Source organism: Ambystoma mexicanum, chromosome 3q (genome assembly GCF_040938575.1).
Source record: "Ambystoma mexicanum isolate Mex_15411 chromosome 3q, UKY_AmexF1_1, whole genome shotgun sequence".
Classification (NCBI taxonomy): domain Eukaryota; kingdom Metazoa; phylum Chordata; class Amphibia; order Caudata; family Ambystomatidae; genus Ambystoma; species Ambystoma mexicanum.
The window spans coordinates 748,269,306-748,341,394 of record NC_090926.1 but is presented as its reverse complement, the minus strand read 5'-3'; positions in this window follow the sequence as shown (position 1 = coordinate 748,341,394).

Here is a 72,089-nt window from a genome sequence, read left to right as displayed (position 1 = left end):
TGTAATTTATGGTTGCTAAAATAATACACCAAGTCTCTCAGAAAAGTTTGTATGACACACATTGCACCCTCTTCCATAAGAACATAGATAAATGTATATAAGCTTCTATTGCTGTCCTGGCATTTATCACAATCTTGTCTGATTTCTTTGCCAATTTCCATTTTTAACCTAACAAACCTAATTATCTCACTGTGAGATGCTACCAAAGACTGTCTCCAAATGCATCAGCCTCTGTTGCAATTATATAAATACTCTTGGCATGGTTCATAGTCAGTGATGAAGGGTTGGAGCTTTTGGGAACTGTGGATCTCTGCGCTATTGTTTATTGCTCTGGTGCTTGTATGAACCTCCTCTGTTGTTAGTCTGCCGCCTGTACGGGGATCTCAGAAGGACACAGCTCCTGCTGTCCCAGTGTTTGTGGATAATTGTTTTGGTAACTCAGATCCAATAGTCATACTCAAGCGCTGATCAAGTGGTACTTCATATTAATAAGTTTCAATTTGCAGTCTTGGTAAGTGTTGGCAATAGATATTGCTTTATTGTTAGTCATGTGCTTCATACCTGATTGTTATTCTTGTGACATACATTCTGGTTAGTTCAGACTTCCATAGTATACCAAAACAGCAATTGCCTGGGTTTTATTGGTGCCGACATGTGTTTCAACCTTAAGGTTTTTCTCAAGGCTGCATAATGGTGATATAAGTGACAAGGTGCCAGGTGGGTGGTGATAGTGAAACATGAAGTGACATTGTGTAAATACATATTTATGTTGATGTAAGGAGCGAGACCAATGTACACATATTTAATGCATCATTACATAGTAGGTCCATAGCATGCGCCCGGTATGTGAAGTTTTCACATGGTTTGGAAGCATTTTAAGGGCGTTGGTTAGTGCCATAAATCCACATTGTCATGAGTAGTGGATTGGCTAAAGTAGTGCATTACATTTCAGTTGCGTGGCCCCAACGGCAATCAGGCAAGAAGTCAAGTATATGATGTACCATTTAACATGAAGTCAAAACACAACCATGTAAAGAGCATAGCGCCAAGGTGAAAATGTTGTGGAGAAAAGGAGAGGGAAGAGATGAAAAATGTATGTTAGCATATGGTTAAAGTGGTGTTGTTTTAGTTAAACCATAGAAAAAGCTGGTGTCACGCTTAATAAAGTAAGTTGGATGCGTGGTCCCGGATGGGTGAATGTAATTTATCAATATAAGAAAGTGTACTGGATAGTACCTGCGGGAGTAAGTAAAAGTTTAGGAGTAGAATGTGAAAATATATCCAATGGTCCTTCCACTGGAACCTCCACTGGTAGGTCGGTGGTGGATGAAGGCTGGCAAGTCCATGAGGTGTGTTCAAGTGATTGAAGTGAAGGGACTATGGCTGGTGATGCAGCTAAATCCTGGGATGGGCCCATTACCTACTGTGTTGACCACCTTGTGCCTGTGAGTGTGTGCTTGACCGCGCTTTTGTGGCTCTCATAGATAAACGGCCTAATGGTTGGAATGGCCAAGGTGGCTTAACATGTACAAGGTCCAAGGCGGTGCGGAGTAGCCGTGGTAGTAGTAAAAGTCATGAAAAATGTCACACGGCTGCTGGAAACAGCTAATACCAGAACGTAGTGGAGCCCTCTTAATGGTGGTGCCTTTGCAGAGAAGATTTATACTACCATTTTAGTTGGGTCCTTGTGCCGTGGTTTGGCAGCAGAGTGAATAGTGATTAATGAAGTAAATAGCGCAATGATAAGCGTGCGTCCAAAGTAAAATCGTAAATGCACAGAAGAGTGCTTATTGTTATTGCCAGTTCCCCAGAGGGAGAACATGACGGTCAGAATCCTAGTAAGGCCAATATTCGGCGAAATACTAACGGTGGAACCCCAGACACTTACCTCTTCCCGGATGTGTGTGTGTGATCTCTGGTCTCGCGGTAATCTGCTGTGAGTAAGTGATACCGCGAGACTTACATGTCGCCACTATAAAGTGTCACATGTCCTCTGATTGGTCCCAGTATACGAGCATTCTTATTGGTTTCCCACTAATACGTCCACCCGCAATTGCGTCTAGTTGGAAGTGTAGGATTACTCTGTGTGAATAAGTAAGTATGTCCGCCCTACCGCTGAAAAATATCAGTTTGAGGTTGGACTCATCAGCCCGTAGATTTGTCCTGTGTAATATCTGCAAGTGCCTGTCAAAAAATATGTCCATGAGACAATGTGCTGCAATGTAACATGAGTCTGTACATAACTATTAGAAACCGGCAGAAAGCCAAAGTGTTGTCCGATGTCGGTCATGTGACCCAGAGCTTAAGGTTCTCAAACATAAAGAAAATTAATGATTGATAGTGCATCAAGCCTAAATAGGGGGTGAGGCGAGTATTTTCTGAATTGGTCAGTGGCTGGTCCAATGGGAGGTGTCCAGACATCAATATAAGCGGAAGCTACTCATGGCAATGTGTTGGTGAAGAGTTGATGGTTGGATGAACATTTTGAGCTAGCAAATAATCCATGGCTATTTAGAGGGAAAAGAGGAAAGTGCAGCTTGCATTACGCAGATAACATGAGGGTTAGTGCAGAGAAGGGACCCTACTGTTGGTCGGATTAACAATCTGTGACGTCTGGTAGAGTGTGGTGGTGGTGGCAAGATCATAATTCTGACAAGTAAATGCGAGAAGATACGTAAATTATTGAAATACATTCAACTGATGTTCCGTGTTGAGGCCCAGCAGAACATTTCTGTATTTGCAGATCAGCCTGGCTTCCCTTTGGCGTAGTCTTAGTTCTCGATCTCTGCCTCTTGGTTCTGTTCTGACAGTTTCCAGACCGATGAATCTGATGTCCTCCTTTTGTTCCAATTGGTGCTTCTCTTGCCAATGCTGTGCCAAGGGGAATTTGGTCTCCTGGGCTTTGAGTGACCCAAGGTGCTCTTGTGTCCTGATTCGTAACTCCTGATGGTGTTGCCTATGTACATTAGTTTACAAGTGCATACAATCACATAAATTATATACTTCGATTTACAGTTTAAAAAACCAGTGATATTGTGGTTTATGGTGTCCCATCGAGCATGTGCCACATCTGAAGAAACCTTTGGGTTTGGCTGCTGTTAACCAATTGTCTCTTTTAGGATCCTCTGTTCTCATATATGATGGACTGAGTATAGTTCTCAATGTCGGGGCTTTACTGTAAGCCATGAGTGGTCTTTCCGCTATCCATGTTTGAATATCATCATCAATCTGGAGTAATGGCGAGTGTTTTGCAAGTATTTTTCGTATCCTGTGACTGTCTTGTTGGTATTGTGTGACATATCTTAGTTTACTGTCTATGCTGTCCATCCTCTCTTTAGGCTTGAGTAGGGTTTTTCTTGAGGTATGTCTGGCTTTATTGATCGCGGTTGTTAGTGCCTCTTGTCTGTATCCTCTTTGGGTGAAGTGGTCCTTGAGCAATTCGCACTCAGCTGAGAATGCTGCCTCATTGTTGCAGTTTCTCCTTGCTCTAATATATTCCCCCTTAGGAATATTGATCATTGTTGTCTTCCGATGGCAGCTAGAAGCATGTAGTACAGAGTTGACTTCTGTTGGTTTTCTGTATGTGCTGGTTAGGATTTCCCCTTTGTCGACTGTGATGTTGAGATCCAGGAATTCAATTTGGTGCACACTGTGTGTTCCTGTGAACTCAATTCCAAACTGGTTCTTATTGAGATACTCCTTGAAATCCGTTAGTTGCTGTTATGACCAGACCAGTTCATTACAACATTGTCTATGAATCTGTGCCATTGTGTATGTATGCTCTGAAATCCTGGTTGGAGAATACATGTACTTGTTAAGTGGTTCATGTACAGGTTTGCCAGGAAGGGTGCATACATGGCCCCCATGGCTATACTCTTGCTTTGCCGATTGAACATGTCATCAAATATAAAGATGGTGTTATTCAGGGTGAATTCCAGAAACTCCTTAATCATTTCAATGTGCGAGTAATGGGATACCGATGTTTTGCGAAATGTGTAGTCCACAGCCTTAAGTGCTAGAGTATGTTCAATTGACGTATACAGGGCTTTGACGTCCAGTGTTACGAGTATATATTCCTGTTTCAATTTTGTTTCTTCCAAAATCTGTAGAGTGTGCATACAGGTAGGTATCTTGATTACCTCTGGACCCAACACATTATTAATGTATTTGGCAAATGGCTCCGTAATCCAGCCTATTGCGCTTAGTATCGGTCTGCCCTCAGGGATCATGTCAAATGTCTTGTGTACTTTGGGTATGAAGTATATTGTTGGTATACACAGGTGTTTGGGTTTTTAGTACTCCCGTTCATCATCCGTTATTAGGCCTCTTGTGCGCCATTTGGTGATTAGTTCCATTGCTTGTTGCTTTATTAACTGTGTTGGGTTACTGGGTATTTTGTTATAACATCCTGGCGTTAGCAAATGTTGATCTGCCATTTTGATGTAGTCTCCTCTATCCAAAATCACGATATTTCCACCCTTGTCGGCTTCTTTAATAATGATGGTCTTATTTTCTTTCAGAGATTTCAGTACCTTCATTTCTTCTGGTTTCAGGTTTCCTGTGGTATATTGTTTGTTGGGTTTTGGTTTGTCCTCTAGCAAGTGCAAGTCTTTAGTTACTGCCATTTGGAAGATGTCAGTAGCATTGTCTCCATATAGCATCGGGGTGAATTTAGATTTCTTCCTTAATTCAGGCATGTCCAAGTTCAATTCCTGTATATTGAGCTGTTTCATCACAGCTGTCTTTGCAATGGTGTTATCTGTTGTTAATGTATCCAGATTTACCAGTAGGTATGTATGGTCCAAGTTTATGGTCCAAATTCTAGTTTTCTTGTGAATTTGAATAACTCAATGTCGGATTCCACATGGTCTATGTTTGCTGTCAGGGCAAAGGATAGCCCTTTGTTCAGGATGTCGATTTCCAAAGTGTTTGGGGTGTAGCTTGAAAGATTCAGTACCAGGTTTACCTCCTTGGGTTCCGTTGTTGCAATTGTGTCTGCGATCTGGTAAGCATGACAGCATTTTCTTGCTCTTTGCTTAGGTTTCTTGATCCCACCTCCGGGGCCTCTCAATCTCCAACCAATGGTTCTTGGAATCTCACTTTCTTGGTGTTTTGAGGAGTTTTGGTCCCTTTTCTGTATCTTTTGATCTCGTCTAAAAAACAGTACCCTTTTTCATAACTTGGCCCAGCTCCCGTTGTCGCTTCCTCTATCAATTCTGTGGTTGTTGGTGTTTCAGTAGGTTCCAATTCATTATTGATAGCTTCATTCCTGCTGTCAACTTCAGAGGTCACCGGAGAACTGTTAGGGGTGCTTTCCCTGGAGGTGTTGCAGTAGATGTCATCATATTTAGGCTGAAATGTGTATTTTCTGTTGTCTTCATAATCTCTTTCATCACAGGCAAATTTGCGGCATTTCCTGAGTTTTACTTCGTTCTGATAATTTTTGAGAATTTCATACATCATCTTGAAATTGCGTTCTTTGGAGCTGTCCTGCGCGTTGCTGCTGTCAATTTCTTCTTTAAGGCGGTCTATTTCCTTGGTCAGTCTATGGTGTTCTCTCTCAGTGTGTTCAATGAGTAGTTTTAGCATATTTCTTGAGCCTTCCGTTAGGTTTTGCACCCATTGTGTTGCAAGGTCGACGTCATCAGGGTTACTGAAGTCCGGGAAGATGATAATGCGTAGTCCTGTAGGGTAAATATTTCCCAGAATTTGTTTATCTTTTTGGTGCAACATCTTTCTAGTTTGATGAATAATTGTCTTAGGTTTCCCGGTGCTGCTTTTTCTTGAGGAAATGTGTGTTCCATTGATCCCTTGGGTGTGAATAGTTTCTTCACATCATCCTTTCTGCACAAAAGATAGTCCGCCATTTAATTATTTCTTTGTATTTTTTCTATTTCTTTTTCCCCAATTCAGGTAAGCAGCAGTGACCCTGTTCCTGTATAAATAGTGATGAAGGGTTGGAGCTTTTGGGATCTGTGGATCTCCGCACTATTGTTTATTGTTCTGGTGCTTGTATGAACTTCCTCTGTTGTTAGTCTGTTCATAGTCATCTACAACTGGCTTAGGAATGGAAATCATTTTGCACTTTAGCATCCATTTTGAAATATATTTTTGTCTAACATTGTGCCTTTCTTCAGGGAGCTATATTCTTTATTTAATTAAGCATCTTTCACTTACTATCCTTGTGGATATATGGTATGTGTGTGATATTTTAAACACCCATTATTTCCTGGGCCATCCTGACCGAAATATGCCCAGTGCCATGTGCACTTTTTACTTTTAATAAAGGCACTCTAATCCTGATTTCTTCAATGATGGAACTATTTGATCTGCCTATCATGTTATCTATATTCAGTTGAGGGGTAGGGGTTGGTACACCCTATACATTTTCTCCCTCTCGTCGATATTCACCCAGTATTCAGTATTTGACCACTGCACCCAGTGTCCACCCTCCCCCATATGCAATGTACCTATGCATCCATATCTCAGTCACCCCCTCAATACAATGCTCTATCTCAACATGAGATGTATAATAAAAGACACTTCTAAAAAATCATGGCATATGTTTGCCCTCTTTTAATCCTTGTATTTAAGTATCCCCAAAAAGTAACTTTGTTTGCTCCCATCTGGTTCCCACCCCTACTACCCAATTAAATATTAAAATAACATGCACAACAGGCAATTCCGGCCACCACGAGAATCGGGAGAGATCATTAGAACATTTGCTCATTCCTTGAGGGAACCCCCAGCCCATTTTTTACTGTTCCTTCCACTTGCAACACTTTTATTCATATATATATATATATATATTTCCAAAAGAAAGGAGGAAAAATGGGAACCGCACTCCCGCGGGCGAAATGTGAACTCCAAAATGCAGACAAAAGCAAAAAACACACCGTGTAATGAATACGGATGTTTTTAATAATAAAAAATGCTAAAATATAATTAACAACGAGCAGCAACACATAGACAGAGGCAGGACGCCGTGGTGCACGTCCAGCAAAACAATGCGTTACGCGCTACACTGAGCGCTTGATCACGTGGGGGTAAATGGGTTGTCTGCCATAAATATGAACAAAGACAAAACAGTCCTACAACTCTGTCAGTCATTCTCTATATATATATGAAGAGCAAAGGAAGACTGTGTAACAGTCAAAAACGTAGCAGCACTCCGGCACTTCTGATTCGAAAAAAATAGTTGTGGGGCAATGGATTGTTTCAGGGGAACACAAAAATGGGGGAGTTTCATAAAGAGAGTCTTCAGTTTTAATCTCAATTGGGCATCTTGCTGGATCCCCTAAAAACTCTTTTCATGACAATGAAGGCTTTTCTCCCTGCTCGCAGGATCAGTTGCCTTCAATCACCTGGGATGCAGGTACTGCCCATCCATCAGTAATCTAAAAACTGGGTGAGTCTCTTGAAAAATAAGTACAAAAATAAGTACATTGTTATCATCAGTACCTCCTCCTAAAACCTAAACCTTATGGGAACCATATCCCTTTCTTCAAAGCACTTCCTACCTCCTAAAAACAATTGCTACTGAATTTCCTCTTATTCTAATATTATAGAATGGCTGCTTCTTTCTCCCTTTCATGCATATCTTAGTGTCACCTGTGCTTATTTATATACTGCTACCTGGGTGTGTCGATGACATGAGACCATAAAGCACATACATAATAACTTTTCTTTCACTTGCCCCATCTTTTCATGGGCTCACACTCATTTTTTTTGTTTTGTTTATTTCTAAGTAACAAAGGAAACAATTTCTCTGTGGGTGTGTCATTCTTCACACCACTGGAGTTAGGTTGTCCATTTCTTTATGATAAAAATAATAAAAGACAAAACAGACAACATAACAAATTCAAAAAAGTGTTTCAACAAAAAAGGATGCCGCCTTCTTCAGTCGCTCCCATTCTTTCTTCTTGGCACATCCATAACTAATATTGTTTGTTGTTCCCTGCAGAAACCGAAATAGAGCTGATAAGCTAGCAAGGGGACCAGTTATTTCCCTAAAATAGGCCTTTGTTTTTCCTTTAACAGGATGTTGCTGGGGGCATCTCTTTGAATCCTCAGCCAAATAAAATACAAGGTTGCTTTCCTGGAAAATAGAAACGATGTTGCACTGTAGTCTCTTCTTTTGAATTATCATAAGTGTAGTGACAGGCCTTTGTTGGATCTTTTCTGCTATGCTAAACATTTTCTCTGTACTTTTGTAGTCCTCCTCCTGATGGCATGGGAGCGCAGTCTCTTCTTTCTTTGCTGTATTTATTCTGTTAAGACATAACTAACACCTTTTGCCACCCTTCCTATACTAATCTTACCTACCCATGGTATTGGAAATAAGCACTGATTCTATTAAGTGCATGCAAATGTGACATATAGGCATATCATGTTTTGCCTATCTCTAAAGTTTCATGCATTTGCCAAGTATACATATTTCACATTCTTTATCGTCAGGATTACAAAAAGGTTACTCCACCTTTCATCCAAAAGTCTTCTTCATTCTCTTCATTAGATATGGCCATACTCACATATATGTAATATTCTGTGTTCACACCTGTTTACACCTTTCTTGGGAAAAATGCTGTCTATTTTAAAAAGACTGTATCCCCTACTACCCTTTTCTGTACTCACCTAGGTCCTCTCTTTCCTGATAATGATTATTGAGGTTATTCACACACTTGTTGTGTCCACGGTTACTTACCTTTTCTTTCTCTACTTGTCCACTAGTACTTAGCTTTTTCATACTGTTTCTTCCCATTATATCACTATACTCCGCTAAGACATTCCTTCCATGCTCCAAAAATGACAGTTTTTCATCTGAATACATAAATCAACATGTTTACATAAACAACGTTCTTGTTAATTACTCTCATATGTTATTTTGTGCAATTCTGCTAGAGGTTCTCTCATACAGTTTGATCAATCTTGACCATCCATACCTTCTTGGCCTTTCATTAATTGTATTTATTTTATCAAATATACTACACTGTTCAATTTAAACAGGCACCATTCGTTGCAGCTCATTGTTTGAAAATCAAAATAGTGTATCCACACCTTCCTCCATCAACCTTATGTCCCAATATTATTTTTGACCCTTTATTTTTGTGTTCTATCAACTTGCATTATATTGTTGCTTTAATATTCATTCTATAATTTTAAAGTTCAATGTATTTATTTATTTCCACCCCCTGGATTGATGCCAATCTTTTGGTTAGGAACTTCTTACTTAAGCACTTTAGTTTTAACTGTTTATTATTATCTTATATTCATTAGTCTAAAAACAACATAAACTTGTATACCTGTCATATTATAATCCCTTACATAGGTTTTATTTTGTCCACCTATGTACATTTTTCCTCCACTTCCTTAGTAGATGTATTCTCTTCTCTTTTTATTACACATTCTGTGAGTTTGATGCACACTGTTCTACCTGGCCCTGCCAGTAGGAATCCTTACAACTCTTATATGAAGTTTCATAGTGTGCACCCTTCTTGAGCCTGTGAATTCAACGTATCCCTATCTCTCTTTCATTTATAGTCCCCAAAAATACAGCTAGCTTATATTGTGTTTCAGCAGGACATAATGTTTCTAACTGGTGTTCCTAATGTAAAGCGAAAGCAGTGTGTGTGTGTGTGTGTGTGTGTGTGTGTGTGTGTGTGTGTGTGTGTGTGTGTGTGTGTGCATGTCTGGATGTGTGTATATGGTGTATATGTGTGGGTGTGACTCCCCTCCTTATAAGTATATCATAACAGGGACGCTAACCTAATTATCTATATTTTCCCCAATCTCATGAAAAATGTCTTCTCTTTTCAAAGCTCCAGATTCCACATCTCACTACTCCTTCTAATAAATCAATTCATCATGCATAATAGTAATCCACATCGTGCTCAATAATTGTCCCAAGCCTTCCTTCCTTATTTTTCCTTGTCAGCTCCCAGCCTGCTTGCACTTATTCATGAATATGTTTCATCCAAACAAACCCTGCAAGAAATCTAAATAATATACTCTTTATTCTTGAAAATCATACTAATCAATGTGTATGCTCTAAAAACAAAATACTTCTTTTAACCGATGGCACCCTCCTTTACATGTTCAGGCCTTAAACATACTAGTGTGATTTCTTATGTGTCTACATAACTAATCCCTAAAACTAGTGCATGTTATCTCCTAGTTACTTACTGAAATCTTTCCTCAATACAACTGTTTATTTGCTATAAAATATGTCATGCTTTTTTATCTATAGTGTGTGTAACCTTAGCCCTGGTGCGTTTGAGAGTACTTGCTCTCATTACTTGTTGCTTCCCCATTCTACATACAAAGGTTTGCATCAATGCATGCATGTTGAATAGTGTTGCTTTAAAAAAGATGTTTTATTTTATTAATTCTTGCTGTTCCCCATAAATATTTTCAGTGCTTAATCTAGTGTCATTTGCTATTGTGTTAACCTACTTTTTAATGTAATTTGCATTCATAATAAAAAAAATAAATTCGCCGCATCTCTCACAAATTGTGTGATCATGGGGAAAAACAAGTTTGAATGCCTCTATGCTGTGCAATGGGGGAGATGATGTCCCCACTCTTGAAGCTTGCCTAATTTGCTGTGGCTTTGGTGCATATGCTTGAGTGTGCATGTATAATATCCTTATGATTCTGCATTGTATTGTGGTGCATATCCCATTCCTCCCCTCTCTGTCCTTAATTACTAATATTCTCACTGTTCTGGTTACTTATAGCACTCTCCTGTGCTTTCTCTTACAATCTCTATCTTTCTTTTGCTCTCCCAACACTGTGCCCCTTCGCATCCTCCTTCTCTCCCTCTGCAATCACTTTCCCATTTCCTTCTGCTGACATACTTCCTTGACTTCTTGTTACAAAATTCTATGAAAATAAACTGTATGCATCTGTTCTTCTTTTTGGCAGTGCACTAAAAGATTTTAGCGAAGTACATTTCCTTTTTCCCAATTACTTTTCATCAATGTGTCTAGACCTTTTAAAATTGTTTCTTTCCTTTGCCTTTTTCTCATCTATGTAATTGCCCTATGCATGCTTATGACATATGCTCTTTCAAAATGTCCCATATATTACTAATAATAAAATGCCTATATTGCTTAAAATGAGATTAACAAATCAGGGATGCTTTAGTGTGTGCCTAACAGAGAAGATATCTGGCATTGATTACCAAATAACTAACAGCCCCTTTAAAATGGGAAGTGGCTTGTGCAATTTAAAAAAATGACTTAATGGGTCCAATCTAATTCACATATGTGTAATGACTGGGGACAATTTCTAGTGTAAAACAGTACCCTTACAATATGGCTTAGTCACATATAGCTCTCTTGGCAAAACAACAATGTTTCAAAATATATACAACCAAGGGCTTAGTCACCCCACAATCTCATATATTTCATTCAAGTGCTCTCCCTGTACATTGCTTCCACATAACATGCAAAAATATCACAGAAAATGCTCTCCTCAAAACCTACTCAATTTTTTATTTCTTCAACTGGTATTTGTTATACGGACCTAGAGCTGAGCTTCCCTACTCAAGAAACACCAGCATTACATGTATGTGTCTCAAAAACTACTAAAAAACAAAAGTCAGTTCAATGAGTTCAGGGTCAAGGCTGCATTTTCATAAGGGTGTGAGTTAGCCCTGGCTCACTTACAACCTTGTACAGAAAATATGAATATTTTCAAAATACACCATTCAATCATTATAATACTCTCTCTATTAATAATGTTGATCCAAAATCACTCTACTACTATACAAAACATATTATTTTGTTGCAAAAAACTAAAAGTTACAATTCTTTAAAATCTGTCTTTGTTCTCAATGTATTCTATGCATGGTCATACATGTATCAGCTCTAGCCCTACTCATTCCTATTCATTTTGATCACATATTCATGAATTTGTATTTATTTTTCTGTCTCAATGTTAATACACATATATACTTATATACACATATATACATCTACACCAAGCTTTTCATTAATTCATAGACACTTGTCGTCTCTCTAAGCTTCCAGTATTTTCATGGGTGTCTTATAAAAGTATGCCACTTTATATTTTTAAAAAAAACATATTCCTCATTTCCCATGCAGAGCTGATCCACAGCTGCTTCAACAACAGAGATGCATCATGTTTTTGCTAGTCTCTTCTATTGTCTTTCACAGGGAATGCAAGCAGCCCTGTTTTCCTGCAACTATTAATCACTCCCTCGCTTTGTGTTCTTCGAAACTCCTTCATCTATTGCAAGGCAAAAGAATGCTGTATCCGTTTGGAAGGTAAATCTCATGTTGCACTGTATGCATGGATTTTGCCAACTGTGCACACATCGTGCTTTACAATAGATATACTTCTATTTTCTTTTCACTTCTAGGGCACGCTATGTTCAAAATGTCTTCATGTGTTCATGTGTTCAAAGAAAAAATAGAATCACTGTTGTTGTTTTAGCTCACAACCCAGCCTGAAAGTACCCTTACCTCCTATTTGGCACAAAACACAGAACTGTGCACTTTCTTAGCCAGAGAAATGCTCTCAGATTTTTCCACTCCTTTTCTGTCTTCTTCCTTCATTTACATGTTATATTAGTCAGATTTATATCGTTCTTGGTTTTTTAATCTGTCCAGAGTTTTATCTCTGTGCATATATTGATTTTAATGATTTTTAACCATTTACTTGATGTCAATTCTTTGTTTAAAAAGTGTAACACAAATGGTGTTTTATCTATTTATATATTTTATTAGTTTTAACTCACAAAAGCTTTGTTCAACACATAAATAAAACAAAAAACTAACAAATACTGGCGCCAAACACAATCTACACAGTTTAGCACTTTTCAAAGCTTTTTTTTAACATAATAGCAATCATAATGAATTGACAACACAGTGCACATTAAACACCACATGTGATCACCTTTCCATGTTTCATGTGGTAAACTTCTCTTACCTCTATTTATTTTACCCTGTATAGAGTTTAAAACATCACCTTTCATGGTACTGACCACACGTATTCTTTATCTATCACTACTCCCATGGGTGTTTGAAATGTCTTCTTCCAATTCCCTTTCAACTAGGATCTCTAGGCACTATCTTTGTCTAAACAACCTTTCCTGGTACTCAAAATATCACAATCCCCTTTATAAGGTATCAGGTAATATTATCCCCATATATATGTTCGCCGTAAATAATATCGCCGGGAAAAAGGTCATGGCGATATTATATGGATGACCATATAAATGGGGACAGGGGCAAAAAAAAAGATTGGGGTTACGGGGGTGTCCCCCGCATGTTCCATGCAATAATGTCGCCACAAAAAACGGCCATTTTTCGGCGGTATATTTGCATGGCGAGATTTTTGTGGCAACATTATTACATGGAACCCTTTATAAACATGTTATTCATTTTTCCTGTCTCTTTCTTTCACATGATATATAGCATAATTCATGGATGCCAGATGTGCTATGCTGGCGGTCATGAGGACATACTCTTGACAGACATGAGAGCATACTGCAGTTGATCACTCACCTATCTGGCATCTCCTCCTACCGGCCAGCACATCACCATCAAGAAAAAGGGTCTTGGGTTGTTGTCCCTGTAATCTTATGAAAGACTCTCAACATGAGATGTATAATAAAAGACACTTCTAAAAAATAATGGCATATGTTTGCCCTCTTTTAATCCTTGTATTTAAGTATCCCCAAAAAGTAACTTTGTTTGCTCCCATCTGGTTCCCACCCCTACTACCCAATTAAATATTAAAATAACATGCACAACAGGCAATTCCGGCCACCACGAGAATCGAGAGAGATCATTAGAACATTTGCTCATTCCTTGAGGGAACCCCCAGCCCATTTTTTACTGTTCCTTCCACTTGCAACACTTTTATTCATATATATATATTCATATATTCATATATTTCCAGGCTGAAGACTGGAAACCAATTTGCACTTGAGTATCAATTTTGAAATATATTTTTGTCAGACAATGTACCTTTCAGAGAGCTATATTCTTCATGTGATTAAACATCTTTCACTTAGTATCCTTCTGCACCTATTGTATATGTTCGATATTTAAAGCACTTTTTATTTCCTGGGCCATCCTGACCCAACTATGCCCAGTGCCATGTCCAATTTTTACTTTTAATAAAGGCAATCCAATCCTGATTTCTTCAATGATGGAACTATTTGATCTGCCTATCATGTTATCTATATTCAGTTGAGGGGGTAGGGGTTGGCAAACCCTATACATATTCCTACATGCCTCCTTCTCCCTTTGGCTGCACTTGTTCCCTCTTCTCTACTCGCCTCATACATAAGGCAAGTAGAGAATCTCTTCTCCTCTCTCTCTCTCTGTCTCTACGCTCCTCACTCTCTTTCTCTTCTCCCCTTTCCCTCTCTCTACTCTCAATCTTCTACCTAGACCTCTGTGCCCTGATCTTATCACACACTCTTTGCATATGTGTTTCAATGATACCCCACCTTCTTAACTCTGCCCTCACCACAACTACCATCACTGACTCATACTCTTGCCACACCCTCCTACCATCCACTCTCTCTATCTCTCTTTCTCACCATACTTTATCTGCACTCCCACAAAATACTTTCACAGTCTCCTCAGCACTCTGCTCCACAGTCCATCCTCCACCTGTTCTCTTGATCCACCACCACTCCATTTGATCTCACCCAAACACCTTTCAATTTCCTCTGTGCGCACTGGGCCTTTATATCCCAGAGTACTCCCTTCTAACACTCCTGCCGGCTTCCATTGGTCTCCCTGTTCACAACCATATAGCTTTGCAGAGGGACAGTCAAACCTGGCTCAGGGCCTTATGTCAGCCGTAGTACTATCCAGTGTTGAACACTGTTAGGAAGATTTCGTAAATTATAGGTAATTTTCCATCCATGTGGCAACCCCTAAACTTTTTGCTGTTGTTTTTCACCTTGTTCTCGACTTTGCCAGAGAAGTGCAGCCTTCTGCCGCACTCCTCTGGGCTTTCGCTCCTTTCTTATGGGGAAACTGACATGCCCTTAAAACAGTCAGTACCGGGAAACGCTGTTTTCCGTAGTTTCTTTTATCATGTTGCGGCTTTCGTGCAACATGACACAAGAGGGCACTGTAAACTAAGTTACTGCTCTCTTGGGTCTCTAGCATTCTACAGGCCCTAGATACTCTTTTAGGATTGTACTGATCGGTGCAAGTGATTCACGGACGGGAATGGTGGCAGCGATCGTTTCTTGTGTTTTTAGCTCCTTTTGGCGTTTTAAGCGTGTTTCTCGCGCTTAACCCAAAATGGTGGCCTGGCTCCCAAAATGGCCAGACCACGAGGCTCCTTTGTCCTGTCCGCTGACCGTCTTGCTCCCTTCACCTTCCCCAGGTCGAGCCGACCCGGGGCCTTCCTTATTTGGGCATGTACTTTCCCGCAAAACACGGATGCTTTCGCGGGCTTCTACATGCCTGGTGTGTGCCTCCAGGATGTGGGCTGGGATGTCTGGTCCCAATACACATCCTGGGTGCCAGAGAGTCTAGGGTGGTGTGAATGCCTGGGACCACCGTGGTCCGTTATAAGTCCACGAATGGTGTGAATGTTGATGAGCGGATCTCCCATTGGGTCCCCTCCGTTTTGGCGCGAAGGGAACCGTGGATAAGAGGGGGCTGGAAACACCACTACCATGTCGATCTCCTGAGTTCTCACGAACGAAGGAATACAGGAGCCAAGTATCCTGCAACCAAGAGGCTGGACCGAGGAATCGCTGGTGACCCGCTGAAGGACTGCTCCTCTGCACTGCTGTGCCTTGTGAAACCCTTTTCACCTTTGATCGAACCAGAAGGCCTGTACTAGTACTTCGACCCTTGGAATAGCGGGAACAGCTATTCTCGGCATCTTCACCATCTCCTGCTAGTAAGCCTTCGGAAGTGTCTCTGGGCCATCCAGCAGACTGACCAGCCTATACAGGAGTCTTGCTCTGTAACCGCCGCCAGGTTGTGTAGTATTTCGAGTCCTTGTCACTCTCACACGATTCGTACACTTGGCGTTCCCAGGTCTGAAGTGAGTAGTGTACATTTGGCTCAGATACACACGGCCGCTCCGTTGCCCTGCTGTGGTAACAAACTGTGCGGGTTCCTTCGTTTGGGACGTCTTTTACTCAACTCTGCTGCTGCAGACTCAACACGATGACGAGACGTCCCCTGCTCTTCCGAACCTGCCAGCGACTGAAACTGACGCGGAGAAGCCTGGGTCTGCTTGCATCGGGGACCGGTGAGTAGCATAGCTAGGAACTGGTCACCCTCCTGCAGGAGCCCATAGCTTTTCCCCGCTGTGTCAAAACAGCACGCCTTTCCGTACTCGCGCTCTGCTTCTGCCCACAGTGGAGGCTGCACTTGAGTTGCGGAACACTGTTCTTCTTCATTTGTGCACTAAACTGAACTGCCTGATTTCCCTCGAAGAGACTCCCCTTTTGCCCGTTGGCACCAGCGTGTGCAGGTACTTTTGAGCACAAGACTCCACTCTTCGTAGGGCTCGGACTTCCTTTTAGTTAGGTGCCTCTGAAGGCGGACTGGGTCTAAGCATTATTTTGCACTGCCTGTTTTCCTTCCCTTTTAGGTGGACTACACATTTCGTGCATCTAACGCTTGAGACTTGTTGTATTTGTATATATATTGTATTGGTGTGGTATGTGTTGGTTTACTAGAGTTGTATTGTGATTTCTCGCTACGGTCATTGTTTTAAAGGCCTTGAAATAAATGTGTATATATTTTTCATATAACACCTGTTTGGAGTAATTTGTAAGTGTCCTTGCTTTGTGTGCTCATTGCGGTCTTTCAGTCACCCTCACCCCTCTTGAGACCTAGTCTTGACCGCCGCGATCGCTACCTTGATTGGTCTGGCTCGTCCAGAGGTTACCCTGTTCCAAGTAATTAGGTTGGCCTTCTGAACTTCTGCGCCACCAGGACAGAGTTTAGAAATCCGTCTTAACAAATTGGTGTACAGCGGTGGGATACGACTGAAGCTATCCAGTGTTGCGCACGAACTAAGGCTTTTCAAGTTATTCCTACCAGGACACGTAGTGAATTGTTGTAGTTAACTTTAAAAAGGCCATAGTCCTATCAAACAGTATGGAAACAAATACCTTGTTAACTTTAAATGCTTCCAAATCAGAAACATTGAAAAAGATGTGTGCGGAGAGAGGTGTTTCCTCTCAAGGCACGAAACTGGATATGATCCAAAGAATCGTGGCGTGGCAAGAAGCGCAGCTTGACGCTATAACTTCTGAGGACAGTGCGGAAGGAGGTGGGGCTGCTCTCACTGGTAGAACCGACGGTTCTGCCGCTGCACTGATCCACCGCGACCACGAGGACAGGGAGGATGAGATGTCTAATGTTTCCTCTGCCAGTGCTGATGGGGAGGCTATGCTTGAATTCAAGAAGCAAGAGCTGCGGTTTAGGCAGAAGGAGCTTGAATTCAGCATAACCAAACTAAAAATCGAACAGGCAGAAAAACAGAAAGACAGGGATCACCAGTTGGAACTGGCCAAGCTTCAGGTTGCAAATGGGTCCAAGGGTCCTGGACATGGGTCTGGGGCCTCCTCTCATCCACGGTTTCCGAAAGATCTGCTCAGTGTGTATGAGGAAAGGAATGACATTATGGACTGGCTGAATGCGTTTGAGTATGCATGCGAAGTTCAACAAGTTGACAATGCTGATAAGATTGCCTGGTTACTCAGCAGACTGCCCCATTCTGGCTGTAGTGCCATTATGGAAATGTCGAAGGCTGAGCGAGCTGATTTCGCAATGTTGAAGCAAACTCTCATTTTAAAGTTTGGGAAGACTCCGGCCCAATATTTGAAACGATTCAGAGAGTATAAGAAAAAGGAAGGTGGTACTTGGGTATCTTATGTCACTGAATCCTTGAAAAACTTAACTGGCTGGGTCGAAGGTTATAAGGTTTCTACCTTCGAAGGCATGATAAATCTTGTCATGCTGGAACACATTTTTGCATCTTCTTCCCCGGAGCTTAAGCAGCATTTGGCCGATTCGAAGGAGATAGATCCTAAGAAACTGGCCATTGCAGCAGACTTATGGGTGTCACATCGAGTGTCCCATAAGGACAAAACTCATCCTGGTAAGCAGGAGGAAGGGAAAAAAGTCCAAAGATAAGGAGGGTGGAGAATATGATAAATCTTCTTCTCAAAAGGGCCACAAAAAGAAAAATAAGGGTAAGACACAAGAGAACTCACAGGGTAGTGGAGGTCAGCCTCCGAAACAGAACTCTGGTTACAATAAGCCTCCCTATGTAAACAGACCCAATGGATCTTGTTTTGCTTGTGGAGCAACTGACCACGTGAAGGGGGATCCCCGGTGTAAGGTTAGACCTTTGGGGGTCCACTCCGCTAATCTGGCCTTCTCCTCCTACGAGGAAGAAGAGATTACAGGAGCATCCTTCTCCTCAGACTCATTTCCCAGCGGGATAGAAGCTGAGGTAGTTTTAGTTTCCCTGGGTTCCTGGGAGCCTAAAGTCGCAGAGGCTTATGCTAGGATTCCAGATAATACCAAGCACTACTTTAAAGACAGTGTGCTGATCAATGGAGTAGATACTCCAGCTCTTAGGGATAGTGGGTGCAGTCGAACTGTAGTGGATTCTACCTTGGTAGACTCAGAGGAAGTTGCCAGAGCTACTCTGATGCCCACTAAGTTGGCTGACGGCCCACTCCGTACGTTCCCAGTAATACCTGTAAATCTTACTTTAAATGGTACAGCAGTCAGGATTCCAGTGAGCATTCAGAGAAACGTCCCAGGAAAGGTCTTGTTAGGTAATGATCTCAGAGCTTTAGGGCTCGTAGGAGACACTGCCGAAAGACCCTACACACGGTCTCAAGCACGGGCAGCATTGGCCAAGACCAATACGCCGCCCCAGCCAAAGGGGAAACCCAAGGCGAAAGGAGTAAACAAGTCAAGACGAGGGAAAGAGAATATTCCCCCGAGCTCGCCTACCACTGCGGTGGAGGAAGTTGGTCAATCGCCCGGGCCTGACGAGGAGGTGGCGATGCCTGAAGTATTTGACCCCAACGATCATCCTGAACTAAAAGAATTGTTAGTTGAAGGAGGTCCTGATAGGGACGAATTCAGTAAAGGCCAACGTGAGTGCCCATCTCTGGAAGGCCTAAGGAGACAGGCCTGCTCCCAGCTTGAGGGTGAACCTCCTGGGACGCATAGGATTTATTGGGAAGGTGGACTCCTGTATAGTGAGCCCACAGAGTCTACAGAAGGAGACCATAGGAGGTTGGTGGTTCCCCTTGCTGTTAGGCCCTTCCTCCTGCAGTTGGCGCATGAAGTGCCCCTTGCTGGTCACCTTGGTATTAAGAGGACCAAGAAAAGGTTATCCATGCACTCACTTCTACTGGCCCAAGATGGGGGTGCAAGTAGAAAGTCACTGCAGGAGTTGTGCCTCCTGCCAGTTATCAGGTAAGGTTGGCTCGACAATCCAAGCTCCATTGGTACCACTCCCAGTTGTGGGGGTACCATTTGAAAGGGTAGGGATCGACATCGTTGGTCCCCTTGACCCGCAAACATCCTCGGGCAATAGGTTTATCCTGGTGCTGGTCGACCATGCAACCAGATATCCTGAGGCCATCCCATTGAAAACTGTAACTGCCAAGTCAGTTGCAAAAGCTTTACTTGGCATATTTACTAGGGTTGGCTTCCCTAAAGAAGTTGTGTCGGATCGTGGCAGCAACTTTATGTCGAAGTATATGCAGGCTATGTGGAAAGAATTTGGGGTCACCTACAAGTTCTCTTCTGCATACCACCCCCAGACCAATGGTCTGGTGGAACGTTTCAACAGAATGTTAAAAAGCAGGATTGGGGCTCTGGAAGAACCTCAGAGAAGAAAATGGGATCTTCTTTTACCATGCTTACTGTTTGCCCACTGAGAGGTACCACAGGAGGGTGTTGGCTTCAGCCCCTTCGAACTTCTGTTCGGTCATCCTGTACGGGGACCCTTAGCCATAGTCAAAGAGGGATGGGAGATGCCCACTCCCCATGTTACTACCAACGTAGTTGATTATGTGCTAGGGCTCAGAAAACGGATGGTACTTCTGATGGGCTTGGCTAGTGATAAATTGAAGGCAGGACAAGCGCTGGTGAAACATTGGTACGACCAGAAAGCTTCCCTCATCAACTTTACACCTGGTCAGCAAGTCCTGATCATGAATCCCATAAGGCCTCGAGCTTTACAGGACAAATGGTCAGGCCCTTACACAGTGGTGGAGCCCATGGGTGAGGTTAACTATTTAGTGGACCTTGGAAGGCCTGGACAGGCTCCAAAAGTGTTTCACGTGAATAGGCTGAAGGCTTTCGTCCCAAGAGTCGAAATCGCAGCACTGCTACTGGCTTCAGATGTTGAGGAAGAGGAGTCTGAACCTCTCCCCGACCTGTTCCAAAGCGGTCCTTCAGATAGCTCCTTTGAGGGTGTCCGAGTGGCCCCTCACCTGACTTCTGATCAGCAGGCTGAGGTGAAAAGTTTGCTTAGGCAGTTTTCCCCCCTGTTTTCCCAGTCGCCTGGTTTGACACCTTGGTGCACACATAACATAGACACAGGAGACAGTGTACCTACCAAAAGTAGGGGATACAGGATGTCAGACAAAGTACGGTCTTATATTAAGACTGAGGTCAACAAGATGTTAGACCTTGGGGTGATTGAACCCTCTAGTAGTCCTTGGTCCAGCCCTGTGGTTTTGGTTCCAAAGGCAGGCACTTCTGAATTGAGGTTCTGCGTGGACTACAGGGCTCTGAATGCTGTCACCAAGACAGATGCACACCCCTTGCCTCGAACAGATGAGCTGGTGGATACTTTGGGTGCCTCCAAGTACCTCAGCACGTTTGACCTCACTGCTGGCTATTGGCAAATAGCTTTAGCAGAACATGCCAAGGAGAAGACAGCATTTTCTACTCCAGACGGCCTTTACCAATTCCGGGTAATGCCGTTCGGGTTGAAGAATGCACCTGCCACTTTCCAGAGGCTTGTGAATCATGTTTTGAATGGGTTGGACGAATTCTGTCTTGCATATCTGGACGATATAGCAGTTTTCAGTGCCACCTGGGAAGACCATGTGAAACACCTCGGGATTGTGCTCCAGGCTCTTCAGAAAGCACACTTGACCATAAAGGCTAGTAAATGCCAGATTGGACAAGGCTCAGTGGTTTACCTTGGACATGAAGTAGGTGGAGGGAGGATACAGCCTCTTCCCAGTAAAGTACAAGCAGTACAAGACTGGCCTACCCCCACTACACAAACCCAAGTGAGAGCCTTCTTAGGACTCAGGGGTATTACAGAAACTTCGTGGCAGACTATGGCACCATAGCTGCCCCTCTGACTGCCCTCACCACTCGGAAGAAACCCAAGAAGGTAACTTGGACCGACGAGTGTGAGAAGGCCTTCAATGGCTTAAAAGACTCCTTGTGCCAGGCCCCTGTCCTCAGGGCCCCTGATTATCAAAGACCTTTTATCGTGCAGACGGACGCCTCTGACACTGGGATAGGAGCTGTACTATCACAAGTAGATGAGAAGGGTAAGGAACACCCTATTGGTTTTATTAGCCGCCAGCTTAAGGACAGAGAGCTCAGATGGTCCACGGTAGAGAAAGAATGTTTCTCTGTTGTGTGGGCCCCAAGGAAGCTGAGGCCCTACCTCTATGGGACCCACTTCACTGTGCAAACTGACCATAAGCCCTAAAAGTGGCTAATGAACATGAAGGGGGAGAATCCAAAGTTGCTTAGGTGGTCCATAAGTCTACAAGGCTTCGACTTCACTATTGAGCATAGGCCAGGTGTCCAACATAGCAATGCTGATGGGTTGTCCAGAATGTTTAACCGACCTGAACAAGAGACTCATCCAGGGGTGGATTAGTTCCCCCTGTCCATAGTCTGGGAGGGGCGAGTGTTAGGAAAGATTTCGTAATTATAGGTAATTTTCCTTCCATGTGGCAATCCCTAAACTTTTTGCTGTTGTTTTTCACCTTGTTCTCGACTTTGCCAGAGAAGTGCAGCCTTCTGCCGCACTCCTCTGGGCTTTCGCTCCTTTCTTACGGGGAAACTGACATGCCCTTAAGACAGTCAGTACCGGGAAACGCTGTTTTCCGTAGTTTCTTTTATCATGTTGCGGCTTTCGTGCAACATGACACAAGAGGGCACTGTAAGCTAAGTTACTGCTCTCTTGGGTCTCTAGCCTTCTACAGGCCCTAGATACTCTTTTAGGATTGTAACTGATCGGTGCAAGTGATTCACGGACGGGAATGGTGACAGCGATCGTTTCTTGTGTTTTGAGCTCCTTTTGGCGTTTTAAGCGCGTTTCTCGCGCTTAACCCAAAATGGTGGCCTGGCTCCCAAAATGGCCAGACCACGAGGCTCCTTTGTCCTGTCCGCTGACCGTCTTGCTCCCTTCCCCAGGTCGAGCCGACCCGGGGCCTTCCTTATTTGGGCATGTACTTTCCAGCAAAACACGGATGCTTTCGCGGGCTTCTACATGCCTGGTGTGTGCCTCCAGGATGTGGGCTGGGATGTCTGGTCCCAATACACATCCTGGGTGCCAGAGAGTCTAGGGTAGTGTGAATGCCTGGGACCACCGTGGTCCGTGATAGGTCCACGAATGGTGTGAGTGTTGATGAGCGGATCTCCCATTGGGTCCCCTCCGTTCTGGGCCGATTTGCGCAAGTCTTCACTGAGAATCATGCCTGCTCTTATGGCGGCTGGAGCTGTCTCTCCTCTCTTCTCGTCTCCGGGTGCTTGATCACGTGATGAGCTGCGAGAGCGATGCCTGCTGGGCGTAGAAAATTGACTTGTGCGAGGGCACAGACTTTCCCACCTTGAATTGCGACCATCTTGTGTTTAGGATTCTCTGGTAGATTGATTGAAAGAATTTAATATTTTTGCAGACTGAATGAAAATGGTTTTCTCTGCCACATTTGTCGCAGTGATGACCTATTGCGGGACAAGGCCGTACGTGAGGGAATCTGAAACCGCACCTGTAACATTTCTTTTGTTCTGCCGTGTCACTCGGGGTGCGAAGAGGGCACACTGTTGCTGCTGTGGCCGTCTGCGTGTTTGTGATGTTGCCAAGAGATTCAGTCTGCAATGCTAGTGCTGAGTCGACTCTTGCCAGTTGGAGTATTTCTTCCATTGTTCTGCCTTTCTGTAGGAGTATTTTGCAAAATTCCACATCCTGCAATGGCCTGCGATTTGAGAGCTTCATCAGTCGAGTGCCTATCAAAGTCACAATATTTGGCTCTTTTCGGCAATCTCATTATAAAGTTGTCCATGCTTTAACTCTTTTCTTGCGTGGTGGTGTGAAAAATTTGTCTTGCGTAGTTGACATTTCTTAAAGGCGCAAAGTCGGTGTTTAATGAGTCAATTATGCCCTGAAATGACTCTGTATTAGCTTCCGGCAATTCAAATACAATATCACATACTGTGGGTCCCAGTAAATGTAGTAGGATGCCACGTAGGCGGCGTTCTTCTCTCACTCCAGAGGCATCTATGTAGATATGGAGTTCTTTCAACCACCTGGCCCACCTGGGCGCCAGGCTACTGGTGTCTGACATTTCAAAGTGAGGCATAGCTTTAATTGTAGGGACTCTGTGTTCCCTTCTTCTCTGGTGTTAGCATGTCATGGTGTGGAGCTGGCCTGGGGGCTTTGAAGCCCGCTGTCTGAGTTGCCTTCTGACTTGATGATTATGCATGTAATTGACTTGAACAGTTTGGAGGCTGGCCGTGAATGGTGTCACCTGTGCTGTGGCACGTCTTTACTCATGGGGCTTGAGGAATGACAAGTGTTGCTGTGTTTAATGAGCCTTTGTGGAAGAAGTGGAATGCTTGCCTTGATTCACCGTGTGCCTCGTGCTGAATGCAACGTTCGTGTCAATTTCTTCTGTGGCGGTGTCTGTGATGAGGGGCCATCTGTGAGGCAGCGCATAGCGTGGGATGGAAAGGCGCGTGTGATGTTGCTTTCCTCTGCGGCGGCACCATTGATGCGACTGAATTCTTCTGACTTTGAAGGTGAGGGAAGGGAGATGGAATCTTCGCTGAGACTCGGTGGTTTGCCTGCAGAGGATGCGTGTCGAGCGCTCTTTAAATAATCCTCATCGCCATTGTTAAATTGTAAACTGCATCACTCATGCGCTGCATGCAATATGAGCACGATAATGAGTCTGTTCAATAAATCACAGGGAGCGGTGCTGATGCGTCTGATCTCTTTTATTTCAGCGTGAAACTGAATTCCTGGCGGTAACCCCGCCTCTACCATAACAGGTGGGGCGCAGCCCACCAGAACAAGAACAATGGAAAGGAGACTTGGCTCCATGACAAGTGATTGTCAAATAACAATAGAAAAGGGACACAACACTCCCCCACCCCCATTGAGTTGTAATCATATATAACATGGCCAAACGAAATCGCTCTGTCATAAACACACAGAGGCTTTTAAAATACATCCTGAATACAATGACCAATGAAAACGACCTCGGGCCCTAGTCTGAAGCCCAACGAATGTGCCGTATTAATCTCTCCCCCCTCCCCACCACGCCCTCACCCCTAAACATTCTTCTGCCATTATGAGGAAGGTGGGAGGCATGGAGGAGAGGTACAGTGGCGACTGCATTCAAAAGTGTGAGAGAGGAACATGTGCAGAGCGCATACGCCATCACATCAACACATCAAAGACAGATTTCTACATCACCATGAGTTGCGGCCTCGATAAAGTAGAAATATGGCACACATCAAAGGGAACCATGGTTTCTTCTGACAGGGCCCTTATTTGTAATAGCGCTCATTACCTCAGTGGTGCACTGATCGTGCTTAGGTAGTCCGTTGTGCTTTTAAGCAGGTTCTTTAAATTCATCGGTAATTGTGACATTTGGTAGAACGCTCGAAAATATACCGGCTTCACAGTGGCTCATACTGCCATCTGCTGGCCAATTTCTGAATTTCTTTTTAAACTAGGTTAAAACAAATGCAAAGCAGATACCTCCCAAAGTGCCGGTTTTTAGCACCGGTTTACTACAGCGCTAAGAAAATGTAAAGGCAGGAGAACTAAATTGCAGACACTGGCAGAGAACAGCATACCTGCACCCCTACCTTCTGCCTAGACCACATGACACGTAGAGACTGCCCTGGGGCGATGTTGGCGCGCACTATAAATCAGCATAACGTACAATACCTTGGTAAACGAAGACAATTGGAAGATATCACATCACGGCACTGTAACACTAAGAAAACACCTCGCCTGTCTCCCAGAATATCTAAACCTCAACATGGGCCTCTTCACACATCAACCATTAAAGTCAAACATCTCTGACCATAATGCAGCTTACACCGAGCCCAATCATTTCAAAGCCCTACGTAAAACGAAAGAGCACCCCCCACCTTTTGACTCACCCACAATTTCTCTCCACCTTACTCACCACACACATATGCAAACCAGCCACTTGCATACAGCTTAAAAAAAATATCCCTCTCCCCATACCTCAAACATCACAAACTTACAGCTCTACAACTGACTTACCTACTCCTGACCAACACACGTCCAGGCTACAGGCACGAGGCCACCCCTCTGTGGACACAAAACCTTTGATGACTCCTACACTGTTACAGTGCGAGTGTCTCTTGAAGAGACCGACGTCGGGTCACGTGAGCAGCGTCACGTGACGAAGGACGCAAGGGGGAGGGAACGTTGTTCAGCAGTTTATGTTGTGCAGAGAATAAAGCAAGACGTACGCACAACCTCGGCGTGTCTGTCCTTCTTTCAGCGGCCCATCCGGGCCTAACAACTGGCGACGAGGTGCTCTCCAGGACCGCCGAGTCCTCCTCCTCCTCCATCTTCCGAAAGTGATCCTGCTCAGAAGCACGCCACAGGCACCTCCAGCCCGCCGGCACCCGCGCCTGATCCCAGGCCCGCCTCCTCCTCCCACATCCAACGGACTGGTCCCGGCCCGCCTTGCATTGCTGGCGTGTCTGATCCCAGACCTACCCTCCTCCTCCTCCACACTGCGGCTCGATCCCGGCCCGCAGCGGCGGATACCTGATCCAAGGACCGCCCTCCCTCCTCTGTGCACATACGGCCACACGAGTAATAACACGTGCGCCACCAGCATCCAGCCAAGCCTGAGGCCGCCCTCCTCTTTCTCTGCCATGAACACGTGCAAGTCACGTGTACAGCAGCACGCCTGATCCCAGGCCCAGCCATGCAGCAGTACACCTGATTCCAGGCACATCCATCCATGCAGAGAGGCGCCTGATCCCAGGCCTGGCCCGTCTCAATCCAGGGCAGACTCCAGCCCCACCTGGCCCATCCTCCAACGACAAACTCCACGCCAGCAGAGACAACTGGTCCAGGGTGCACGTGAAGTGCCCCCACACATCGACTGCACGGCAATCCACCAGAAGTCGCAACAAAGGCCCAGCAGACTCCTGAGAAAGGTGGGTGATACCCCTGCACCGACAGCCACTGCATAATACAGCAGGCCCAAGCCCATCCACCCGCAACCCCGCCCAGATACCACACCTGCTGCAACCACAGGGGGCCCAGTTCGAGACGACCAAAAGAGGCACACACCTCGCTCACCACCACCACCTCACCATGAGCTCGCCCCAAGACCAGCAAGCTCCAGCCCCTCCGGCTTCTACAGGGAACACAGCAGCCACGGCATGGCGCATGCCCTTCCCGTTCTCCATGATGCCACAAGCGGACAAGGGCCCAAGGTAGGTTGAGTGGTTAAAAGACTTTAATACCTTCATAGATGCCGCGGGGGAGGAAAAGTCACCGAGACTACGCAGCATGTTTCTAAACCTAGCGGGAAATGACATCAAAGTCCTGCTGAAAACCATTCCAACAGCTGAACAAGCTGACTTCCCAGCACTAATTGCGGTACTGAATAAAAGACTGGTAATCGAGCCCAATAGGGACTACGAAAGGTACATATTTAATCAGTGCACGCAAAGGATCGACAAGACCGTTGACGAGTTTATCACCCGCCTACGAATAAAAGGAGCGAATTGCCAATTTCATGCTTTCTCACTTGATCAGGCCATACGCCTGAGAGTAATTGAAGGATGCGTATCCCAGACCCTAAAAAAGCAACTACTCAAGAAGCCAATCACCGTAGAAGAAGTAAGCGAGATGGCTAGGATTTTGGAAAGGGTCAGGCACCACCGTGACGAAACAAGACAAGAACGAATTGATAGCGGCAATGCAATCCAACACCACCAGAACAACGGAAAAAGCCTCCAATCCCAACTACTCAATGACACAGAGAACCCAACCCCAATGCTACCGCTGTGGGATGGCGTTCCCCCATGCAGGGACGTGTCCCGCATTGTCCCAGAGGTGTGGCAACTGCGGCAGGGAGGGCCATTTTCAGTCGGTCTGCAGAGAGGGCAGACCATTTCCGACACAACGGCCACCCGTTGCCCCCCAATTCAAAATGAACAACAGGAACCCACAAACTCAAACATGCCAAACGCGCCCCTACCACCAGAACCCGAGAAGATATATCAGAGTAGTTGAAGACATCTACCCGACCGATGAAGACAAAGCAAATGAGGGACACGAACAGGCGTCTCACATAAGAGATGAATACGATGGACCCCCACCACACCAGATCTATTACGAATCAGGCCAACAAAGACTCAACTATGAGGTCGATCAGTATGGCCAATACCCGCAAGATGAATACGTCAATCTCATCATGGATGAAGGAGAAGCGCGTGAAGCACCCAAGATACTGGTAGAAATAGGAGGGACGCAATTCTGCTTCCTAGTCGACTCAGGGCCACTGTCAACATAATGGGAGAGAAAGAGTTCCACCAAATTCCTGACAAGCCGGCCTTGACACCTTCTGCCTCTAAGATATACCAATGGGGCGCCGCAACCCCCTACATGCAGTTGGCTCTTTCAGTCAACGACTCATTCACGGCAACCACTCCATCACGACAGACATCCATGTCATTCACAGTCTGACCAAAGGGAGATGCCTCCTCAGCTATATAACTGCCTCTTGCCTAGGACTCATAGACATCCATGTCCAGGAAGGTGACAAAATCTGCGCAACAGAGCCAACTCACCAGACAAGAGATAACGTACTCAAAATCCAAGTGGGACTCACCCAGATAGACACAATGTCAAAAGACACCACCGTAAAGGAATTCCCACACATTTGCAAGGTCCTAGGGAAACTAAAAGGAGCACCTGTAAAACTCCACATTGATCCTACAGTCCGACTTGTCCGCAACATCCAAGGAGGATTGGTTTCCACCTGCAAGCTGCAGTGTCTGCTGAACTCAGACAACTCGTAGAAGATGGGATAATCAAACCAGCCACGGGCCCAACCCCATGGGTCTCCCCACTAGTACTTGTACCGAAAGAAGGAGGACGACTCAGACTGTGCGTGGACATGCAAATAGCCAATACCGCCATCCAGCGAGAGCGACACCCAGGCCCGAGAATTGAAGACATGATAGTACAACTAAACAAGTCCACTCTTTTCTCCAAACTCAACCTAAATCAAGGATACCACCAGATGGTACTCTGTCCAGAATCGAGAGGAATGACCACCTTTGCCACGCATGATGGGCTTTTCCGCTATAAGCGTTTCAACTTCGGCATATCATCAGCCACGGAAATCTTCCACAAAGCCATCAGACAAATCATTCGCCCAATAAAAGGTGCACTGAACTACAGTGACGACATTCTTGTGTATGGGCAGTCAAAAGAAGAACACGATGTCGCCCTCCGTGCCACATGCAAAGCCATCCAAGATACCGGCCTCACCCTAAATGTCGACAAATGTCAGTTCAGCAAAGCCAAACTAAAAATTTTCAGACACATTTTTTCCGCAGACGGAATGACTCCTGACCCCGACAAAGTTGCCACAATCTTCAACCTCCAAGAACCAAGACAAATAGCGGACGTCAGGTCATTTCTCGGCATGGCAGGATACTGTGCAAGATATATTCCGCACTACGCCACAATCACTGAACCGCTCCGGAAGCTACTGCAGAAAGACATGCTCTTTGCCTGGACGGCGGAATGCCAAGAAGCATTCGACACCATCAGACAGTCGTTGGCAGAAGCCAGGAAACTTGCCTACTTTGACCCAGACTGGCACACCGAAATAGTAGTCAATGCAAGTTCGGTGGAGCTGGGAGCCATACTAGCGCAGACCAACGGAGTTGACACTCACCCGAGACATGTAGTGGCGTACGCCAGCAGAGCACTGGCGCCGCCCGAATCTGCATACTCCCAGGCAGAAAAGGAGAGCCTAGCTGCAGTCTGGGCGTGTGAACACTTTCACAATTTCATAATAGGAAAACGGTTCACTCTTATCACCGACCATCAGGCCGTACTTTCACTGTTTGGGAACCCACGGACAAAGATGCACCCCAGAATCGAACGGTCTGGCATTCGCCTACAAGAATATGATTACCGGATCATCCATCGCCCGGGGGGTGAACACAACCCAGCGGACTATCTGTCCAGACATCCCACAGGAAAGCCAGCACCGAGATCAGGTGACATGGAATACATAAGTTACAGCACCACAAACGCACTGCCCCCAGCAATATCACTGGAAGCCATTGCCCTGGCATCAGCAGCAGATCCGTCCATGGTGCTGGCGATTGACCTCATTGAACACAACAAGTGGAAAGACTACAGGAGAGCACTGACAACACATCCCGGCGCAAACAGAGACGAACTAGAGAGGCTGTCAAAAGTCCACACAGAGCTTGCCGTAAGAGACAAAACCATACTCCTCAGAGGATGCAGACTAGTGATTCCAGCTGCCCTATGGTCAGATGTAATCAAGGCAGCACATGAGGGACACCGCGGAACAGACAATACCAAACGACAGCTACGCTGCCACATTTGGTTCTCCTTCCTCGATGCTTTAGTGTACCGATGGGTAAGGAACTGCATGGTATGCCAATGCACGGCCAGAGCTGAAGCACCCATTCCTCTACAGCCAACACAGATCCCAGAACACCCGTGGGAAAAAGTGGCAGTGGACTTTTATGGTCCCCTAGAATCAGGGGAGTATCTACTTCTATTTATTGACGAACACTCAAGGTTCCCAATCGTAAAGGGATCCTCGTCCACAGCTTTTGCCCAAATAGCAGCCGTCTTTGATGAAGTCGTGAGCGAATGGGGAATACCAGATGTCATCAAGTCAGACAACGACCCGCCATTCTGTGGACATGACTTTGCAACTTTTGCCAAGCACCTGGGTTTCAAGCACCAGAAGATAACACCTCGCTGGCCACAGCCAATGGGATGGCCGAGAGATTTATGTCATCCATCAAAAAGACGCTACAGAGAGCTCGACTAGAAAACATCGACCCACACCAGGCTCTATGCAGGATGCTAAGAGACTATAGGAATACACCAAACAAAGCTACAAACAAAACCCTGGCCGAACTCATGGTAAAATATCAAGTTCGCACACGGCTCATACGACACCCAGCAAACAAGCCAGAAGCAGATCCCGAAATCCTAAAAAGGGATGCAGAGTGGAAAGAACGAGCCCTCACACAGACAGATGAAAGAAGAGGAGCTTGCCCAAAAGAATTTCAAGTGGGAGATGAAGTGCTGGTGCAACAGACAGCAGTCAAGAAGACTGATTCCTGGTTTGACCCACAACCACTACAAGTCACAGTGAAAGGAGCCATGGTGACGGCCGAAAATGAAGAGAGAGAAATCACCAGGAATAGCTCACAGTTCAAGCTAACAGTGACAAACGGAAGCAAAAGACTTCAGCCTTCAGATCCAGAACCCAATCCACAAGATCCTCGAGATACCCTTTGGACGCCTCCAAGAGTTTCACCTCGCCGTGGAGGAAAGAGAACGGAGAGGCCAGAGGAGGACCCAGAAGAAACCATCAGCAGCCGGCAGGGTCGGCCTGGGACAACAAATAGGCCCGGTCACCCAAAATAAAAGTGGCCCACCCCTCCCCTCAAACAAGTGGCCCACCCCTCTGACCCTTGACCTCCGATGACATCACCAGAAGTGATGTCATTTGACTCCCACCCCAAAGTGACATCCCGGGAAGCAATGAAACACGACCTTTCATCGCTTGACAAAACAGGAAGTGTCATCAAATAGCATTGTTCCTAAGTACACTAAATTGCTGTGAATCCAAGCAGTCATCCATTGCCAAATGATAATGTTATTGTATAGCACTTACGCTTAAGCTCTTTTATATAACAAATATGCATACAATATCACCCAACCTGTGTTGGTACTCATTTCGACCTAAGAAGGATGAAAGGCTTTTTGGAGAAGGAAAAAAAATGGAAAAAAAAGAAATATATATTTTTTTTCACATTTCTTTTTTCTTCCAAACTGGCCCAGGCATGGCCAGAAACCTGCCCCAACTCCCCAGGGACGATATCGGCCCGGCCACGGGCCAAAAGACTGAGGGGCCAATCTGACCCTGGCAGCCGGCCCCAAAGAGCTGTGAAGAAACCGGCACGCCTGGTGGAAGAGTGTTAATAGTGTTGCAAGGACATTTGTCCGGGGGTGATGTTACAGTACGAGTGTCTCTTTAAGAGACCGACGCCAGGTCACGTGAGCAGCGTCACGTAACGAAGGACGCAAGGGGGAGGGAACGTTGTTCAGCAGTTTATGTTGTGCAGAGAATAAAGCAAGACGTACGTACAATCTCGGCAAGTCTGTCCTTCTTTCAGCAGCCCATCCGGCCCTATCATACACTTCACACCTAGAAAGCCTACAAGCACGCAGAGATCAGAGTTCTTGCGATCTGGCACATCTAGCACAAATGCCCTACAATCATACCCTTCTCTTTCCTCTCAACGAGCCAAACCCACCCACGCTGTTCCAGATATGCCAGGGCACCTCGAGACCACGCAAATGGCAATGGTACACAGTACAAATCCTAATAACATAACATAATAGGCTGGAAAACCAGCAGTAAAGCACAGCATTCGCGGTATACAGTGTTTATAACGAAATTAAGAGTGAAACTTTTTCAGTGAAGCATAAATAATGACAAACATGATGAATTTTTGGGGGGACTTTGGAGGGTTAGTAAATCAGGGGAAATGGGGGGCTTGTCAGGGAGACCCCCAAAATAAAAAAGATAACAATTCGACATTTTTTGTTATTTTAGAGTCACTGAAAAAGTTTGTCACTATTTTTCTTGTCGTTATAAACATATGTAACCGGCATTCACACATTGGCTCAAAGTGGTGGATTTTAATCCACTCCACCACTTTTGTACAGAAATTGAATCGGTGCAATTTAGAAGAGTATCGTTCCTCCAAGGAACAACACTTTTCAAACTTTGCAAGCACCTCATAACCAGGCCCCTTATGTTGCAGCATAGAATTATGTAATACATATTAATTAAATCAGTGAAAATATTCAGATAAGGACATGTTAATGTTAAAGGTATTTGTACCGTGCACCATCACCACAGGAGTGGTCCCCAGGCGCTCTGGCAGATCGGAAAAGGAGGGTCTGAAGAAAGGGGGAGTTGGAGGGGGTTTGCACCATTCGCTGAGCTTAAGTGCGGTTTTCGGGTCTGTTCGAACAAATTCCCATGTGCTGTTGTGCCAGGTTATTTGTTGTTAGTCTGTTGTTGCAATGGGGTGAAGTGCATGCGGATTGCTTTTCCAAGAGGTGGTTGTGTGAATTTCTGTATGAGAAGTGTATGCAAAAGTTGAGAATTGGGTTAGCAGGTTTTCCTTACTTCTTTGTCTTTGCATTTCTGTGCTCAACATCTATGATCCACTTCGGGAGGATAAATCTGCAGCAATGTGCTTGCCTTGGAAGCAAGACGACATGGAGCAACACAGGTTCGATCCCCGGGTCTGCACTTAGAAACCTCTGGGTATTAAGCATGTTACAAATAACTTATCATATCATATCATATGATTATTCTGTGTGTTTGGAATTGTAGTGTGTCCTTCTAGTTGGCAGGCCTGTTGAGGAATGGCAGTTTTCCGATGTATTACTCTAGTGGTATGTGTACCTGGTTTATGCCGGCGTGTTCCCCCACCCCGGGGTTGGGGATGTTTAGGTTAGAGGATTCTGGTCCCTCCCTGCCCATCCCGTGTGGGGATCTTACCTACCTAGGGTTCCTCTGTGGATTAGCAGTATGTGGACCTGGGTGGCCAGGGTTCCCCCGCCCCGTTTTCTGGTTCGGGAAGATTAACTTAGGGGACATGGTTTCCTCGCTGGATTCTTTTTTCCATTGGGTCTATGCTTCCTAGTCATTTCCTTCTGTTTCTGGGGGAAAAGACCCAGGTTTTGAGTAGTTTTCTCAATTCCAGGTGATCCTTTGTGTTGCGCATGTTTTTTGGTAGGTGATTCCAGGTTATTGCTGCCAGGTGAGAGAAGGATGATCCTCCAAATGTTCATTTATTGTATGGTTTTGGTTCTAAGTGAATGTCATTGCTTGATCTGAGAGGTTTTATCGGATGGTAGACGGTTATTTTCTCCTTTAGAAACTCTTCTCCTTGGCCCTGGATTGCTCTGTGTGCTATGCACACTGCGATAAATATCTCTGCTTGAAGCAACACATCGTAATGCTCACTTGATAACAGCAAGTGATACACATTGAAAAGCAAAAAGCATAGAGAATAAAGAGCCCCAAAAATGTGCTGGTCATCAAACAAAATACCATATAAAGATCCACTGCATGTTATACTAGGTAAAGTATCCACAAACACAATATATGTCATGGGGATAGTTTATAAATAATCTCTTAAAATCATCTAGTTTACCCAATATTAAATATTGTGGATCTTTGTGTGGTATTTTGTTGGGGAAAGTGTCTCCAACTACCACAGATGAGGGATGGACCCCAAACACAACCAGCAGCACACAAAGATAATCCATGCATGCTTAACCACAGAAATGAAAAAATAGAAATCTGTGTATGCCTTGCCTCATTTTTAATGAAAAACGCAGACTTCATAAAGTTCACAGAAAATCTGGCAACTTTTAATGGAAACGGGCCTAAGAAGGTGCAATTGTTAAACGAGCTGATATTGACAATGGACAGACCATAAGAGCTCTCCACCTCGGTGTCTAATATAGAGGGGGTTCATATGAGGTGGGCACCTGATAATATGTTCATGCTGCGCTTGGCTGTAGCAACCACGGGGGGCACCTTTCAGTCCAACATTAGAGAAATAGGAGGGCAGATAGACCATCAACAATTAAACAAGTGCAGGGGACCAAAGAGCTGCTAAACTGCCACCGTAATTAATTGAAAACCCGCGAAGGGGTTCTTAGGGGGGTCTGTGAAATCCTTACCCTCTAGGAACATAAAATAAGCATGAGGGGATGGTTAGGAACCCTCTACCTCTGACAGTATAAAATGTTACATGATGAGATGCTGTGAAAACCTCATCCTTTGAGGATGAAAAATAAAACCCAGCACTGGGGAACAATAGGCTAATGCACACTTACTCACCAAACTGTTATTTTAACCCTTTGCTGTGCTGTAAGTTGTGCCAGTCAGTGGGCCTCATTACGACCCTGGCGTTGGACCATGGTGCTGTTAGCACCATGGTCCATGCCGGATTCCGCCATGGTGGATGGCGGAATTACCGCCCCATTCCAAGGTTGGCGGGGTCGGTAATTCCCCATTCACCATGGCCCCTTCCCCATTCCCATTTTTGGCCCATAGGTGCAAATTACGGTGCCGTAATTAGCACCAAGGTCCCTTAGCGGGTTGGACTTTAACACCTGCAAAAAGCAGGCGTTAAAGTGTGAATCGGGCGTTAAGGGTTTAACGGCGCTGCAGCCTTTTACGGCGCTGTTAACCTCTTAACGCCAGGGTTGTAATGAGGCCCAGTGTGTCCATTCTATACCAGCACTACATTCCCAAGTAGTGTCCCTCTTCAGAAGCCTCTATCCGAGGCCATAAACCATATAATTCAGCACAGGTCTGGCATGGTATGTTAGGGGCTCCCTCCCAACTTGGAATTTAGACACAGGAAAAGCCCCTAGCCTTGATACATATTCATCTGTCCCCTTACGGAAACCAATTGCCCTTCGCCCTGCATCAGTCACTTTCACCCTCTCAGCAGAGGTTGAAGTGGGCGGGGACTAAAAGGTATGACGTTCCTACACGTTTTGGGAAAAGCAGCCATTATTTACTTCTTGCCATGCTGAAACCCGTTCCTGGACAGCAGGCAAAGGGGCACTTTTTTTTTGCTGCCCCCTTACTGGAGATTCAACCCTCAGCCCTGCTGGATCTGCTCTAATTTTAGATCTCTCTGAGCTATCTTGCCGCCACTTGCTTGCTATTGCTTAGGTCAGTAGCCTGCTTGACCCATCAAGGCTTCCACGAGCCCTGCTCCTGCAGTGATCATCTTTTGTCTTCTGCATTTAAGCAACTGATTACCGTGAAATTACTGCAGACACTGCTGTGTGTGTAGGTAGTGGGAAGGGTTGCTTTAATCTTTGTCATGTCCCTTTAAGTGGTGTGATTGGTGGGTGATTACAAAAGGGAAGGTGTATGAAGCTGTAATGGTGGCTGTTTAAGTTGCGCTTTCCTTCCCTGTGTTTCTTTCAGTCTTTGTCGTACAGTTGTAAAACACAGTGTTTGGGGTGGGGTGGGGTGGGGTAGAAGAAAAGCCAGGGCCCAGGTATGGGGTTTGTATTGCGGGAGAGGGGATGTGGTTATGCGTTGGGCGGAGATGCACAGGCGATCGGGTTGGGGGCCAGCAGGGAACATAGTTCCACTAATTCTCTTTGACCCTTGCCTCTCACGTCTTAGGAGCCAAGCTGTCAGACTCAACTGTAAAATCTGTCATTTATGTCCTGTCACCCAATGTCACCTACCAATGTCACCTACCAATGTGCCGTCTCCTCTTCTGCAATATCGCTGGACACTACACAGGACACTTAGGTGAGGAATATGTGCCCTCAGTCCAGGCAGACACAAAACACCTGCAGGGAGTCAGGAACATTACACCAAATCCGTACCTCCCTTCCCCCCACACTCCAACCCTGGCCCTACCCCCGGCTAACAGGGAAAGGCATGAACAGACACATTACAAGCAAGCAGTAGCTGTCCCTCAAATTACAAGGGGAGTTAGACCCACATTAAATGCAAGACGGTCCTTCATTCCCAATCTATAAGGCTGGGTTACAAGCTTATCGCTGGGAAATGACACAGGCCCCCTTACTGGCACTCAGACCTTCTACAGGTAGGAGGGACCTTCCTCACCAGCTCTTCTCCAGAGGCCAATATTATTCATCTAAGCAAGCTCTGCGCAACACTGTATCCCTCCCCGCCGCCCCAGCACTGCATAACCAACATTTCTAAAATAAGAGCTCGTTGAGAGGACGGCACAGCCAAAAGCCCTGTAAAGTTCATTGCCCCTTCTACTTCACACCAAGACCATCTTTCTAACCCCCCACCATCTTACTAACATTAGGGTCAATTATACCTTTGCCCGACCCGGACCATCACGCTTACTGAAGTGGTTATCCATCTCTCTGTGGTGTAGGGGATCAAATCCTGTGACCTGCCAGTTTATACATGATATCATTAAGACCCTGCTTTTGAAAGCCCCGCCAGATCCTCCGAGCCGGCCAGAGGTGCACCCCATACCCTGTCTCCCCTGATCGGCTTAAGGACTAGATAGGGAGGTAGATGGACAACTGGCACCCCAGGGGGACTCACCCAGCACCTCAACCCTTCCCAAGCAGGCTTGAAATGCAAACGTGGGGGTGCCTTGTATGTATTAATATTGAGGACATCACAATAGTAAGAGGGCTGCTTGTCTAGGAGAGAAAGCCCACAGCCTAAGGCTCACGCCTACTAGAATTGAAAGAACTCTCTCTTGGACATGCGCACCTCCTTCAGACTAACTCCTTACATCCACAAGTAATTATAATCTGGTGTGTTTATTATAAAGTCTAAAGTAAGTAAATAAATCATACAGGCAAAGAAGCGGAGTGTTAGTTCAAGGGTGTTAGTAGCAAATGGATAGAAATGCAATGAGAATAAAGTCACAAAAGGCCGACTCTGTGGCCATCAGTTGTGCCTGCACTCGGGGCATGCCTTTATCAAGGCGAATCAAAGCTACATTGTAACCTTTTCCCCAGCAGTCCCTTCAGGAGAGTATGTACTCCTGCACTGGGGATAACGCTAATGGCTCTTCTGCTATCCGTTCTTATCAGCATTTAAATCCTCAAAGGTCCCTGCGTGCACAGGTGTCCTGTATACGGTTAATCCATTGAGTGCATGGTTCGATACACCATGTGAACCTTACATCAACCTGGAAAGTACGGCATGAACACCTTCAGCAATAAAATCTCTATTTCTCGAGAGTTGCATTGGTCCGTGCTATCGTTACAGCAATCTCTTGTATCAGGGTCATTCCCTCAGCTGCGAGTCATCGTTGACGTGTGTATGTCAGAAATCCACGTTTTCTTTGATTTCTCCTTACAAATTCGTGGAAACTCCCTCAGAAGTCCGGATAGGTGTTTGGCGTGCCAAGGATGTTGGCATCATTACATTCAATGGCACTAGGTCTTATAGTTGTGCGTGGTCACATCTGTTTACAGCCATGACGTGGTACCCACTTTGCTTGTCCTCATGACTTATGCAGTGTCCCCCTTTATATTCCTTGATTGCCCACCCGGATGGTGGTGACCAGAGTTGGGCTGGAGGACCTGCGCAGGTTCTTCTCCTTCATGGAAGACGTGAGGTCTCTCATCGGTATTGAAGAGCTCCTTTCCTTCTGGTAGAAGCACAAGTGTAGCGCCCCGCATGGTTTGCTGCTATCACCCTCCTTGTATGACATACACATCTGCCATCACACCCACCTGACTACCTCATTCGGACTGGCCCTCTATTCTTACACTGATAATTTCAAAATAAGCTCTGTCATTCCAGGCCCTGGCACTCTGCAACTGCCTAGCAGTGTTGGGACCCAGATCCTTTTAGGACCTTCTTCAAAACAGGTATAAAGAACAATATAGTCTGATCCCCGAGTGGGCCAGTACTTTAGTCAGGAATGTGCGTTGAATCTAAAATGCGTTATGGAATATTTTGTCTGATGACTGACAGCCAAAGAGTTCCCCATGAAGTTAAGAATCTACCTGAACGTTCAGTCTCTGTGAAACTCCAGTCCTTAGTACCGCCTTGCAGAGTGCAGCACTGTTCCACTTTCATACATAGGGCCATCTCCGGCACAGCAGGGGTCCACTGTAACATCCCACTCATCTGTAACGTTATAGCTGAACATCTGCACAGCCGCAGGGAACCCAGAATCAAAGAGCTGACCTTTGGCCTTCGCCCCAGCACGCATAGTCTTTCTTCTATGAGGTGGCACTTGTTCGCAGTCTTGCCAACTCAGTGCTTCCCTCCAACCACCTCTAAGCCCCATGCAGGCGCAGCGGCGCCCCTCCACACATGTAGCAAGCCAATCGGAGTCTGCCATTGATGCAAGCCTGGCTTTCCATACAAGTAGATCAAGCAAGACCTTGGTCATATGCCTGTCACTGTCGTAGGTCGCTGTCGCTGCTATGAAAGCAACTGCCTGGTCTCTCAGCCAGGCCCATGACAATACCCACCCTCAGCACCTCAATTCCTTCCTAGCATGGTACAGCTCCAGGGTTATTAAGGCAACACAAACTAAACATGCCTCGCCTGTTCCTCAGCATTAACTCTTCATCAGTCTTTACAGCAAATAAAGTAATTTATTCTACATAAGAAAATGCAATGTCTTAATATTTGTTAGATCCTGAATTCGGTGGTACTCTCTAGCATAACAAAAAGCAGTTTAGGCAGCGCAGCTGAGGGGGCACCCCACAGCTCGAAAGAGCGGACAAGTAACCTGGGGGGCAAGGAGGGCACAGGGGTATGGGCAGAACACATGCTGCAGACACATGGTCAGCCCCATACACCTGCCCTCTCCCTCAGCTACAAAGGGACAGGCAGGATGAGGGCCCTAGCAAGGTGCACACACACGAGCGAGCTGAGTCAGGAAATAACAGCTGGTGACCTACAATGGTCACCATGAGGCACTAACTGCTGTCGGTGCCAGCCGGCCGGGGACGGGAAAGCCGCCCACACACACATGCAGTGCTAGGGCCATTGAAACAGATAATAAGGGGGGGCTGCCTGGGCAGCAAACAGCACAAACCTGGGTGCTCCGTACGGAGCACTACAAGTAAAATGCGTACGCAGATAACTTTTTCTTTTCCCAAGAACCCACCCACCCAAGAAAAAAAGGACAAAAGGGGAGAAGAAAAGAAATACATGGCCTCGAACAGGGCCCACGTTACAGGGCCACGAACGGGACCCACATCGTCGTGGGAAGAGGAAGGTGGCACGGGCCCGGGGGCACAACTCTGGACCTCGTGCCCAAAAGTGTACATTATGTATGATATGGTTATTATTATGACGACTATATTGTGTAACATTACGTAATGTACAATAAAAAACCACAGCCTTTTTTATTGACAACACTTATACTGGTTAACAATGACACTGAGGTGCTACTAACCCATCTGGGTTTGTGGGATGTTTTAACCCACTCTGCTCTGCCCTGCGGCATCACTGTGTGCTGGCGGCACCAGAATCAGCAAAATGGCCACAAAAACCCCATGCCCGCCAAAACCTAAGGAAATTGAGCTCTACCAAGCACAAATAGATGGCTGCCAAATCTACCATGCATGTTCTCAGTGGTGGAATGGAGACCGCACTTCTGAAACATGTTATTGGGCTGCCCAACATGTAAAAATGGAGCACAGATGAAAAGCAGTGCTTGCTGAAAGAAATCAGAAATCTTGCAGTTAAATCTTTCCTTGGTTGCTGAAAATACGAAATGCTGGTCCTAAACACCCACAAACATCCAATCTTCTTGTGGGGTGTCACATTTTATTGAAGTCAAGAAAGCATTATGGAATTGCAATATACTGGAAAGCTGAATTGGTCACAAAAACATCCACAGCCAGTTTGCCTGCCTGTGAAAGCTGTCAAAATCTGGGCGCCTGTGACTGTTTCAAAAGTCTACATTTAAACTGTAAATTTGTACCATTAAGATCTAATGTCTAAAACCTAAGTGACCTGTTATCAAGAGCAAACTAGGTTGCAACTATTTAAACTTCATGGTTTAGAGCCTGGAATCAGTGTTCTAGATGTTTGTTTTAAAATTGCAAGCTTATTTTCAACAAAAATGTAACAAAGTGACTTTTAAAGTAAGCCTGATTCAAGACAAAACTACAAACAACTTTCCCCACTGGGCAAGGCACCTCCCTTCTGCTCCCTGGGCCAGGAACTCACATTCAGGTGTTGATTAAGAGGGGAAGGGCAGTGGGGCTGCTCTGGGAAGAGCACAATGTGCTTCCTCCCAGGCACGGAGATGCTAATCAGGAAGGATTGTGAAGGGCCTCTGCCAGAAGGAAGTGGGCGGAGATTGCTGCTGAAGCTGCAAGAAGGAAAAGGAGGCGGGGACTGACAATCTTGTTGATTCACAATGGACAAAAAGCAGATTTCTAATAAGATTGATAATTTACTGTGGACAATTTCTAAAAAAAATATAGAAACCCCGGAATTCTGAACCTACATTTTTGCTGCACATTTCAAGAGGAGCAAGAACTCTGTGGTATGTTCTGGGACATAACTGTAGAAATTGTGGTTTTATACCAAATGTATTGATGTCAGAAGCATGAAACTTCACACGCTGATGCCCATATACAATGCGCACATGTGTACAAATTTGGACAAACTAGAGATAGTGTCCCGGACAAAAAGTGTGAAATTCTGTTAACTCCAGACCCAAGATCCTACAGAGACGGGGCTTGGAAGAATATTTGCTCCACAAAATATGTGATCTAGACATGTTATTGTTATAAAGCTTGTAAAATTGTAAATATGTATTATATGAAAAGTAAATTTCATGTTCAAAACCCAAGGGGAGGATTCCTTGCCTCATGAAACCACATCATCATGGTGACACACTGTTTTCTCTTCCAATCAAGGGAGAGGAAAGATTCTAGCCTATAGCCTACCAAGGGGGCACGCTTAGGATAATCCAACATACACACCCCTTTATCAAATGCATAAATAGAGACAGCTGAGGACTTAGAAGGACACACACATTCACCCACCAACCGATTGCTGGCAGAGCGCTTTGCAAGAGAACTATCCATATTCCAGACTCCAGACTCCAGAAACTTGGCAAGCAGAAAGGCCCATTTCCATAGCTGAACTACTCTCAGCTAGTCCTTGAAAATCCCAGAAACCAGAATTTACCCCAGACCTCTAAGGGGAACCAAAGAACAGCCTGGCTGTGCTGTACTGCTTTCCTGCTATTATTGCCAGAATCCAAAGACCCAACCCAGTAGAGCCGTGCTGTGACCAGATAGCTGTGAACCAGAGTCATTGCAGATCCAGTCCGGTCCTACCGTGCGGTGACCAGAGCGCCTTACTGATTGCAGACCAGAGCGCCTTGCTGTCCAGTCCGGGTTGCCCAGCAGAATTCCTGTCCAGAAATCTTGACTGACCTGAATCCCTGACGGTTCTGTTCAAACCTATATAGTGAGTATCCTTCATATAGGACTGTCACTAGCCATGTACTGTCCATAGTCATCCCTATCCAAACCCATCCTCTCTGATACTCAGAACTGCATTGTTAGAATATTTTGAACTGCCTGAACTCTCTATCTCATCCCTATTATTCTTCTGTACTAGTAGTGTTAAACCAATCTTTGCGCTGATATATATTTTTCTGAAGAATGCGAGCGTCTCGGCAGGCAAAAACCATCCAGAGACATCCTGGGCTGGTGGCTGTACTGTCGTGTAGTTTGCTTCTTCATAGTCCATCCCTAGTGTAAAGAAATCCTGTTTGTCTCTTTAAAAGCGCATCTTTGTTTTACAATTTGCATCTATCTGAAAAAACGACCTCCATGAAAACGTCCATAATGTGTTAAATTTTCATGCTAGAAATGACATTTAAGTGTCTGCTTGTAGCTAACATCCTAACCTTTCCAGAGAACCGCATCACAAATCCTTATAGTTCTCCCGCGATCATGATTACCGTGCGTGGAAAAGTTTGCCACAAATTTTCATTTGGGTAAAATCTATAACGTGTAAAATAGCATTTCATTGCACCACCCAACCTCCAATTTCAGTTTTCCCATTGCTTATCACGCTCAAATCATTGCTAGTGTTTGTCTGCAACCATATAAAGTGGCTCCCTTTAGAATTTCAACCATCTCAGTCATTTAAACCATTTTTAGTGTTTTCCCCATTCCATTAAAAGCCAACTTTAAAACCCTATTGACAGTTTACCAATTAGTTCTGTTTCTCTCTTGTGTTTGCTGGGGGGAAATTGGGATTGATATATTTGCTTGAATTCTACATTCCTGAAACTTGCTCTCTCTCTTCCTATTTCTTCATATTGCATATTGGGGGAAAGAGTAACCACATTGCCATTTGATTTGAACACACACCCACAAAAGTATTATTGCTGTGCTGCATTGTTTTTTCTCATCATTACTCCTTATGATTAAAGAGATTATTTAGTGTGACAACACCCCATTGGTGATTATTGCATAATCATTAAAAATAGTGTAATTATATTGTGAATATATATACATAAATATTTTAACTTTGCAAATCAGCCAGATTCCTGGTTTAGTGTGACCGGGGGGTTCAAAGAGAGGGGCGTGATATAAGTGGTACATTGTTCAAAATAAAATAACTTTTAGACACAAATAATGATTAAGGATTTCAGTTGTGCATTACACGCTGGGAGTTGATTTAGGTGAAGTGCCGCATTGAAATCACTTACAAGATTGGGGGTTTGTGCCGAGATTTCTGAATGAGACATACCAATTGTGACTGACAGTCTAATACAGCGTGCTAACTGACGGGGTACATAAACCCTTTTGGGCTACAAAAATCAGCCTTCAATAGGAACACTCTAAGGAATTTGGTCTGTTTTGCTAAAATAAAAAAACTCCTGTAAGTCAGAAAGGAAATTAATATTTACGGAATGGCGACCCTCGTAGAAATTAATATGGCAAGGGAACACATACTGCACCAATTATTTGTCAGGGGTGAATGGACAGAACAGGATCAAAATGTTTGTCAAAATTAAAGAACAGGCCACTGCCACAGGATTAGACATATGGCAGGATCAGGGTCCATTACACATGGCACTGAGTGAACTGTACATGGCCCCTAAGGTAAAGGAAGAACAGAGTAAAATTGCCAAAATAGTGGCACATCTGTACCTCCATATTGTAGCAATACAGGAAAAATAGGCCGAAAACCTAGATCTGGCAAACAAGCAACTACAATCACTAGAAAAAGCCCAAACTGATCTGGACCCTGCAGAGCAAAGGCTACAAAAGAGCCTAGAATCAGAAAATGAAACCAGGCAGTACCTGATAAAAATAAAAGGAGACCTGGATATCCTGCAGCAAGAGAAGGTAGAGCAGGATACCAAAGTACTGGCACTGCAGAAAGAGTGCCAAGAAAGTTTGGACTCCCTAGTACGGAGCCAACAAAAGCTGGAGCAGCAACTGAACTACAATAGAGTATGTGCAGAGCAGATAGTCAACCTGCAAAACCGCCTAGACCAAGAAAAAGAAGAAAATAATAAATTAATCCTCAAAGACCTTGACACCCAGTCGGAATTTGATGAAGAGTGCCAGAAAGCTGGTGCAATTCAAAAACAAAGGGATGACCTGGCTGCACAGAGGGGTACTCTTATTCAGGAAAGGGACACCTTAGGTCAGGAGGTCAATTATTTAAAAGCTAAAATGGAAGAAAATCGCCTGGCCCTTCAGGGGCTGGGTGAACTCCAAAAAGACCACGGAAAACTGTTAGAGCACGCCAGGAAAATGGAAGATGCTCTAGCAAAGAAGGACCAGGCCAGTAAGGACAGGACTCAGGAGGTAACTCTCCTGCATCAAAGATTGGCCCAACACTCCAAAATTAGACAGGAAGCACAGAGAGACAAGGAAGCTCTCTGTGAGAAAAATGACAGGCTCCAAAGACAGGTGGCTATGCAGGAACAACTAATAGAGACTAGTAAGGCATTGATAGAAGAGCAAAAGGGCCAGATTCTTGCATGGCAACAGGGAGTAGGGCCTGAGAGATGAGGTCCGCTGGGAGAGGGAAACACCTGAGCATAACCTCAGGAACCCTAGTACCAGAGACTTTCATCTCTTCAACTCCATGGACTCTGCCACCCCCATGTCCACTGGCGCACATGAGCCAAGGGCCACGGGGATGGCAGACTTCAATCACATGAGGAAATGGGGCTCATAGATCAGCACCTCCCAGGAATGGATGGGCGGGCATCTATGTACAGGTTCCCAAGTGCTAGGGCCATCTTTTCTGATCAGGGAGACTCCAATGAGGGGAGGGTCAGAGAAATGGATCCTCAAAAATATAATTTACCCAGAGACCAGATGGTAAAATTTAGTGGGGAACTCCATGAGAGTAGGCCCACTAAGGGCATCCTTAAAACCCCTTCCCAGCTAGGACAGTGGGGTGGTACTCAGCCAATCCTGGGAGCAAGGAAGAATCAGAAGACTCTTCTGAGCGCCACATGACTCAAGAAACTAGGCCCCCACATTCTGCCAGCCATTCCCTAGCTCGCAGAATCCGGGAGAGCCTAGAAAACCAGACAGGCACCTCTGGTAGCAGTGCCTCTGAGTCAGAGGATGAGTGGACCAGGGTGACCAGAACTAAGAAAGCCAACAAGGTCAAGAGGGCCTGGCTCAAGGATCCCCTGAAACAAATAAAAGCCATTAGGAGCGTCATCACGCCCTATCATAAGAATGCAAAGTATTCGGTTTGGGGGCATCTTGAGCTATATGAACAAATGATGGAAACTTTCCATTTGAAGGACAGCCAAAGCTGCATTCAATATGTCAAGTGGACCTTTTCTCCCGAGTACTCCAGCTTCTTTGTGGGGCTGGAGGATCAGAATCATTCTAGATGGTCCACGTATAGGGTGACCATCTTAAAACACTTTTCTATTCACAGGAATCCTCAGGAGGCTCGCAAGGGAGCCTATAATTTGCAATGTGGGTTAGATCAGGCCCACAAGAATTTGTTCAACAGTTAAAACGTGCCTTTGCGCAGACCACTAGAGTTTGTAAACACTTTCTTCCATGCTCTCCCTAAGTATATCATGACCCAGCTAGTGAAGGACTTTCACGAGAAAAGATCACTAGACTGGGTCATTGAATAAGACACACGCATTTATGAGGTGCAAAAGTCAGTGGAAAATAAAAATAATCCCAAAAGCCCCAAAACAACCAACACCCCTGCTGCTGCTAAAGTGGTGGAGGTACACGGTTGCACCCATTTTAGACTTAGAGATGGGGGGGCCTAAAAACCTGCCCGCACAGAATCAAAACAACCCCAAACCCAGAAGGCCTTAGGGCCAATCACAAACAGGGAGCCAGGGAGGCAACCCCACAAATGGGACCCCTAACTCCACTGACTACATCAGCCCACGCTACAAGAGCAATAGACCCATCCTTGGTTATGTGTGGACTCCTCCGGCCCAAAGGGGGGGGGATCCAACCAGACAGCAGCTAACCCAGGGAACTTCCCTCCTCACTTCCCCCAGGAGGGCAGTAATGCCCCAAATACAGGACAGAATTTCTTCCCAAGGTACCCGCAAAACTTCAACCCCCAAAACAATCCGTCCTTCTTTCCCCAATTCCCTGAGCCCAGACAAAGGAATCCGGGAGAGGGGAGGCCAAGGGTGGAGGGGTACCCAAACTTTCCTAACGCCGGGTATTTTGGGAGAAGGGATAGCTACCCTTCCCGGGATCAACCCAGGGGGGACATGAGGGCCCCGTACCAGCTGTAGCGGGTGTCCCAACTAGAACGCCAGGTCCAGAACATGGCACAGGATCTGGGTCACATGCTGAGGGCTCAACAGAACCTTCAGATGAGCATTGTGGCGCAGAATGCCTCAAATCCAGGACCTGGTGCTCCAGAGCAATGACGGGGGAAGAACCCCGACAACCCACCGGTTCCCAGGGAGGAGGCAGAAGGGGAAGGGGGGGTAAAGCCTTGGAGGAAGCTTACTTCCCCACTTGTAAAAAGCCCCTGGAAACCCAGGAACCGGAACCAAAATCTCCTGTCCCCGAAAGTCTGCCACCCAAGGAGCAGAGGGGGGGTAGGAGAAATAAAGAGCCCAAAAAGACCCATTTTGAGGAGGAGGTACAAATCTTCCAGTTTGAAGGAGAGGGATCCTCAGAGGATCCTGGGAAAAGGATCTTCTCCTTCAGGGATGGGGGAACTCCTCCCAAACAAAAATGGGTCCCAAAGGATCCAAATCCAGACTGGGTAGATGTGGGTACCGAGTTGAAACCGCCCATCATCACTACTCCGAATCACCTGCACGAAAATCCCCTGGTTCAAACCCATCCTGGTGACTGCCTCCAAAAAGGGGGGGCGGCACAGAATCAGAACCAGGGGAACCAGAAACTTCCCCCATATCTAGCTGTCACCTTTTTCTTCCAGAGTCCCAAGACTCCAAACAGAATCCTGCCCAAATCACCTTCCTGTCAGTGTCCAAAACCAAGGAACTAACCCACCAGTTGTCCAAAAATGTACATTATCTTTGCCCCCTTGAGGAGAAGGAGGGAAGATTCTATGCCCTGGTCCAAATACAGGGGCAGTGTACAATTTTGGCACTGGTGGACACTGGATCCCAAGCTACCCTTCTGTCAAAAAGGGCCTTTGATCAACTGAATTCGGGAAGGGGGGAGAAATACCAAATTCCTCTCACCCCTCTTCCTGGAAAACTTCAGAACTTCAACAGGAAGGAAATTTCCGTCAAGGGGACTGCGGATTTGAACATTAAAATTGGGCGACACAAGGTGAAGCACCCAGTCATAGTTGTGACTCCAGAGGGCACACCTTGTTTACTAGGGAATGACATCCTGCGTAGGTTTTCACCCCTCACAGATTGTGTAAACAAGGTCCTCTGGACCCAGACTAGCCGACCAATAAAATTGAAACAGAGTGTCAACCATGTTAGTTTAAACGGCACATGCCACATGGTTGAACAAAAACCTGACCAAATAGAATTTCACTTCCAGAACAACCAAATCCCAGACAGTAATTGCGGTAGGTGACAGTAATTGCGGTAGGACAACAAACTAGTGATGGGGAGTCCTCTCTGTTTTTGAAAATCAACCTTCCTTCCAGTTCAAGGTGGCATTCCACACTGGAAGGAAACACTCTGAAATTCTTTACAAATTCACAATCAGATAATCCCACTCCTATAGTCCAGAAAGATGAGAAATCAGCTCAAAGCCTGGCTGATTTTCAGGAAATTGGAGAGAAGTTGTTCATCCCTATTCAGTTAAATGAAGGGAAAGTCTCTGTTCTCGCCTGAGTGTGTGTGAACAACGGTAAGAGCTTCATCAGCGAGGCCATGTTCCGCAAACTCCCGAAAGATCCAGCCATTGCCACATTTAAACTGGTAGACAAATGGGAAATGGACCTGGAAACAACCAATTCCAAACCTCTCCTGCCTAGCAGGTGTATGCTCAAAATTCCCATAGGCGACAAGAGCATAGTCCATAATTGTTGGGTCGTGCGAGATGTCCCTGATGCATTTTACTTAGACAGTGACATTCTCAATCGCTTTGCCATTAGTTTGGACCTAATAAACTTCAAAGCCTGGTCCCGATTAGCGGGTAATCCCATGGACTTTGATGACCCAGAGAAAGCATTTAGGTCAGCTCAACTGCTGCCATATGCAGTTGAAATTCAGATTGGAGAGGAAGTCACCATCTCAGAACGGACCCGACAATTCTCACTGGAAGTGAAAGTTAAAAGAGGAAAGAAACTGAAAAACCCTGATGCCTATATTCATCTGAATGCTTATTTCCAACAGCAAGGGTTGGGGGTAAACCCAACACCACTAGTCAACACAGAACATGACACCATTCCAATAGAGGTGGATTACATCGACTTAAAGAGTATCACTCTGGCCGCAGGCACCATTATTGGAATGGCGGTTGATGACTGACATTTTTCCATAGATTTAGGTAATAAACTGTTAGGACCAATCCCCAAGGACTGTTTTGACAGTGATAGTGACGATGACACAACACAAGACAGGATCTTCACCCGGCATGGGGGGAATTTCCTGGTGTACATGTCCTGCCCTTATGGTAAGGAAGATGTGACCTGTGACTTCAGGAGGGATGAGGTGATCTTTCAGGTCCGCGAGGACTGCCTTCCCCACCTGAAAACACCAGTCCAAATCAGCACTTTAACCAGAGACTTCTCCACCCAGGCTTCAGGCAGATAGTTGAAGAGAGAGTCAACCTAGCTGATGCCTGTGAGACTCTGGCGCAAAAGCAACAATTGAAACAAGTTTTCTTAGATTTTCAAGATCTCTTTGCGGTGGACTCTTATGACTGTGGTTGCACCGACATCCACACAACAACAATTCTCACGGACCCTGGCATGACTCCGTGTTTGTGAAGCAAAATCGCTTGCCTCTCGCATCAATGGAGTGCCTTATTGAAATAATTAAGAACCTTGAGTCCCGTGGGATAATTTGTCCAGTCCACAGCACCTTCAAAAATCTGGTGCTGGGGATTTTGAAGCCAAACGGCCAGTGGAGACTCTGCGTCGACCTAAGGGAGCTGAATAAACGAGTCCATACTTCCCGATGGCCTCTTCCCTACATTGACCAAGGGCTGGCCCAGATCCAGGGGTCAAGGGTATTCATTGCCATAGACCTGACCAATGGGTACTGGACTGTACCTGTCAGTAGGGAGGAGCAATACAAGCTGGCTTTCACCTTCGGGGGGCAGCAGTACACATGGACCCAGACTCCCTTCGGATACAACAACTCCGGCAATGAATTTAACATTTTTCTACACAAGGCCATGCCCGACCTTGGTGAAAGGGGTAACCTGGCCTATGTGGATGATGTTTTAGTCAAAAGCTCAACTGTGGAGGAACACATAGCAGAGATCTGTTATGTTCTGGCACAGTTGAAGGCTGCCGGAGCAAAACTCTCCTTTCAAAAGGCACAGTGGTGCAGAACCCATGTCAATTTCTTGGGGCATGAGATAACTCCTCAGAGTCTCTGTCCCCAGGAAAAGAAAGTGGAAGCACTTCAGAAATTAAAAGACCCCACAACTCTGCGGGAACTAAGGAGCCTCCTTGGACTAACTAATTACAGCAGAAAGTTCATTGAGGACTACGCAGCGAACACAAGACCCCTGATCCATCTTTTGAAGGGGGGAGTCAAGTGGGAGTGGGATCCAGAACAAGCCGAGGCAGCAAGACAACTCAAAAGAAGCCTCTCACAAGCGCCTTGCCTAACTTACCCTGTCAAAAACAAGGAGTTCTTCTAGGAGACAGGGTTCTCAAATACATGCTTGACTGCAGTATTGTACCAAAAGCATGACATGGTCAATAAAGTAATCTCCTATGCGAGTAAAACTTTATCCTCTCTGGAGGAAAAATTCAACGATTGTGAGAAGGCACTCCTGGCAACGGTGTGGGCATTGAAGAATTACCGCCCGTTTATCCAGGGGGAACACATCATAGTGGAGACTCCACACCAGCCTCTGTAATATCTCCTAAGTGACAGAATCCAGGCCGGAAATGTGAGTAATTCCCAAATTACTTCCTCGATTCTGTCAATGCAAGGCTTTCCTGTGGAGGTCAGATATGGCCAAAACAAGAAGAGTCCCCTCGCGCAAGGTCTGGCTGACTTGCATGATTGTGCCAGAGAAAACTGTCTCGAGGACGAAAGTCTTAAAATCAAGGACAACATGGAGGCATACCTTAATTCCCAACACAAAGTCTTTGAAGAAGACAAGTGTGAGGGAATGCCCACTGTTTATGTGGATGTGTGCTCCTACCATGTTGAAAACAACAGGGAGAAAGAACTTGTGGCCGTAGGGAATGCATGGGTGAATGATGCCCCAAACCCTCCGCTGGGTACAAAATCGGTCCCGGAAGTAGTCCAGTGGCAGAGTTGATGGCTGTGCATCAAGCCATCCTCACTGCTGTTCAACACCAACTCCACGAACTCGTCATAATCACAGATTCGGATTATGTACGGAATGGGTTCGTGGAGCACCTGGTTAACTGGAAAACCGGAGGCATGCTATGTGCTAATAACAAACCATTGAAACATGGAAAATTAATCCAAAATATTGATGATCTGGTCACCTCGAATGGGATGACAATCTACTGGAAAAAGATCAAGGGTCATTCTAAAGTAGAGGGACCAGACAATACTGGAAATGACCTAGCTGATCAGCTGGCTAAAACCAGAGCCATCGAAGGGGATCTACTTGAGATCGAGTCCCTGGTGGGGGAAATACAGGTCACTGCTATCACTAGGTCCCAGACAAATGCTCACAATGAACTTTCAACTGCACAATGGAGTAAGGAGACCCCAGATGCTGATTTGATTACGTCTCAAAAAGGGGATCCAATAATTGGTAAGTTTTATCAACACATTGAGGACCCTGAGAACTTTCCCCTGACGGATACCGATTACATTGGGAAAGGGGACCTCCGAGTGTTGATGAAATGTCCAAAAATGTTCCGAATCCAAGACGGTTTGTTGGTAAGGAGACCCCTGGCTGGCCACGATCAGTGGTTGGTCCCTACCTCATTCCGAAGCTTGATGCTAAGTCACGCCCATGATGCGGCCACAGCCGGTCATAGGGGGTTTCATACCACACTTGAAATCTTGAGAGAGGTTGCATACTGGCCACAAATGGGGCAGGACCTCGACCAATACTTCAAGGGGTGTCTTGTGTGCACAATTTCAGCCAACATCCCTCACACACCGTGCGCCTCTCCAAAAGAGGGGGATGACACTGCCTTGGTCAGATTTACAAGTCAATTTTATCGGGCCTGTGATTCACTCCTCTAGGGGGAACAAGTACATGTTGACCGTGACATGCTTGTTCACTAAATGGGTGGAATGTCTCCTGGCCCCAAATTGCAAGGCAGAAACAGCAGCTGCCCTGATGATCAACCACATCTTCTCACGTTTTGGACTACCTCAAAGGACTGAGTAAGACCGAGGTAGCCACTTCACTAGCGAAGTGATGACAAAGATGTGGGAGATACTTGGGGTCAAAAGGAAACTACACATTGCCTACCGGCAGCCTCTAGTGGTGGAGTTGAGAGATACAACAAGACAATTGTGAGCATATTAAAAAAAAGCTTGTGGCAGATTCTGGGCCAAGTTGGGACATTCGATTACATCTTGTCCTGATGGCCATCAGGTCTACCCCTTCTTCTGCAACAAAAATGTCGCCGTTTGAGCTGATGACTGGACGAAGGATGGTGCTTCCCCAGCATCTGCTCTACAGAACCCAAGAGCAGACCTTGATAAATGCCTCAACTCATGAGTATGTTGAGAATCTGAGAAAACACCTTCAACATGCTTTTGCCTATGCTCAGCAGAATCTAGAAAGATCTACGGACAGTATGAAGACCCACTATGACCTTAAGACTACTAGAAAAGAATACCAAGTAGCATACCGGGTCTACTTGTACAATTTCCAAAGGAACCAGGCCAAACAGCACAAATTTCTTCCTAGCTGGCAGGGACCTTTTGAAATTGTAGACAGAATATCACCAGTCGCCTACAAAATCCGTATCCCCAAAGGCAGTTTGGCAGAAGGGGAAGAAGGGGAAGATAAATGGGTCCACATCAACCAGCTGAAGTGTTGCCATCCTAAGCACACTCTGCAGCAAATAGGGGATTCATCTGGAAACCCAGAGGGGGACATTCCAGCTCCCTAGAAAATTCTGATTGTAAACACCATTCCATCTGCTATAATTAGTAATAAGTATAAGCAGGAAAGATACTCATGTATCTATCAAATGTATGCATCTGCCCCACTACATGAATAGTGGTGGGGAAATGTCTACAAATATGCTCTGTTTTGTCATCCTCGGACTGAAACCATGGATCCTAAGCCCAAGGAGGACCACTCGGGGACCAGGAGGAAAGACCCAAGGGGCCCGGGGTATCGCTCCATAAACTTCCATCGGGAACCGGCGAGGAGAACCTGTCGATATACCACTGATGGGAGAAGCAGACAAAAATGTTTCCACTTGGACCGAAAAGAAAACTGAACATCCCAATCTCCCAACTTCCCCTTGACGGGCAGTCAAAAGTCAAGTCGTGAGGGGGGGCTTTGTGGGATGTTTTAACCCACACTGCTCTGCAGCATCACTGTGTGCTGGCGGCACCAGAATCAGCAAAATGGCCACGAAAACCCCATGCACGCCAAAACCTAAGGAAATTGCGCTCTACCAAGCACAAAAAGATGGCTGCCAAATCTACCATGCATGTTGTCAGTGGTGGAGTGGAGACCGCACTTCTGAAACATGTCATTGGGCTGCCCAACATGTAAAAATGGAGCACAGATGAAAAGCAGTGCTTGCTGAAAGAAATCAGAAATCTTGCAGTTAAATCTTTTCTTGGTTGCTGAAAATTCGAAATGCTGGTCCTAAACACCCGCAAACATCCAATCTTCTTGCGGGGTGTCACATTTTATTGAAGTCAAGAAAGCATTGTGGAATGGCAATATACTGGAAAGCTGAATTGGTTACAAAAACATCCACAGCCAGTTTGCCTGCCTGTGAAAGCTATCAAAATCTGGGCGCAGTACCAGCGGCCGCCTGTGACTGTTTCAAAAGCCTGCATTTAAACTGTAAATTTGTACCATTAAGATCTAATGTCTAAAACTAAGTGACCTGTTATCAAGAGCAAACTAGGTTGCAACTATTTAAACTTCATGGTTTAGAGCCTAAAATCAGTGTTCTAGATGTTTGTTTTAAAATTGCAAGTTTATTTTCAACAAAGAAAAATGTAACAAAGTGACTTTTAAAGTAAGCCTGATTCAAGACAAAACTACAAACAACTTTCCCCACTGGGCAAGGCACCTCCCTTCTGCTCTCTGGACAAGGAACTCACATTCAGGTGTTGATTAAGAGGGGAGGGGCACTGGGGCTGCTCTGGGAAGAGCACAATGGGCTTCCTCCCAGGCATGGAGATGCTAATCAGGAAGGATTGTGAAGGGCCTCTGCCAGAAGGAAGTGGGCGGTGATTGCTGCTGAAGCTGCAAGAAGGAAAAGGAGGCGGGGACAGACAATTTAGTTGATTCACAATGGACAAAAAGCAGATTTCTAATAAGACTGATAATTTACTGTGGACAATTGCAAAAAAATATAGAAACCCCGGACTTCTGAACCAAAAAATTTTCTGCACATTTTAAGAGGAGCCAGAACTCTGTGGTATGTTCTGGGACATAACTGTAGAAATTGTGGCTTTATACCAAATGTATTGATGTCAGAAGCATGAAACTTCACACGCTGGTGCCCATATACAATGCGCACGTGCGTACAAAATTTGGACAAACTAGAGATAGTGTCCCGGACAAAAGTGCGAAAATCTGTCAAATCCAGACCCAAGATCCTACAGAGATGGGGCTTGGAAGAATATTTGCTCCACAAAATATGTGATCTAGACATGTTATTGTTATAAAGCTTGTACAATTGTAAATATGTATTATATGAAAAGTAGATTTCATGTTCAAAACCCAAGGGGAGGATTCCCTGCCTCATAAAACCACATCATCATGGTGACACACTGTTTTCTCCTCCAATCAAGGGAGAGGAAAGATTCTAGCCTATAGCCTACCAAGTGGGGGGCGTGCTTAGGATAATCCAGCCTACACACCCCTTTATCAAATGCATAAATAGAGACAGCTGAGGACTTAGAAGGACACACACATTCACCCACCAACCGATTGCTGGCAGAGCGCTATGCAAGAGAACTATCCATATTCCAGACTCCAGACTCCAGAAACTTGGCAAGCAGAAAAGCCCATTTCGCATAGCTGAACTACTCTCAGCTAGTCCTTGAAAATTCCAGAAACCAGAATTTACCCCAGACCTCCAAGGGGAACCAAAGAACAGCCTGGCTGTGCTGTACGGCTTTCCTGCTAATAATTATTGCCAGAATCCAAAGACCCAACCCAGTAGAGCCATGCTGTGACCAGATAGCTGCGAACCAGAGCCATTGCAGGTCCAGTCCAGTCCTACCGTGCGGTGACCAGAGCGCCTTGCTGATTGCAGACCAGAACGCCTAGCTGTCCAGTCCGCTGTGCCCAGCAGAATTCCTGTCCAGAAATCTCGACTGACCTGAATCCCTGATGGTTCTGTTCAAACCTATATAGCAAGTATACTTAGTATAGGACTGTCACTAGCCATGTACTGTCCATAGTCCATAGTCATCCCCATCCCTATCCAAACCCATCCTCTCTGATACTCAGAACTGCATTGTTAGAATATTTTGAAGTGCCTGAACTCTCTATCTCATCTCTATTATACTTCTGTACTAGCAGTGTTAAACCAATCTTTGCGCTGATATATATTTTTCTGAAGAAGGCGAGCGTCTCGGCAGGTAAAAACCATCCAGAGACGTCCTGGGCTGGAGGCTGTGCTGTCGTGTAGTTTGCTTCTTCATAGTCCATCCCTAGTGTAAAGAAATCCTGCTTGTCTTTTTAAAAGCGCATCTTTGTTTTACAATCTGCCTCTATCTGAAAAAACGACCTCCACGAAAACGTCCATAACTTCTTCAATTTTCATGCTAGAAACTAAATTAAGTGTCTGCTTGTAGCTAACATCTTAAGCTTTCCAGAGAACTCCAGAGCATTCCAAATCCTTATAGTTCTCCCGCGATTGCGATTACCGCACGCCGAAAAGTTTGCCGCAAATTTTCATTTGGGCAAACTCTATAACGTGTAAAATAGCTTTTCATTGCACCCAACCTCAAATTTCAGTTTTCCCATTGCTTATTACTCTCAAATCATTGCTAGTGTTTGTCTGCAACCATATAAAGCGGCTCCCTTTAGAATTTCAACCATCTCAGTCATTTAAACCATTTTTAGTGTTTTCCCCATTCCATTCAAAGCCAACTTTAAAACCATATTGACAGTTTGCCAATTAGTTCTGTTTCTCGCTTGTGTTTGCTAGGGGGAAATTGGAATTGATATATTTGCTTTAATTCTGCATTCCTGAAACCTGCTCTCTCTCTTCCTATTTCTTCATATTACACATTGGGGGGATTAAGGGGTGTGCAGGGAGAAAGAGTAACCACATTGCCATTTGATTTCAACACACACCCACAAAAGTATTATTGCTGTGCTGCATTGTTTTTGCTCTTCATTACTCCTTATGATTAAAGAGATTGTTTAGTGTGACATCACACCATTGGTGATTATTGCATAACCATTCAAAATAGTGTGATTATATTGTGAATATATATAAATAAATATTTTAACTTTGCAAACCAGCCTGATTCCTGGTTTAGTGTGACCGGGGGAGTGTGGGGGGGGGGGTTCAAAGAGAGAGGGGTGATATAAGTGGTACATCGTTCAGAATGAAAGAACTTTTAGACACAAATAATGATTAAGGATTTCAGTTGTGTATTACACTCTAAGCGTTGACTTAGGTGAAGTGCTTGATTGAAATCACTTACAGGTTTAACAAGAGGCATGGACACTGGGTGCCTCCTCAAATGACCGAGATTTTCAATTGCAAAGCTGTATGATTTATCACGTCTAACTAAGCAATCATGTCTGGTTCCAAAGCCAGTAACTGCCCCCAAGCATCGCTAGGGCATTTAACGAGGCTCCAAGGTCCTTACCATCCTTTACTGCCCTCAGAACTTGGTAACAGTGTTATTAGCGCCCAGGGATAAGAGCTGTTGTGCGGGATCATTTCTGGCTGCTCTCCGGGAAGGGTGGGAGGTGCAGAGGTCTGGCAAGGAAGGAGAAAACTGGATGGAGTTGTGGGCTGGAGTGCCAGTCAGACAATATGGAAACATGGAGGCAAGGATAGGGTGACCAGACGTCCTGGTTTTCCCAGGACAGTCTGGGGAAACCACCCTCCGTCCTGGTGTCCGGGGAGTTTTTTTGTTTTAGAAACCCATCCGGGGTTTGCAGGGTTGGGTGGCTACGGTAATTAAAATTGTAATTTTATTTCACAACACTTTCAGAATTTTGAAGTTGGAGCATTGGCTCAAACCCCCCAACCTCTCACGTACATGTCACAACACTTACTGTCTGTACCACAGAGACTGGCTTGGAAACGAGTGTACAGCAAGCCATGTAATATCAATTAGAGCAAACGCATGTCTCAGATTAACATGCCAAGATTCACAGACAAAACTGCATAAATGAGATCATATACAGTTTATAGAAAGGAGAAGTGCTGGAAATATGATTGTGTGGTGGTTGCGGGGGCGTGTTCGGGGAGGGGTGGTAATTGGTGTGCTGCGATGGGGTAGTCCCTCTTTTATGTTGTTGGTCGTCCCGGTTTTTCGTCTTGGAAATCTGGTCACCCTAGGCAAGGAGCTTTCAGATAGCTCAGAATGCAGGCTGAGATCAATGGCTGTAGCCGTTATTTTGATCAAGCTGACTGGTCCACACACCTGCGCTGTGTGCGGACCAATAATAGGTAGGATTGTATTCCTTAGCCGCACTCCATTTCCAACCTAGTGATATGCAGCAGCTTTTTAGCACCTGCAGATCACTTTTAGCCTGTTTACCTTTCTGCAAAGGATCTGATGTATGACCTGTGGCAGGACATTATTTGGAAAGCAACCGTTACGTCATGGCAGCTACTCCAAAACACCCATAGTAAGGCTCCGACTGGTTCTAGGGCAATAGGGTAATGGCCGAACCAAAAACACAAAATGCTAGTGTGGGGTAGTTTCTTGGGTCAAAGTGGGGCACTTTGATACGTTAGTTCACCGTACGGCTAGTAGTTTTGACAGGTGTTACTGGATGCATGTTATTTCAAATGCACAATTTGCATCACATTTGATCAAAAACGTCCCCCGCGGTACTACTCAGTCTGTGACAAACGGAATGAATTGCCGTTTGCAACGGTGGGCCACTTTTTCATTAGTGCTCGAGACAATTGTACGACACATTACGACCCTGTCCACATAGTGGTGATCGCGAGAGGAAATGACGATGGAGTGAAAAGTATTGGAGACACAGATGACAAAGTACATACCCGATGGGGAGGAGTGAAAATTGGAATTTGCATTAATCTCTTTGGCGATTAATGAAAGGTTTTCTTGCACGTTGCACTGTATGATTAGAGGCACACATGTCGGTAAAACAACGGTAAATTATTGTACTCACGTTAATGTTTTTTCAGCATACATTTGGTATGAATCAACATACGAGCTTTTACACGAACAGTTATATTTTCACTTTTATGTAGAATATTTTTTTTAACGTGGTCCAATATTTGTGCTATTAGACGTGCGGCTATTTATTAAGCTGGTACTTTTAGGTTCAGTATTCTCTTTCTTTTCTTATTTATTAATTTGTTTCTATATTTATGTTTAGCATTTGTGTTTCTGCTTTGATGACATCAGAGTTTAATTAAAAAAAACGTACCATAAATTATATATTCAGTTACTTTTAAATGATGACTGAATTTGAACATAGCTTACCGGGACGCACCTATTTATTGATTTAAACGTGCAATCCCAACCTCTTCCTGGACATAAAGATACTTGATCAGAATAGAGGGGTTGGGATATATAAATGGCAACCTATACAGTAGAGCAATTAGGTAAATGATTAATTAAAAACACATTTTTTATGAACAAATATAAAAATGAGATGACAAACATACAATATTCAAAGGCTACATGTAATGCACCAACAATATCTAAACACAAAGAAACAAAATTAACTAATTGCAATTAAAACAAAATATTAAATTACAATATTAAACAGTTACTAGCAACCTCTCGAGGTAGGAAGAGCTTCCATTGTATAGAGCCTGCTGAATTTGAATTGAGTGTGTAGTATACACTCTCAAGTTGCGTTATAATGACTCGTGTGTTAGAATATTTATACACCTTAAACTTCACATATTAGCATCAGTAAACTCTCTACATGTTTCTGTTCTTGATCCTATTAATGTTAAACATTCATCAGGATCCATAGAATAGAATTAGAGTTACTTATAGGTGTCAAACCCCCGCCGACCTGCAGGCATGATTGGCAGCTTTGGAAGGGCTGGCGCTGGCACCGCCATTAGAATGTTCCATTCTACCTTTTGCTTCCTGGTTATCGCTCTAGTCTTTTGTCCTGTCTTCTTCTCTATTTAGTCCCGCCCCTGTTTCCGGTTCGGTGCGTTGCAACTTCGCTACCTATTGTTGCCGTGCTCCGCATAGTTTCCTGCTTCCTGGTTCCCCGCTCTCTGCTTTTTGGAGCTAAGCTTTTCTCGCTACGTTCCGCTTCCAGTGATCTCTTTAGGCGGCTTCCTTTCCGCCTGTTTTTCCTTATTTCCTTTTCTGTTTCTCCCTCTCTCTCTTTCCTGTTCTCTTCCTGCTAGCTTCCCCGTTCTCCCTCTTAGGATATTTTCCCTCTCCTCTCTGTGTTTTTCCTTCCCTTTTTGTTTTTTCTCCGGTAGCGGCTCCGCTCCTCGGATCGCTACCGGCTTCTTCCAGGTGCTTACCTTTTCCTCTGGAGTTTCCTCCACTGCAGCTAGCGTCTCCGCTCCTCGGAACGCTAATGACATCTTCCAGGTGCTTACCTTTTCCTCTGGAGTTTCTTCCGCTGCTGTTAGCGTTCCGGCTCCTCGGATCGCTACCGACATCTTCCTGGTGCTTACCTTCTTCACTGGAGTTTCCTCCACTGCAGTTCTGGTTCCGTTTGTCAGCTGCTTGCTCTCTTCAGACTTTTAATCTGAGGCTTGATCCAACCAATTCCACGCCTCTGATCCTCTCGGTCCTGGAACATCTTACCTCACCACACATCGGTGCTACACACCGCGAGAAGAGGTTTTTTTTAAGCTTTGGCTTTTTTTCCTCTTCGTTTGGTTTCTGCGGAAGAGGGTCCCCGGCTTCCCTGTTTTTCAGGGAATCAGGGTGGCTTCCTACCGCGGAAGACCGTTTCTCTTCACGAAAAAGAAGAGGATCAACAGAAGACCCCATCAACGCGGGATCTCCCCCGAATAAAAACAGGTGTGGAGGAAGGGGAGGTGGAATTGGACATTACTGATATACAGCCGGCTACAGCTGAGCCTGACAATAGGGCTCTAGAAGATGCAACCTTTATGGTTCACTTAAGAATATATCAATAGTGATCTTTCATCTTGCTTGGAAATGAGTGATGCGATTTTAAATTGGCAGAAACGCCACTTTATTTGATCAAGGAGGTGAAAAAGGCCACCTGAATAGGTGCACATATAAAATGGCCCATTCATGTGTCCCTTGTGGATTGGGCTGCTCTTTTTTGGGCGCAAGTGATGCGATGTGTTGGCGCATTTCATTTCTTGCGGAAAAAAAAAAGTTAAGAACCTGACACCCTGAGTTATATTTTTTTAAACAGTAATTTTTGCAGATACATTTTTTGTCCATTTATTATTATTTTTTAAAGGTGCTGTTTTTGCACAAAACGGTCGTTTTCGCAGCATTTTGCACAAAACAGCCGTTTTCGCAGCATTTTGTGGTATAGCAAAATCGCTATAAGCTGGAGGGTCTGATTAGTGCTATTATAAATGTAGAGAATAATTAAATAAATCCCTCTTCAAAACTGAGGTTTGTGGGAAAATTCCCTATATTTACCTCAGGTGAGTAGTGGAGTAGCTGTATTTCACAGGTATGGCGTCTGTTATTTATCCTTGAACATGATGAGTGTAGAGGAGGAGCCAATTCCTCCACCTCCATCTCCCTCACCCATATTACCTATAGAATGGGAACCAAAGTATGTGACCTATGTAGAACAATTGAACCAGCAAAGAGCAGAGAGTGGACTCTGTGACGTACCCATCAGAGTACCAATACCTAAGAGAGTCTGGGAGGCAAGGTACCCATTGAGAAAACAATACCTAAACGCAAGACAAAATGATGGCCATCTGAATGAGATTCCTGAAGAAGTAGAGCAGTTAAAAGGCAAGAATGAATGGTGACGTCACGCGGAAAGAGATGGCGCACACAGAAGAGATGCAGAGATCAGAGAATGCAGATATTCTATAACGCATCAAGAAAGCAACAAGAACAAGTGACATCTTGGGCTCAGGATGAAGAAGCTTATTCCGCAGAAACAGATGAAGATATCAAATCATTTTACACGTGTACAGATGCAGAAGAAACGCTAGCAGCAAAGTGATCGTGAAGCTAGCTCTAAGCTTATAAAAAATAGACCGCGGCAAGCGCCAATACACACATGTATATATATATATATATATAGGATGTTTCCAGTATACGCTATAAAGCAGTGCTGAACATAAAGGCCTCACTTCAGTGTATTACAGTTAAAAGCAAGTTTTAATTGCACAAATGAATCTCAGCAAACAGAGATAAGGCGAGCAAGGAAGCCAAAAGTCTTATCAAATAGGACTTGGCTGACATTGGATACAAATTGTGTGAAGGAACAAGGGGCTCCTGTTCAGGAAGCTTGAGCAAAACAAAATCTGTTAGAGGACTATTAAAAAAGAATATTAAATACACGAAAAGCTCGATTTTATGGTGTCCAGTCACCTGGAAGAAGGAAATTGGACGATCGAGGTGGTCACGTCTACGCACGAAGGCCGGCTCTGCCTACACTCCTTAAAATTCTCAGAGCAAAGAACAAACCCAAGGCCAAACTTCAAAGCTCTAATTGACACTGGACTGTTGAGGTGATGATGGATTGATATAATAATTGGTGGGAAGCTGGTTTCTAGATGAACCCACTAGCATCTGGATGTTCAGTCTGCATGCTGCTAAACATAGGTGGAAAAGTACTGATGGGGGTGGAAGCCAACCAACTGTAGAGGACTATGTAATAAAGGATCCTATAGTTTGTTCATAGTGGACATCTTTAGGGAGGGCTTAATTGCCCCACCTGATGTTAAGAACCCTATCAATTTCCTTCACAGTTTTATACTGATATGGAACTTAGGTTTAGACATTCACTTAGAACCAATCCCTCACTCCAATAGGTTTTTGTAGTTTGCCACGTGGGTAGTGACTCAGGTGAACGTCAATGATGATGATTTTATGCAATATAACCTCAGTTTCTACCAAGATGCATTGAGAAAGAGGATTGAACGACTGCTGATGTTTGTTGTACTCCCTGTTTTATATACTTGTTTTTAAAACGGACTCCTGTAAGAGGATTCAATTCAACACTACAGCTAAGTCAATGCCTAGTCTGGGATACTGAATGGAAACCCTTATTGATATATCTTTATGTCCAGTTCATGAGTTCTGGATGACTACCCCTATATAACACCCCCCTCTTAGAATCCCCCTGACCCCACTGAGCCAAGAAGTAGTTCTGTTTTGCAAGTTTAAAAGGTTTATTTGAGAAATTTAAACAATATATATATATCACACTTTATAATAAATTAATATCTGATAGTACACTTAGACATATGATGTGGATCAACAATGGGTAATCTGGCACTAGCACACTTCTTTACAATCAATGAGGAGTTAGTATAGGATGGATAAAGTAGCAAAAATACTTTTATGATTTCAAGGGGAAAGCAATGAGGAATAAAATGCAGTACAGAAATACTTGATATGATTTTAGCAAAAGATAAGATAATCACTTTTTCTCTGGCAATTCACCCCCCTCCCCTATGCAATGTAAGAAATGGAAGGAGATGGAAAGAGGAGCACACAGTTCTTAGGAATGCAATCAAATACAATACAAAATTCAATTCCCACCCCAGCACGCTTAGAGAAAACCGGTATGAGTTTTAAAACACAGGCCCAAGTGCTTTGAATGTGGTGGCAATGAAGTGAGAAATATGCTGAAAATGCTTTTAATTCCCTTTAGGAGGTTCAGGGTGAGTGAGAGATACTTGGGAGATACTGCTGCAGAATTGACAGGTGACAGTTGTGCAGCGTTAAAAATGACAGATGACACGATTTCTAGGAGGCAGTTCTAGTTAGGTTAAAATAGTTTGGATTAGATTATTTTAACCAAGAGATTGCTTCTGCACAGTTCTGCTAGGTACTCACAATATAAATTTGAAATAGGCCTCGCCACGGATCTGGTCAGGTTTTGGACTGGACTCCAGTTCTGGTCTCGGCACTTCACAGTGATCTGGGTCAGCTCTCTGGTTCTGCTCACAGCGGTCTGGGTCACTCTGGATCTCTGGTCTGGTCTCTGGCAATTGTTCTTGGCAAAAGAATTCAAACAGCTCGCCCGGCAGTGGAATAGTTCGCAAATTATTTTAAGGTTGCTGAGGCCTGCTGAGAAGAGTTCTCAGTTTGTGGGTTTAGGCCCTTGCTTTAAGTTCTGAAGTAAAGTTCTGGTCTTTGGAGATTGATGGATTTGAAGTCTGGATCTCTGGATGTGAAGTCGTCGGTCAGCATGCTCCGCAGCAAATGGAATTGAATCTCTCTACCTGTCCCAGCAGTCTCTTTTTTATGTGTTTTGAAAATGGGTGTGTGCCTGGGCCTAGCTAAGCCTGCCCCTCTCTACTTGTCATTGGCCCAATTCTCCCCTCTCCCATGATTGGGGGAAGGAAATGGATTGTCAGCATGATGAAGTCTGTTTATGGGTCAGAGGATCCTCCCCTGGTCAGTTTGCCCACAAATCTATATTTGATTCAAATACATCCTTCCCAGATATACAATTTGTTGAAATTACATGTGCACATTATATATTCCTTATGGTCCATGCTTGTCCGCCTCTGATCTTCCTGGGGGCTTGCATTCAAAAATGACAACATTTTGCGCTTTTTAACTGGTTTTGCAATATCGGACATTTACCCAAAATTACACACATGTGCGCAAGGAGTATGGACATTTTTTATTTTTTTTTATTGTAGCTCTTTGGTTTACACAAGAAAACCTTTAGCTATTGTTACCGAACAAGGAGCAGATTACAACATAAAAGAGAAGAAAATGTCATAAAAGAGAGTGGAAAAAAAGCAAGTTCAACTATACAAAATCAAGACGAGAGTTAATTCAATCGTTAAAGAAAACTTAAAGAACATTTTAAAAATCAAGAATAATTGAATAAAAATAACCCAAAACAACAAGAATAGCATTTTCCCAAACTTCTGTTTTACAGATATGCTTAAAATATTTATAAACTTTATAAAAATGCCTTGTTTCATATTCCCTTTCTCTTTCTTTTGTTTTATGTTGCTTAGTGTTTGACACCGCAAAAGTCTGCTTGATTTCAGGTCCTTTTCACTGTTCCAAGAGGTTCGTCTAGTCCCTCAATTTTTTCAAAGATGAACTGGATAAATTTTATGACCGCAAGATTGTTTGAGATCTTATCTCCTTCCAGTAGGTATGACCACCAAAGTTCAATGTCCTTGAATCTGTATTCCTGCCAGATATGACCTAAGTACGTCTGTTGTTCACCTCTCACAGTGGGGCATTCCAGCAGCAGATGTTTCAATGATTCAACTTTTAATAAATTTTTACATAATCTACAGTTCTTTGGTTCATCTCTCTCTTTTTTTCTATAATGATTGGTTCTACTTGGCCAAAGATTCAAACGCAGCTTTAAGAAGCCTTGCCTCAAGAACCAATTAGGGAAAAGGGTTAGGTATTTGGGTAGTATATTCAGTTTTCGCGGGACTGCCCAGAATTCTTCATAGCCTCGATATTTAGTGAGCTCGTCCAATGTATCAATCCAATCTCTAGTGTACATTTTGTTTTCACGTGATCTGGATTGTTTAAGAAGGATTCTTCCGTTTCATTTAAATTAAGAAGGATCATCTGGCATATTTTGGCCCATTCAGTCAATATTGGTTCCGACCTCTCTTCCATTGCTTTTTTTATGGCAGCAAAGCCCCCCTTTGTTGCCGGTTCTAGATATCTTCTGTAAAAAGACAATATCTTCCACTCCACGATGACTTTCAGAGAGGATAGTGCCAGCTATATTCTAATTAATTGAATTGGGAAAGATTTTGGCAAACCCAAAATAGATCTCCAGAACTTGCCTTCTAGACGTGACCATATTTTGTTGTCCAATAAGAGTGAGGTTTCTGATCCATAGGTTAGGATTGCCACTACTTTTGCACGATAGAAGTCTATCAGTGGTTTCATGGAGAATCTACAAAATCGCGCCAGTAGAATCTTAGCTTGGCCTATTAGGTTTACAAGTTTGTTTTTTAAGTCCTGACATCTCGGGGCTTCGTATCTGTTGGTGTTGATACAAACCCCCAGGTACGTAATAGCTGTCACTTCCGTTATCTTTTTATTGTATAGATACCATTGGGGTGAGTTTATTTTTTTCTTCTTTTTGTTATTAGAGAGCGTCAAGATCCTAGATTTTTCAGGATTGATGGTCATTTTGTTTTTGGCTACATATGTTTCTAATGCTTTTAGTTGATGTTGAACTCCTATAGGAGTCTGATCGATTAAAACTATGTCGTCAGCATAGATCAATCGACCAATTGCTATATTAGCAAGTTTTGCTGGAAAGGATCTTATATCTACAAAGGCTTTTTCCATATCTGAGGAATATAGTTTATATAATTCTGGAGCCAAGGGGCATCCTTGCTTAAGCCCAATGGTCGTAGGAATTGTGTCCGATAACAGGCCGGCTTTATTTAGTTTCACTTTAATTGAGGTGTTCGAGTGTAATTCCTTTATGTTGTAAAGTAGAATTTCTGGGCAATTCCATTTTTTTAATTTCCTCCACAACCTCTCGCGATCAACTGCATCAAAAGCCTTTGATAAGTCAACAAAAGCTATATAGAATTTCGCCTCTTTGTTGGTCAGGGTTCGAGCTTTCAACAGATTTAGAATAAAGATGTTTAATGGAGTGCCTTGTCCTTTTACGAACCCAGATTGCCATTCATCCTTACGGCCTGTTTGTGTTGCCCAATTTGTCAAAGATTTTAAAAGAATTGAGGCAAAGATTTTTCCAGCCACATCCAGAAGGGCAATTGGCCTGTAATTATCTGGGACTGTTCTTAGGCCCTTTTTAAAGATTGGCACCACAATACTCGTTTTCCACGAAGTCGGTAGTTTCCCCGAAACCAAGATATATTTGAACAGTTGGTGTAGGATTTTAGCCCATTCCACTGGGTCCTTTTTCAGACCTTCATTAGTCAGGCCGTCTGGCCCCGGTGCTCTAGAGTTCTTTAGCTTTTTAATCATGTCTTCTAATATCTCACTGTCTATGGTCAGCAAACATTCATCCCATTTTGGTATAATCCAATCATTTATAAGAGGTTTTAGAACAGGCTGTTGTTGTTTGTAGTATAATTCCCATTGCTTCTCTGTGACTGGATTTGTTATTATGGCATCTTGCAAAGACTCTTTGTTATTTATTAAGGTCCACGTCTCTGCTGTATTTCTCTCACATATCGTTCTTAACATTGCCTGGGAGTCATGGTTTAGCATTGTTTTTTTGTGCAACTTTCTCCAATTTCTAAAGGTTTGTTTTATTTCTCGTACTTTATCAGTTTTATTTACCTCATTCGAGACTTTCAGTGATTTTAGCTGTTTCCTCATAGTCTTTTTTTTATCAGCGACGGCTTGATTGAATATTTGTCGATGTGACATAATTGGTTTTGTAGTGTCGGGTTTAATTCTAATATGGAAGATTTTTAGCAGAGTAACATTATTGATGGTTTGCAGAGGTAGCTGCAGATACAAATCATTTAGGGTGGATGTCAAATTATCGTTCCGCGCTGGTAATTTTGCTGGATTCATTTTAACTCGAGTTCTCCCAGTGTTGATTTCTATCTTGAATGGATATATTTCCTTTACGTTCTTAGGAAGAAAACTAGAACAAGTAAGTTTGATAGCATTATGGTCACTAGCCTTGGTCGGTTGCACCTCAAGTTTTTGAATAAACATTGACATATTAGTTGAAACTGTCACGTAATCTAAGATGGCTTTGGATTTCAGCCCTCGCCACGTCGGTTTCCCTGGGATGTCGCCTAACGTGACTCCATTTAGGATTGTGCAATCTCTAGATTGTAACGTGGATCTCCAATTGACCCCTCTTTTGTGTTTGGTTGTGGCCATTTTCGGTACGTCTTCGAGTACTTTATTGTTTTCGTCCAGACAAGTGCAATTAAGGTCGCCCACCAATATTATCCATGGGTCATGCCATTTAGCTTTCAGATCATCAATTGCCTCTGCTATGTCCCTTGGAAGGGATTTGTTTCCTTTAGCTCCTGGCACCCAGTATATATTCATCAGCACAACGTGCTGGTGGTGTTGATCGTCTAGGGGCGACGATGTTTCCAGGACTAAGATTTGAATATATGGAGTCAAGTTCCAAGAATGAATCACATTCCAGTTTAGTTCTTTTTTTATCGCTATCAGCAAACCCGCCATTGGTCTTCCTTTTTCTCCTTTTTTTGCTGGGTTTATATTTACTGAATAGCCTTCGATCAGGGGAGTTTCTCTCAACCACGTTTCCTGCAGGCATAGTACATCTGGCATTTCTTTTTCAAATTCATTTTTTGTTAGAAGGTGGTTGAATCCCCTTGTGTTCCAGGAAATAAGGGACCATGTTTCCTTTTGTGTTACTTTCCGGCTCTATAGTGTCTTCATTTTTCCTGCTGCTAGGTTGGCCAACCATACCCATCTCTCCTGTCCTCCGTCTTGAGGTTGGGTAACCTGCGATTGTTTCATGGCTTTTTTATGCGTATCGTACGCCTCTTGAAAGCGAGCTTTCTTTGAGATAGTTTCTTGATCCAGTACCTCTGGTTCTGTTTCTTTATTGTTTTTTTCGGTTATCTTGAACCCCTTCTTTCTTATGGTCCTCTCTTCGGATAGTAGTAGCTGGTGAATCACCTGGGAGCATGTGGAAACCCGAATACTATCCATATACCTTTTGTCAGGAAATTCTATCAGGGTTATGTCACTAGAGCTGATTAATCTCAAGGCTGGTATATGGTGGAACAACCTTAGGACATTTGCCCGGTTTAGAATAAGACCGTTGTCTGTATGTACTAGTCTTTCCAAAAGAAGACCTCTGCCCTTTTTTTCGGGTTTAATCTGCGTTTCGGCAGCCTCAAGGGACTAGTCCGGAAATCATCAGTTCCACTGATCTGCTCACTTTCTTCTGTGGTGTATTCCTTGAATTCCAAAATAGGTATGGGGCTGTTTATATTTTGGTTTTCCAGGTTTCTTGTTGGACTTTTAATTGGTATATTTGAGCTTCCCGTCATTGTTGTCTTTAATTTTTTCTTACTTACAGTTTCGGGCTTGACTGTATTATTTTCCTTTTTTGTTGTTTCAGCTTTGTTTGCGTTTTCCCCAATTATCCTCTTGTCATCCAACATTGGTTTGACTCCCCTTTCTCGTTCCGTCTGTACTTGTTCATCAGTTATTTCAATTTCCTCTTCTTCTGAGTCACTATCAGTTGAGACGTTGTCATCCGAGATGGAGTAAGTGGACATATCCATTAACTCCTGATCGGAGTCATCTGTTTCTGCTGCTTCATTGTTATTTAGACTTGTACTTGTTTGCGTATGGCTACCAATGTTTCGATTTACCACAGTAGTTGCTGCTTCCTTTGGTGTGCTCAGACATTTGAAAAACGATTTGCTTTTATTTGATTTACATACCCTTCGCGGCAGTTGATTTTTTGTTTTTTTAAGTATCTGTAATGGTTGAGTAGATTTCGCTTTCTTATCATTCGTAGCGATTTGCTCCCTTCGTTGCGACGCAGTGATACCTTCCATCTGTTTTACGTCCTTTTTTTAAAGATTTTGCATAAATTTGAATTCTGCTTATCTACTTTTGATACCTCAATATCTTTTTCATGCTGCGAAAGGTCTAAGGTTTTTTGAGGTGTGTGTTGTCGTTTTTTGGTGATCTGTTTTGCTTTCTGATCGTTGGTCGCCGTGGCTCCTCTTTGAGTTTCGTTTTCCGCAGAGATTTTTGAGGTATTTGGCACCAGTTCATTATTTTCTTTATTTTTTTCCTTTCCTTTTATTGTGTTCATTGTATCTGTAGTTGTTTCTCCTTTCCTCGGAGTTGGGATTGGACATTCGACCTGATTACTTAGCTCTTCTAAGGTCCCTTTTTCAGTCGTATTTCAAGTACGTTCTTTCAAATGCTCTTCATTTGCATTTTCTTCTATTTGTGGTTGCAATTTTGCTAATTCTTTTGATTGAAAAACGGAGCAGTCCGAACCACCTAGAGAGTCTCTCCTAGGATCTTTCCATCGGTTTTCCTTCTCTTTCATAATTGGTTCTAGGATGGTGTGTAACATATCGGAGATTCTTTGCTCAACATTTTGCATATTTTTGTTGGATGGCCGAAATGAATCCTTCAATGAAGATTGTCTTAGAATGAACCATTGCTAGCAATGTAGTGTGGTCCTTCAGAGTATCCGTAGCATCTTCGTGTAGTTTCATGTAAGGGGCCAGGATCGCTGCCATTGTTGTAATCATCAGGAAGTCATCCTTTTCACACTTTTCTCCCCCTGTCTTAGGTTTGTTGGTCATCTCCCTCTCTTTCTGAGGTGCTTCCATCGTTGATGATAGCGTGTTCAAGTTTGAGTCTTGGTCATTTTCTGTTTGAATTAACTGGTTTTTGGTTTCCCCTTTCATGGTTTGAACGGCCGTCTCTACAGTTTGTGGCTCTTTATCTCAAAAAAAAGATTGAGTTTTCCAGCATAACAGCGTCAGGGATTTCGTTTGCCGTGATGTTTTTATGAGTTGGGTTCCTTTTGGGTACATTCCCAGAAATGCCTGTCCCCCAATTTAGTAGGGATTGTTTCCCAAAAAAATGATTATTTCTGTCTTGAGCATCCCCTGAGGATAGGGTCCTGGGTTTGCATATTTTCTTTTCTAGGTCTGTATATCTTATAAAGTCCATTCTAATTGGTTTGGGGGTTATTGTTTTACCTTTCGTTCCGTTAAAGGTTCCTTTTGCTGTTTTTGCTAAATCTTCCACCGTAGTATTGGGTTCTAACCCGGGAATAACCTCAGATAGTTGAATTAAATCCTTTGCCTTAGGAATATTTTTTTCTACTGTTTTTGATCTTATCTCTAGTACAGGTGATGGCTTCTCTGACACATCTTCCTTTGAAAGGTCAGTTTCCCTTGTAGCTTCTAAGTCATACTCATTGTTGTTGGATGTTTCATTTGCCATAAGGGCCAGAGTTTCCTTAGACTGCTTTGCATCAGCTGAACTTTTCTGAGGCTGAGGTGATTCGTCCGTTTCAATCATATTGTCAAGTTGATGGAATATGAAATTGTTCATGGGTGGGTTGACCTCATTGCTCTCTGAGTTTAATTGTATGTCTTCCTGTAGCGGCTCCTTCCCTGTTTGATTGCCGATCTTAACCTCTATCATGAAAGGACCGAGTACTGCTCCTTGATTATAATCTTTCGTTCCGTGATTCGGAGTCATGCTTTCCTTAACTAGCACTGATTTGTTATCCTTGTCTTTGGATAATATTAAATCATCTATATGGTTGTTTGGTAGAGGGTGGTCACCCAATCTAGTTGATAGCACTACTTCTGCCATTAGGTATTTGGAGATCGTATGTGTATTAGTTTGGAACACTGATATCTAACCTTCAAATGGGGCTGTAAGTATCTTGTCCCCTGATGTTGTCTGGTTATGTCAGTTGTTTGCAGTGTTCGGGATCAAAAGGGTCGAACCCCAGCAGTCTCCCTTTCCTTAGGGCTTTAAATATAAATTTTGATCGATTCGCAGGGTGGGATCAAAGGGGTCAAGCCCCAACAGTCTCCCTACCCCAAATATAAAAAAAAAAAAAAACACAACACAACTGGTGATGTTAGTTTGCTTATCCGGGGTGATCCTAGTGATTTTTTTTTATCCTTTGGTCATATGACTTGTTTAGCTTTGGGATATCCCCCAGATGTACAGATGATTTTTTAAAATAAGTGACCCACCTGCACGTGACTTCCGCGGGGAGTTTCCAGTATCTTTTTCGTGCCCAGCCGACCGGCCAAACAGCCCAAACAGCAGCGCCCTTGTCCCTGCAGCGGGCTTAACGCCGCAGGGGTGGATTGCCCTTGAATAAGAGCCCAGAATGAGTCACGTGATCAGTCACGTGATCGTGACCGCGCTCCGCCTCCTCCAGGAAGCGAGCGCACTGCAGCGTTGGGGCTTCCAAGATTAATGCTGGGAGATCAAACAGCAGGTCCTTGATTTTCTCGCAAGCCTGCACAGACCAAACAGGCTAAACAGACCACTTGGGAGGCCACTTTTCTCAGTTCTTAATATGACTCGTGCTAGTTTGGAACAAGAACCAATTATGACGTAATAGGAACTCGAACATGGAAAGGGCGGTTTTCAGCAGACTGCCTTGAGAGTCGGCAAAATGTTCACAGAAAAATCACAAAAATAATGATATTACTTATATAATTCTGACAAGTCCGCACTATGAGTTATCTATCTTTTTAAAATTATGCCCTGGTCAAAAAGGGGTGTGGCTTCCCACATCACAGGGTGGAATAACTGGTTTATCCACTTCCCCCAAGCTCAGCTGCTAGCAGAGGCACTGCCCCGCCCAGTTTCCCCTAAGAGGAAGCTACTTTACGGCCCCCCAATATAACATTTGCTTGAGTCCAGGACAGGCCTTTGTTCAACTCCCTGTAGTCCCCAGCTGCTCCACCCCTAATCTAATCAGAGAGGTGACAACTCCTTTTGGCAAGGGGAGTGGCTGAGCAGGTTTCAACTCCTGTCGGGGGTAGTTGTCAGGCAGAATCCAGTTTCATTAAGCCAGGTTTCAGCTAAATGTCACTTTTTGTTCCCAGTTTTCTACATTCAAATCAAACTGACAATTTTTACATATACATTAAATAATTACTTCCTTCATGTCATTTCAGAATATAGTTTTACATTGTATCCACCTCTTAGCAAGTCTTTCCTTGGTCTGGTTTTGTTTCATTTGTTCAGTTTTACACAAAAGTCTGGTGGTTTTAAAACGCCGGCTTTCTGATAGTGGTGAGTACTGGTAATGCAACCATTTTTGGGATTAAGAAAATGAATTCCCCACAGTTCTGAGTTGCTTTTTTTGGCAATCAGCATTGCCATTCCCAATGGTTTCAGGCTACTGTGTGTGTAGCCCAATGGTGGTTTTAGGCAGTGCCCTCCTGTGCTCACAACATAGGCAAAAATGGGTGGCAGCCTATCCTTCATGTTTTCCCTGTGCACTCTCTGGGGAGTTCTGGCCATCATGATGTTTTCCATGCCAGTACTGCACAGTTTTACTGTAGGGCTTGGATGCATGGGTAAAAACATCCCACAAGCCCCTTTTGCCAAACTACCTGAGTCGTTTTGATTATTGATGTATGCATAAAATCTGCACACCCATCCATTTCCAGGGTATTGCTACTCATCTTAAAGGTCTGGGGAACCTAGTTCACGTGGTAGTAGAGGTTGGTTTTTTAAAAGTCCATCGACCATCGATATAAGTAAACTTTAGCGTCTCGGTAATATCGCACAACCTTTGCCATTCGGCTGACAGGACGTGAAGCTCCCGGTAGACAGTGGTTAGTGTAAAAGACAGATAAATCCTTGCAAGGAAGATGTGACGGGTCCCTTTATTTTCTATAAAAATCCCCTCCCACTTCTACAAAGAGTGTAAAGAAACCAGGGTTTGAAGAGGCGGTAACGGAGGAGGCGATCCAGAGGGTCCGAAGAAGAAAAAATATGCTAATGGTGAGTAGAAACTGAGGAGTGTGGCAAATTGATGCATGCATAGTAAAATAAAGGAGAGTAACGGAGGGAGGCAGGATAAACGTAATGAAAGAGTAAGAGTGAAAAATTAAATATATATATATATATATATATATATATATATATATATATATATATATATATATATATATATATATATATATATATAAATATGTATGGGGAATGAGATATTGACTTGAGTGTGCCCGAGCAATATAACAAATAAAATCATGTGAGAGGCCACGATAAAGAGGATACGCCCTATACCTGAGTTTTAAAGAATGTTAGAAGAAATCTTATCTAAAATCCCGCTTGTGGATGACGAAGAATACGGGTCCGATTAAAGACAGTCCTAAGGAGATAGATTTATGT